The sequence below is a fragment of the Salmo salar genome, chromosome 06 (genome assembly GCF_965601325.2).
Source record: "Salmo salar chromosome 06, fSalSal1, whole genome shotgun sequence".
Classification (NCBI taxonomy): Eukaryota; Metazoa; Chordata; class Actinopteri; order Salmoniformes; family Salmonidae; genus Salmo; species Salmo salar.
Genome location: NC_138296.1, coordinates 57083647 through 57155735, shown reverse-complemented (window position 1 = coordinate 57155735; position 72089 = coordinate 57083647). Strand labels below are relative to the sequence as shown.

Below are 72089 nucleotides of genomic sequence, written 5' to 3'. Positions count from 1 at the left end.
GAACTCTGCCTTGTTGGCCACAGACCGGCAGTTCCAGAGGCTGCCGGAGACCTGGAACTCCACGTGGGTCGTGCGTGCTGGGACCACCAGGTTAGAGTGGCAGTGGCCACGTGGTGTGAAGCGTTTGTATGGCCTGTGCAGAGGGGAGAGAACAGGGATAGACAGACACATAGTTGACAGGCTACAAGAAGAGGCTACGCTAATGCAAAGGAGATTGGAATGACAAGTGGACTACACGTCTCGAATGTTCAGAAAGTTAATTCATTTGATTAAAATGATTGTGTTTCTATTCCAAGAAAAATGGAAATGGGTTTCTGTTAGGATGGAACGGAAAATACGGCGCTGTATAACGTGAAGGTTGGGAGTAGGCTACAGGTATGGGCTATTTAGCTAAAGAGTCCCCATGTAGTGCGGGCAGGCCACATCGGAGACCGGGGTTCAATTCCCTGATGTGGAGGAAGGAGTAGGCTGTCCTTGTAAATAAGAATTTGTTCTTAACTGACTTGCCTAGTTAATAAAGGTTATACTAAAAGCATAACATTTCTACACCATAACTTTGGTCTAACCAATACCCAAACGGAGATTCAGTCAAAATAAACATCTCTTGATTTATCAAGACCAGTCCCCATGCTTGTCTCAGAACAGTGCGAAACAGTGGTAAAATAGTTGTAGGCTAATGCTTCAAATCATATTGCTTCTAACTTCAATATGCTCTTTAAATAAATAAGACCTACACCACTTTTAACAGCACATTACTCAACACTAGTGAGACTCATGTCGCCTACGGTAGGCCTACAGGATATCAAAAAATATGACCTGACTCTCCACCCATAACTACATATAGCGGATTGGAGGATTGAAGGATTCTAAATTAAAACCAAAAGCCGCCTCATGGGTCTCCCGGCACCCGTATCTGTAGCAACGCATTTTGCATTGCGATAGAGTGACTTAGACAGATGCATCACTGGGTAGGCCCCATCCACAAAATGCAGAGAGGTGTTGGTAAAGGTATATTGTCCTGCTAATAGCCCATAATGGACTATTATAATAGTGTACATGGTGTCCAGGTCAGGATAACCAAAACATTTATTTATTAAAAACTATCAGAAAGAATGTTGGTACCTTCTTATTTTGATCCTGTCAGCGTGTGTAAAAGAGGCGAAGTCAGGTGCAGAAGAGTAGCGTGATGTAAACAGGAGCACTTTATTAAAGTTCCTAAACGAGAGCACAACATATATCAAATGTGCTCAAAAACACGGAACATAACAAAGTAAAGCGCGTGAAAAGACACCACAGCAACATGAAACAATTACACACAAAACATGATGGGAAACAGAGGGTTAAATCCAAGTAGCTTAATTGGGGAAATGAAAACCAGGTGTGTATGGAAACAAGATAAGACAAATGGATATATGAAAAATGGAGCGGCAATGGCTAGAAAGCCAGTGACGTCGATCGCCGAACGCCACCCGAACAAGGAGAGGAGCCGACTTCGGCGGAAGTCGTGACAGATCCAAAGCCATGAATGAGTAAGTCACTCAGCTTTATGTAGGTGCCGGCTATATGACTGTGCCAAAATAATATTTGCAAAGGCCAAAACATGTATTTCTGTTTTTAGAGGGAGAGAAACGCTGGGCCAATTGTGCGACTCCCAAACACGGTCGGATGTGATGCATAATAATAATAATACTTAACTTAGAAATACATTTGATGAAAGAATTTTCCCCCAACCCTCCTTCTAGGCAAGTCTATTGTCCACTCCCTCCTCCTCCGTTCCCCATGGGCTAACTCTGTCTTCTGTGCACGGCTCTGCGGCCCATGCCTTGAACCTTGTCCGCTTTCAGTGGATACAGCTGGAGAACTTCAAGGCAATTCCATTGTGTGCCACTCGGGAGCCATGACCTGCTGTGAGAATATCCAAGTGGCTTTTATATCATTCTAAATGATTTATTTATGTTTTTAGCGGGAGAGAAACCAAAACCCTACAGTCATCTCATGTGTCTCCCAGTTAAGGACAGCACAAGTATTGAACCAGCATCTGTAGCAACACAGTTTGCACTGCTATGCAGTGTCTTAGACCATTGCACCACTCAGGTGCTGTACAACGTGTCTGGTCGGGAGTGGGCTACAGTACTGCAGTAAGAGCAAAATAACAAAATAAAATAATAAAAACCTTAGTGTAACAACAGTTTTAGTAAGTAATACTGAAGTTGTGCACAATTATCAGTTTCTATTTAGGTTGATGTCACCCTTCATTGTCAATTAGAGACACAGTAGGACCCAAAGCATAATCAGTGCTCTAACTCCCCCTTGTGCTGGTCTGGAGAAATGAAGTGGTGACGCAGTGTACCGTACTAAACCACAAATTACCTCTATGTACCGCAGCATAAATGCAAAACATTTAGTGGAGTAACCACTGTACACTTACTGCCTGGAGCCTGGAGACCTGAGGAACATAAGGGTCTATAGGAATGATCTGTTAGTCCTGGATGAGAGCGAGGAACAGAGAGAAGACAATGCAGAGTACAGGCATGTTGCCTACCGGCAGTTAATCTGTTGGCAGCATGGCACGCTTCGGCTGGGCCACAGAATTGTTATTCCAAACTGCTGTGTGTAGTGCAACAGAGACACTTTCCCTGATCCCAATGGCCAGTATAAAGGATTCACTCCTGGCAGACTGACCTAGAGAATTCTGTCCACATGTTTTGAACTGTTTTTTTTTTATGTGTTTGCTAACCCTAACCCACTGTTTAATTAAAACAATTGATGTTACAGTCAAAGGACGACTATAGTGTAAGTGCAAAATAATGTATATCTGTGATGTTCCACAAATAGTTAAAAAAATGTATATGAAACAAAATTATAGAATAAATCATTTTCATGAGTGACAAAGTATTCATAAGGTCTATTTACAGGTATAGAACACAGAACAGCAAAGAATGAGTAATTAGTATTACAATATCAAGATATAAGCAGATATAGGCAGTAAAATGTGCTGCTGCACTGACCAAGTTCGGGCAGGTTCAGACAGGAGACGTACAAAATAGTCTGCATGCGCAGAACAGGTGAGTGCCCAGAACGGCAGGGAAACAGTAAACAATATCAGGAACACAGGTTCGTAAACGGGTCAGAGTTAGGCAGGTACAGAACGGCAGGCAGGCTCGCGGTCATGGTCATAACCAGGGAACAGAAATTGACAAAGCCGGGTGACGGGAAATCACGCTGGTAAGACCTGACAAGAAGAACTGGCAACAGACAAACAGAGACCACAGGTATAAATACACTGGGGATAATAAGGCAGATGGGCGTCACCTGGAGGGGGTGGAGACAAGCACAAAGACTGGTGAAACAGATCAGGGTGTGACAAACAGTCACATCTTGTTGCCAGCTTTGTTCCTCAGAACAAACCTCTCTCGATGTTGATTATAGTTCAATGCAGCCAGGAGTGTCCTGGCCTCATATACAGTTGAAGTCGGGAGTTTACAGACACTGAGGTTGGAGTCATTAAAACTAGTTATTCAACCACTCCACAAATTTCTTATTAACAAACTATAGTTTTGGAACATCGGTTAGGACATCTACTTTGTGCATGACACAAGTCATTTTTCCAACAATTGTTTACAGACAGATTATTTCACTTATAATTCACTGTATCAAAATTCCAGTGGGTCAGACGTTTACATACACTAAGTTGACTGTGCCTTTAAACAGCTTGGAAAATTTCAGAAAATGATGTCATGGCTTTAGAAGCTTCTGATAGGCTAATTGACATCATGGGAAAATCTAAAGAAATCACCCAAGACCTCAGAAAAGAATTGTAGAACTCCACAAGTCTGGTTCATCCTTGGAAGCAATTTCCAAACACCTGAAGGTACCATGTTCATCTGTACAAACATTAGCACGCAAGTATAAACACCATAGGACCACGCAGCTACCATACCGCTCAGGAAGGAGACGCATTCTGTCTCTTAGAGATTAATGTACTTTGGTGCGAAAAGTGCAAATCAATCCCAGAACAGCAGCAAAGGCCCTTGTGAAGATGCTGGAGGAAACAGGTACAAAAGTATCTATATCCACAGTAAAATGAGTCCTACATCAACATAACCTGAAAGGCCGCTGAGCAAGGAAGAAGCCACTGCTCCAAAACTGCCATAAAAAAGCCAGACTACGGATTGCAACTGCACATGGGGACAAATATTGTACTTTTTGGACAAATGTCCTCTGGTCTGATGAAACAAAAATAGAACTGTTTGGCCATAATGACCATCGTTATGTTTGGAGGATAAAGGGGGAGGATTGCAAGCCGAAGAACACCATCCCAACCGTGAAGCATGGGGGTGGCAGCATCATGTTGTGGGGGTGCTTTGCTGCAGGAGGGGCTGGTGCACTTCACAAAATAGATGGCATCATGAGGGAGGAAAATTATGTGGATATATTGAAGCAACATCTCAAGACATCAGTCAGGGAGTTAAAGCATGGTCGCAAATGGGTCTTCCAAATGGACAATGACCCCAAGCATACTTCCAAAGTTGTGGCAAAATGGCTTAAGGACAACAAAGTCAAGGTATTGGAGTGGCCATCACAAAGCCAAAGTTGTGGCAAAATGGCTTAAGGACAACAAAGTCAAGGTATTGGAGTGGCCATCACAAAGCCCTGACCTCAATCCCATAAAAAATGTGGGCAGAACTGAAAAGGCGTGTGCGAGCAAGGAGGCCTACAAACCTGACTCGGTTACACCAGTTCTGTCAGGAGGAATGAGCCAAAATTCACCCAACTTATTGTGGGAAGCTTGTGGGAGGCTACCAGAAATGTTTTGCCCAAGTTAAACAATTTAAAGACAATGCTACCAAATAATAATTCAGTTTGTGAACTTCTGACCCACTGGGAATGTGATGAAAGAAGTAAAAGCTGAAATAAATAATTATCTCTACTATTATTCTGACATTTCACATTCTTAAAATAAAGTGGTGATCCTAACTGACCTAAGAAAGTGAATTATTACTAGGATTAAAAGTCAGGAATTGTAAAAAACTGAGTTTAAATGTATTTGGCTAAGGTGTATGTAGTATTCCGACATCAGCTGTATGTGTGGTGTGTAGGCAAACTTCTTACTGGCGTACATCAGAATGTGATTCTGGAATGCCTCCAGCTCTGCAGTAGACCTGTGAAAAGTATCACAATTAGTCTTATGTGTGTTGTCTCATCAAGCATATAATATATATATGCGATTTTACAGTAACTTAAAGCCAGGTATTTGGGAATATCTTTAAGCCACCTCTTGTTGAGCACAATTTCAGTCAGTCTTGTGGGCTGTTGAACCTCTCTCCAACCATGATTTTGTGACAGACTCAGCAAAACCCATTTGTGTTTGTATTTGTATTTATTATTATGTGTATTTGTATTTATTTATTAAAAACATTACAATACATGAATTGTGTGTGCCCTCAGGCCCATACTCCACTGCCACATATCTACAATGCAAAAAAGCATGTGTACGTGTGTGCGTATGTTATCATGCGTATGTTATCATGCGTTTGTGCCTATGTTTGTGTTTCTTCACAGTCCCCGCTGTTCCATATGGTGTATTTTTACCTGATTTTTAAATCTGATTCTACTGCTTGCATCAGTTACCTGATGTAGAATATAGTTCCATGTAGTAATGGCTCTATGTAGTACTGTGCGCCTCCTATAGTCTGTTCTGGACTTGGGGACTGTGAAGAGACCTCTGTTGGCACGTCTTGTGGGGTATGCATGGGTGTCCGAGCTGTGGGCTAGTATTTTAAACAGACAGCTTGGTACCTTGTAGAAAGAGGAGGAAGGGAAGCGCTACTAAGGTACACGTGTGGCTCAGTTGGTAGAGCATGGTGTTTGCAACGCCAGCGTAGTGGGTTCGATTCCCACGGGGGACCAGTACGGAGAAAAAAAAATGTATGTAATGTATGCATTCACTACTGTAAGTCGCTCTGGATAAGAGCATCTGCTAAATGACTAAAATGTAAATGTAAAAATGTACACAATAGTAAATGTTGGTAGACAGAAGGTGCTCTTTGGTAAAAGGGGAGAGTTGGTCATCAAAAAGAAAGGAGGACCAAGGCACTCTTCATATAATTGATTAAAATGCCTTTATTAGTATGGCATGTTCAATAGAAACAATGTTTATAAAAACCGACGCGTTTCGGCTGCATGGCCTTCGTCAGGGAGTACAAAGAAATAATACGATGTTCTCTTTTTAACAGCTTTTCACATTAACCCTAATTTGACAGCTTGGTACCTTCAGCTTGTCAACACCTCTTACAAAAACAAGTCATGAAGAAGTCAATCTCTCTTCCACTTTGAGCCATGAGAGATTGACATGCATGTCATTAATGTTAGCTCTTCTTGTACTTTTTAGGGCCAGCCGTGCTGCCCTGTTCTGAGCCAACTGCAATTTTCCCAAGTCCCTCTTTGTGGCATCTAACCACACAACTGAACAGTAGTCCAGGTGCGACAAAACCAGGACCTGTAGCACCTGCCTTGTTGATAGTGCTGTTAAGAAGGCAGAGCAACGCTTTATTATGGACAGATTTCTCCCCATCTTAGCTACTGATGTGTCAATACGTTTTGACCATGACATTTTACAATCCAGGGTTAGGTAGCCTAGTGGTTAGAGCTTTGGACTAATAACCGAAAGGTTGCAAGATTGAATCCCTGAGCTGACAAGGCTGTTAACCCACTTTTCCTAGGCCGTCATTGAAAATAAGTATTTGTTCTTAACTGACTTGCCTAGTTAAATAAAGGTAAAAAAAGCAGTTTTGTCACCTCAACTTGCTCAATTTCCACACTATTCATTATGAGATGTAGTTGAGGTTTAGGGTTTAGTGAATGATTTGTCCCAAAATACAATGCTTTTAGTTTTGGAAATATTTAGGACTAACTTATTCCTTGCTACCCATTCCGAAACTAACTGCAGCTCTTTGTTAAGTGTTCCAGTCATTTCAGTTGCTGTAGTAGCTGACGTGTATTGTGTTGCGTCATCTGCATACATAGACACACTGGCCTTACTCAAAGCCAGTGGCATGTCGTTTGTAAAGTTTCGCCTTTTGTTATTAAAGGGGCCTAAACAGCTACCCTTGGGAATTCCTGCCTCTACCTGGATTATGTTTGAGAAGCTTCCATTAAAGAACAGCCTCTGTGTTCTGTTAGACCAGTAACTCTTTATCCATATCATAGCAGGGGGTGTAAAGCCATAACACATACATTTTTTCAGCAGCAGACTATGATCGATAATGTCAATAACTGCACTGAAGTCTAACAAGACAACCCCCACGATCATTTTATCATCAATTTCTCTCAGCCAATCATCAGTTATTTGTATAAGTGCCGTGCAAGTTGAGTGTCCTTCCCTATATGCGTGCTGAAAGTCTGTTGTCAGTTTGTTTACTGTGAAATAGTATTGTATCTGATCAAACACCATTTTTTCCAGAAGTTTACTAAGCGTTGGTTACAGACTGATTGGTCGGCTATTTGAGCGAGTAAAGGAGGATTTAGTGTTCTTGGGTAGCAGAATGACTTAAGCTTCTCTCCAGGCCTGAGGGCACACACACTTTATAGTAGGCTTAAATTGAAGATGTGGCAAATAGGAGTGTCAATATTGTCCGCTTTTATCCTCAGTAATTTTCCGTCCAGATTGTCAGACCCGGTGGCTTGTCAGTGTTTCCCTACAACATGGTGCAGGATGCCTCTCCAGAGGTTGTCCAACAGAGAAAACCCTTTATCAGTAACCAGTTACTATAAAATAGCCTGCCATATGATTAATCTCTTTAATGACTGTGCTGAAATTACGGTCAAGTATGATACCAGCCATTACAAATATAAATCATCCAATAGTTGGATGTTCTTTGTGCCAGTGTTTCACTTTCAATGAACTCTTCATATGTCCCAGCCTTCTTACTGTACCACCAGAAGTAGTTGACTATGTCCTTTCTCAGGGGCGGACTGAAACAATAATTCAGGCCAGGAATTTGACTCCATCCCAGGCCACCCTGTTCACGCAAACCACCAGACCGCTAATTTTGTAGGCTAACCCTATTTGTTGATGTAACGGGTACCAAACTAGTTATACATTTGGACTCTATGTTCATCTGGGAAGAATGTTATCCACATTACAAAATACAAACATTTGGGACTGACCAAAAAGTAGCCTATCTGAACACTGCATTTTCAAGGTATTCTATGGCTATGGGTGCACCCTCAAAAACTCATTAGGAATACACCAATCATAGCACATACAAATGTACAAGGCTAGACACACAAAACAATTAGCCTACACTTTTTAAAAAGAGAATGAGATATACAGAGTTAGCTCAAATGTTCAAATGATTATCTTTATATTCAATCATCAAGCATATCAAAGTATCAAAAAACACACACATATTCACGGAACTTGAACATAAGCTACAACAATGTAAGTAAGTATAATACAAAAGTCGAAAAAGCACTCCTCTACAAAGAATTTTAGATTACAATGTTTCCTCACTGGTGTCCATAAAGCCAACAGCACACAATAAACACATCTATACACTGAGTCAATGAAATTGAACATTGGCTGCATAACTGCAAGTATAATATGAAAGTCCAAAAAACATGCCTCTGTACAAAAGCTTTAACTCACAGCAAATGTTCTTTCACCCTTGTCAGCCTGTTAAGGAAGAGTCATAGCATTGCTCCTTCAGAGTAACCAGTAAGTAATTACCACTAGTAACAATATAAGCTCAAAAAACTAGCCATGATTGTCGGCCATGTTTTCCAAGTTATATGCAGCTTCGTGTCTGTGTCCTCTGTAGCTAAGCCCACATTTACCAATAACTTTAATTACATCAACCACATGTTCCATGACCGGCCTCCTCTTTCTGACCTGGTCTCGTTGGCCTGACATTTGCTTATCACTCAGAAGGGTACAGATGTCTGCTTTGCTGGCTCTGAAGAAAAAGGCTTCTGCACTTTCTCTATGGGTCTTGCTTCTCTCATGTTCCTGTACTTTCTGATGGGCATGTTTCCAGGCCTGCATGCCTCCTTTGAAGGTTTTGCAAATGCAAGACATACTGAGCAGAATAAGGAGTGAGTTACTTCATTGTATGTCAGCCATTTTCTGTTTGTGCCATCTTTGGAGTGGAATGCATTGGGAATGACTCTTTGAGGGGTTTGTTTTGGGTGGTACTGAAAAAAATAAGTCAAAATCCTTGGACTGAGGATCGGCAAAATAATCAAATGGATTTTCAGTGCTTTCGCTGTCCCTTTCTATTTTCCCTGTACTGGGCTCTGAATCTCTCTCTGCACATCTGGTTGCTCTGCAGAATGAGATTAACATTGTAAATAACCTAAACTTGTATTACTTGTGCAGTCATCGATTGTATGCCCCCCGATTATAGTCCTACTGATAATCTCATGAAAAAAGTACATATTAATCGAAAATCATAGCCTACATGTTTAGGTTTGTGCTCTTAAGTTGTACCTGAAGGTTCCTGCTCTGAGTCTGACTCTGAACTGACCACCATCTCCAGTTGTGCAGGAGCACCTGAAGCTCTAGTGCTGCTGCTGCTTCCTTCTCCACCTTTACAAAGAAAATACTATTATTACTACTAATACTACTGATCATTAGTGTATCAGTAGGCTACATTAATACAGCTCTGGAAAAAATTAAGAGTGGTCTCTTAATTTGGAGTGGTCTCTTAATTTTTCCCAGAGCTGTATATTATTGTAGTAACTTGTAATGCTGGTACTAACGGCACTAATGATCTTTGTCATTGCCTGTGCTGTGTCACACAGGCTACTGTGTTACATTCATGGATGTATTATGGTTACGTTACTGTAGCCTGTTTCACTGTACAGTGTATGTGTACTTTCCAAATCCATAGTCTAGGTTTACTATTTTTTACTAGTTGAAACATATTGCCTTCAATGTCATATTATGATCTCTATGTTGCACTCATTGCTATGATATAATTCCTCCATGAAGACGTAACATGTGCAAACTGTTTAGCCTACCGGCCGGTGTGTCACTATTATCAGCTAGGCTACTTAGCTATCCATGCTGGGTGTTGTCAGTGTGTGTGGTTTAGCTAGTGTTTTTGACTGACCTGGTCCCTTACTGGGGAACATGTCGCTTATTTTGCAGCGTCTGTGGCAAGGGCTTTTCTCTTTTTATTCTCTCCCTCTCTGCTCCACCTTTCCTCTTCTGACTGTACATTTCGCCATGCGACTTGTCTAAAATGTTATCTGTAGAGAGGCAGGTAGACGGTTGCTATGTGCGTCGCGGAGAGACCTGATGTAATTTTTGCGCGGGGACACTGCAGCAAGAGAGTGAGAGTTGTGCCTGATGCGTGGATTCTCCGTCAACTCATTCCTGCTTGCTATATTATTGCTGGTCAAGTTGACTATTCACGGCAGGCAAAAACATCCCTCAGGCCACTGGGAAATGTCCCAGTGCACCCAACGTCCACTGGAGAAGGATGGAGGATGGAGAAGGATGGAGTACCCTGCCTGCTGCCCATCTTTTTTTTAGAGAATGTTTTGAAAGGGGGTTAAGATAATTATCTCAATTTGGCATTTCAGTTGAAATATAAAGAAGTAAAATATAACAAACAAAGTGGGGATTGTCCCATGTCTCCTCCGCGCGCCGGAACCAGTCGTCCACCGCAGGAGCCTCAGTCTGACTCTGATGCCAAGGAACCAGAACCCCAGTATGCACTGGAAGGGGGAGAGGTTAGTGGAGGAGTGGCGGAGCGAGTTCTTGTCCATCTCTGCCCAGGGCACAAACGCTGCCCACTACCCCGGCCGGTCCTGGCAATAAGACCTCAGAAACCTACCCACATCCTGGTTAACTCTCTCCACCTGCCCATTACTCTCGGGGTGAAAACCTGAGGAAAGGCTGATCGAGACCCCCAGACGTTCCATGAACGCCCTCCAGACCCTCGAAGTGAACTGGGGACCCCGATCAGACACTATATCCTCAGGCAACCCGTAGTGCCGGAAGACGTGCATAAACAAGGCCTCCGCAGTCTGTAGGGCCGTAGGGAGACTGGGCAGAGGAAGGAGATAGCAGGACTTAGAGAAATGATCCACAACAACCAGGATCGTGGTGTTTCCCTGTGATGGGGGAGATCGGTCAGGAAATCGATCAACAGGTGCGACCATGGCCGTTGTGGAACGGTGCTTACCTCTGGGCAGGTGCCTAGGAGCCTTACACTGGGCGCACACCGAGGAAATATACACCCTCACGTTCTTGGCCAAAGTGGGCCACCAGTACTTCCCACTCAGACAGCGCACCGTCCGACCGATGCCTGGATGACTAGAGGAAGGTGACGTGTGGGCCCAATAGATCAGCCGATCATGGATAGCAGACGGAATATACAGACGCCCAGCGTGACACTGGAGGGGAGAGGGCTCAGCACGTAACGCCTGCTCAATGTCCGCGTCCAGCTACCACACTACTGGTGCCACCAGGCAGGAGGCCGGGAGTATGGGGGTGGGATCCATGGACCGCTCCTCTGTGTCATACAGCCGGGACAGTGCATCTGCCTTCGCGTTCTGGGAACCTGGTCTGTAAGAAAGTGTGAAAACAAAACGGGTGAAAAACATGGCCCACCTTGCCTGGCGAGGGTTCAGTCTCCTCGCTGGCTGGATGTACTCCAGATTGCAGTGGTCAGTCCAGATGAGAAAAGGGTGTTTAGCCCCCTCAAGCCAATGTCTCCACGCCTTCAGAGCCTTGACGACAGCCAACAGCTCCCGGTCCCCCACGTCATAGTTTCGCTCCGCCGGGCTGAGCTTCCTCGAAGAAGGCACACGGGCAGAGCTTCAGTGGCATACCCGAGCGCTGAGAGAGCACGGCTCCTATCCCAGCCTCGGACGCGTCCACCTCCACTATGAACGCCAAAGAGGGATCCGGATGGGCCAGCACGGGAGCCGAGGTAAACAGAGCCCTCAGGTGACCAAAAGCCCTGTCCTCCTCAGCCGACCACTGCAAACGTACCGGTCCCCCCTTCAGCAGTGAGGTAATGGGAGCCGCTACCTGACTAAACCCCGGATAAACCTCCGGTAGTAATTGGCAAACCCTAGAAACCGCTGCACCTCCTTTACCGTGGTGGGAGTCGGCCAATTACGCACGGCTGAAATGCGGTCACTCTCCATCTCCACTCCTGAGGTGGAAATGTGGTACCCTAGGAAGGAGAAGGACTGTTGGAAGAACAGGCATTTCTCAGCCTTGACGTACAGGTCATGCTCCAACAGTCGACCAAGCACCCTACGCACCAGGGACACATGCTCGGCGCGTGCAGCGGAGTATATCAGAATGTCATCAATATACACCACTACACCCTGTCCATGCAGGTCCCTGAAAATCTTGTCTACAAAGGATTGGAAGACTGATGGAGCATTCATCAACCCGTACGGCATGACGAGGTACTCATAATGCCCTGAGGTCATACTGAACGCCGTCTTCCACTCGTCTCCCTCCCTGATACGCACCAGGTTGTAAGCGCTCCTGAGATCTAGTTTGGTGAAGAAGCGCGGCCCATGCATTGACTCATTCGCCGTGGCGATAAGAGGTAGCGGGTAACTGTACCTCACCGTGATCTGATTTGGGCCTCGGTAGTCAATACACAGGCGCAGACCTCCCTCCTTCTTCTTCACAAAAAAGAAACTCGAGGAGGCGGGTGAAATGGAGGACCGAATGTACCCCTGACGCAGGGATTCGGAGACATATGTTTCCATAGCCACTGTCTCCGCCTGTGACAGGGGATACACGTGACTCCTGGGAAGTGCAGCATCTACCAGGAGATTTATCACACAATCCCCTCGTCGATGGGGTGGTAATTGAGTCGCCTTCTTTTTGGAGAAGGGGAGAGCCAAATCGGCATTTTCGGGGGGAATGCGCACGGTGGAGACCTGGTCTGGACTTTCCACCGTAGTAGAACCAACGGAAACCCCTAAACACCTCCCTGAGCACTCTTGCGACCACCCCGTGAGAACCCTCTGTTGCCATGAAATGGTGGGGTCATGATGAGCTGACCAGGGAAGGCCTAGTACCTGCGTCACCATGCCCAGGGGGATGGTAGCTTCCCTAATCAACCCCGGACCCTAGTGGTCGACTGTCCAGAGCGTGAACTGGGAGAGGCCTAACCACTGGAACAACAGGGATCCCTAACCAATGGGCGAATGCTCTGTCGATAAAATTCCCAGCCGCGCCTGAATCGACGAGTGCCTTATGCTGGGAATGAGGGGAAAACTCAGGAAAGTAAACATGCACAAACAGGTGTACAACAGAGGGCTCTGGATGAGAGTGGTGCATGCTCACCTGGGGCAACGCCAGAGTGCCCTGCCTGCTGCCTCAACCCCTAGAGGAACCAACACGGCACCGACCAGCAGTGTGACCTCTGCGGCCACAGATGGTACACGTGAAAGCCCCTCCTCTGGCCTCCCTGAGCGCAGCACCTCCCAGCTCCATAGGCACTGGAGCAGGTGTGCTGGGACAGGGAATCAACAGAGCCCTCTCTGGACGTTTGCGGGTGACCAGCAGGTTATCCAACTGAATGGACAGGTCCACCAGCTAGTCGAAGGTGAGGATGGTATCCCTGCAGGCCAACTCCCGATGGACATCCTCGTGCAGGCTGCAACGATAGTGGTCGATAAGGGCCCTGTCGTTCCATCCCAGTCCTGCGGCCAGGGTCCGAAATTCCAGGGCGAACTCCTGGGCGCTCCTCGCCCCCTGCCTCAGGTGGAAAAGACGTTCACCCGCCCCTCTACCCTCGGGCGGGTGTTCGAAGACTTCCCGGAAGCGACGGGTGAACTCCGTGAAGTCATCCAACGCCGCATCTCCTTCTCCCCACACAGCGTTAGTCCACTCCAGAGCTCTCCCTGAGAGGCACGAGACAATGGTGGACACCCTCTCCCTTCCTGAGGGAGCCGGGTAAATGGCGCCCAGGTATAGGTCCAGCTGTAGCAGGAACCCCTGGCACTGTGCCGCTGTCCCATCATACTCCCCGGGAAGGGCAAGACGCATCCCACTGGGACCTGGTACAGGAGGGACGAGTAGTGGGAACCCCTGTTGTGCTGGTGGAAGCGCTGGAGGGACTCCCTGTCTCTCCCAGCGGTCCATGGTCTGGACGACGCAAGATGTTGTAGCATCGCCGCGTGTTCTCTGACGCGCTCCTCGACTCCTATAACCGGGGTACCTGCTCCTGCTGACTCCATGGCAGGGTGTGGAATTCTGTAAAGGGGTGCGTAACTGGTGGCAGTGAAGTCAGATGCAGGAGAGCAGAACTAGGTAACGAAACGGCAGAAAGATATAACCATCGTGGGTACAAAACCCGACGCGCACCCGTAAACATGTGCACAAGCACTTACAACAAACAATTCCACACAAAGACATGGGGGGAACAGAGGGTTAAATACACAACACTTAATGAGGGAAATGAGAACCAGGTGTGTAGGAAAACAAGACAAAACAAATGAAAAATGAAAAGTGTTCGACCGCCGAACGCCGCCTGAACAAGGAGATTAATATATTAATATTTTGCCCCATGCCACATATCAAGTGAGTGCTTCACCTCTTTGTAGTGGCCTGTCTCTGGTTCTGAGTAGAAAAACATGCACATTACTGTGTGTGATGTTTGGGAATTCAAGTCAGTGCAGTTACACAATTTGAATTCCATTGAAATATTAAATGATTAATGTTGAATTACTGTACTATGATTTGACACTACTGGAGCCATGTATTGCTTGTTGTCTAATTGTGTTTGTGTATTGTTAAATTCTAAATAAACAGAATTTACTCATTAGGGCAGAAATTAGGGTGTGGGCATCAGTACACACTATTCAGTCGGTGGGACTTGGGTCACCAGCTTGTTAATCACCCTTATAAAGCCCTCTTTCTCCATTCTGCAGGAACTCCAGTAGCTGTGCCCCCTTGATATAACTTTTACTTTGAAGGGTGCTGTGGCTTGACAAACCCTCTTCTGACAATTAGCAATTAAGAGTGAAAAATGTCAACAATTTCCTCAAATTCGGGTCATATGCCTGTTGTCCAACAATGTCCTCTTTGCACAGGACCTGATACTTGTAGGGAATATGTGACAATTCATCATCCTCCCATGCAAATCCTGTGTCTTCAAAGAGATGATGATGATCAAGCACAGAATCATCGAAGCTAAAGACTGGGAGTTATTTCACCTCCATAACAAAACAAGCTTATAATTTGGGTTATGAAGGGGTACGATACTTATGAGGCATTTATACTGTAAGTTAATGTTAATAAGGAAAGCATTTACTTAATCGGTAGGTCTGTAAAGTACAAAAAACAAACATGGTTTTGAGACCTATCTCACACACAGGGGCGCAACTTTCACTGGGGACACATTCTAAAATGTTTAATTTCATTGCACTGTGATACCAAAATAGGCATTGGTGTGCCTTAGAACCATGCAGACTCCTCAAAGCAGTTGGGTAGGCAGTTTGGAGGTTTCAGACAGCTGGATTTAGGACACCACAGAGCAGGTGGACAGGCTGTGTGAAGGCAAAGCTTCTAAAAGGCAGGCTGGACCGGCACCGGAGAGTTGAACAGAGACAGCTGCTGTCAGTGTGTGTGTGTGTTAGTATAGCAATGCAACGTTACTGATCTGTCAGTTTCCCTAGATAATTCCTCTTTCTCCGAGTAGTAAAAGAAAGCAGAGCAAAAACTGGCTACTCTTTAGTGGACTGATGTAGCTGGCAAGGTAAAAAAACAAAACTAGTGTTTATTCTCAATGCTGGTCTGTTAGTGTAACTGACATGTGAAATTAGATAATGTTTCATCCCCTCTCGGCTGAGGAGAATGAATTAGCTAGCTAGTTGCTACCACAGCCAGTTCAGCTCTAGCCTCTAGCTATCTGTCGGATATTGAGATGAGGTGGCTATTATTACTATCTAACAGCTGTTGTTTGTATGGAAATGTTTTGTATCCTATTAGTCCCACTTCAACAGAAGTCAATTAACTTGGCTGGCTTTCCCCAGTTGATGTACCGTTAGAGCGAGAGCTGGTCAAAAGTTGCCTAATGTTAAGTAGGACTACTCTTTTACCTCAATCACATGTCTTAGCAGGATCAGATTGTGACAGGTGTCTCAGCAGGGTCAGACAGCCAGGGAAGACCAGTCTATGGAGCTCAGGTGAATTTTGCAGTATATTATATTAATCAGTGAATGGTTACAAAGTTACATCTTGAGTTGATGGGTAGACCTACAGTAGCTACGGGACAGCAGCTTAAGCTTAAAGCTGCAGTCTGGGATATGAAAAGAATGGTAATACTTTGTCATGCCTTATTTTAGGATGATCAGATGGTGACGGGTCTTAACAGGGTCAGGCAGCCAGGGAAGACCAGTCTGTGATGGAGCTCAGGTAAAACGTTGCTCTCTGTGCAGCAAACACTGGACGAGCCAGATGCTTCAAAGATTGAAAGTATTTTAAGTCAGTCTGACAAACCTCCAAAGTTGATTTCCTACCTGCATCAAGGGTTGATAGAGGCTTTTCCAGATGACACAAATCATTTAAAACAAAAATGTGAGGAAGACCCGATAGAAGCTATTGATGTTGAATGGATACAGACATAAGTTACTGCAGTTTAAGGCCATCCATAGAACGTACTATATTCCAGTGAAACTGAATAACATGCACTCAGAAATGTAATTCCTGCTGGAGGAGTAAAACACAAAAGGGGATATATTTGCATATGTTATGGTCTTGTGAAGGCTGGCTGAATTCTGGCAAAGAGTATGTTCTTTTATCTCAGCCTGTCTACAGATTCTCCCTTATTCCTGTTTGATAGGAAATGTTGATAATACAGTATATGAAGAAATTGTGCAAACAAGCATTTACAGAAGCTAAGAAATGCATTGCCAATAACTGGATGGTTGGTTATCCTCCCACAATGTCACAATGAATAGCAAAATGTCAAGCTATGTATCATTAGTTTTGTATGTGTAGGTGAATGTGTTTTTTAGTTGGTTTTTTTACACTTTTGTTTCCAACCCTTTCCCTTGGGTATTAAAAAAATGTGTTGGGAGAGAGTTGAGTTTTTGACTAGACTGGTGGGGGTAGGGCATGCAGACGGCTCGGCAGGCTGGGCAGTCTGGCTGAAATTTGATATAGTGGATGTCTTAATAAAGGCAATGAGTCTTTGTACTGAAATGTTTAAAGAGTTGTTCATTTGTTAGGCAATTGGTTAAAGGTGCAATACTAAATGTATTATTGAATTACCTTTCCTCTAGTTCAGTCTTATCAATCACTTAAAACATACAGTACCAGTCAAAAGTTTGGACACACCTATTCATTCAAGGGTTTTTCTTTATTTTTTACTATTTTCTACATTGTAGAATAATAGTGAATACATTAACCTGTTATGGCTAGGGGGCAGTATTTTCACGGCCGTATAAAAAACGTACCCGATTTAATCTGATTATTACTCCTGCCCAGAATCTAGAATATGCATATAATTATTAGCTTTGGATAGAAAACACTCCAAAGTTTCTAAAACTGTTTGAATGGTGTCTGTGAGTATAACAGAACTCATTTGGCAGGCCAAAACCTGAGAAGATTCCATGCAGGAAGTGCCCTGTCTGACAATTTCTTGCCCTTCTTGATTATCTCTATCCAATACAGGGGATCTCTGCTGTTACGTGACACTTCCTACGGCTCCCATGGGCTCTCAGAAGGCGGCAAAAAGCTGCATCGTGGCTTTGCAGGCTCTGGCTGAAAAAAAGTAGCGCATTTGGATAGTGGCTGCTCACAGTACTGTGAGACTCAGGCGCGTGCCCGAGTCGACCCCATGCTTTATTTTCTTTCGTCTTTTTACCTAAACGCAGATTCCCGGTCGGAATATTATCGCTTTTTTACGAGAAAAATGGCATAAAAATCGGTTTTAAACAGCGGTTGACATGCTTCGAAGTACGGTAATGGAATATTTAGAAATCTTTTGTCACGAAATGCGCCATGCTCGTGTCTAAATAGCTAGCCGTGATGGCTGGGCTATCTACTCAGAATATTGCAAAATGTGCTTTCACCAAAAAGCTATTTTAAAATCGGACACCTCGATTGCACAAAGGAGTTCTGTATCTATAATTCTTAAAATAATTGTTATGTTTTTTGTGAACATTTATCGTGAGTAATTTAGTAAATTCACCGGAGGTTTGCGGGGGGTATGCTAGTTCTGAACGTCACATGCTAATGTAAAAAGCTGGTTTTTGATATAAATATGAACTTTCAAAAAGGCTTTACAACGAAAGCAAAACATTAGATTATGTCAGCAGAGTACCAAGCCAGAAATAATCAGACACCCATTTTTCAAGCCAGCATATAATGTCACCAAAACCCAGAAGACAGCTAAATGCAGCACTCACCTTTGATGATCTTCATCAGATGACAACCCTAGGACATTATGTTATACAATACATGCATGTTTTGTTCAATCAAGTTCATATTTATATCAAAAACCAGCTTTTTACATTAGCATGTGACGTTCAGAACTAGCATACCCCCCGCAAACTTCCGGGGAATTCGCTAACATTTTACTAAATTACTCACGATAAACGTTCACAAAAAGCATAACAATTATTTTAAGAATTATAGATACAGACCTCCTCTATGCACTCGATATGTCCGATTTTAAAATAGCTTTTTGGTGAAAGCACATTTTGCAATATTCTAAGTACATAGCCCAGGCATCACGGGCTCGCTATTTAGACACCCGGCAAGTTTAGCACTCACCATAATCATATTTACTATTATAAAAGTTTGATTACCTTTTGTTGTCTTCGTCAGAATGCACTCCCAGGACGTCTACTTCAATAACAAATGTTGGTTTGGTCCAAAATAATCCATCGTTATATCCGAATAGCGGCGTTTTGTTCGTGCGTTCCAGACACTATCCGAAATGGTAAAGAAGTGTCGCGCGCATGGCGCAATTCGTGACAATAAAATTCTAAATATTCCATTACCGTACTTCGAAGCATGTCAACCGCTGTTTAAAATCAATTTTTACGCCATTTTTCTCGTAGAAAAGCGATAATATTCCGACAGGGAATCTCCTTTTCGGCAAAAATCACAAAGGCGGGGGCGGTCGGGTCCTGCGCATAAGCCCAGAGTCCCTTGATCGGCCACTTGAGAAAGGCGATAATGTGTTTCAGCCTGGGGCTGGAATGACGACATTCTGTTTTTTCCCGGGCTCTGAGAGCCTATGGAAGACGTGGGAAGTGTCACGTTAGAGCAGAGATCCTTAGTAAAAGATAGAGATGGAAAAGAAGTTCAAGAAATGGTCAGACAGGCCACTTCCTGTAAAGTTATCTCTCAGGTTTTGACCTGCCATTTGAGTTCTGTTATACTCACAGACACCATTCAAACAGTTTTAGAAACTTTAGGGTGTTTTCTATCCATATGTAATAAGTATATGCATATTCTAGTTACTGGGTAGGAGTGGTAACCAGATTAAATCGGGTATGTTTTTTATCCAGCCGTGTCAATACTGCCCCCTAGCCCTAACAGGTTAGATAAAGGAGAGTCTTGTCTTTAACATGCTGTAAAATAGTCATATGTTTGAAAAATAGAAGTTTTTGTATTTTAGAGGAGTTTGTCATTCGCGCCACGCCTATCATTGGATATTGGAGCAGGTGTTCCGCTAGCGGAACGTCTAGATGTAAGAGGTTAAATAAGGGTGAAATAAAAATAAAATAGAGATTTCGTCAGGAAAAGTAGGTTCTTGACAAATGTTTTTTGTCATAGTTATTGTTGCCAAAATGAACACTGGTGCTAAAGGTCCCCACAAACCCACAGGGTTCTGGTGTCCTTTCCAGAAACAGCCACTAGCCCCTACCCCTAGACTCTTGTGGAGGTCTAAAAGGATTGGACAGGTGTAAGCAATATGGACAAAATTCCAGCAAGTCTATCAGAGGGCAAAGTGGAGCTATTACCAGGTAACCACATATCAATCCCTCTCATATCTCCACAAGTGTCTAGAAAGTAGGGGCTAGCCTAGCGGTTGTGTCAAGACAAGGCCTGGGTATCACGGCAACTCACTCACTCACTCATTCATGCACTGTCTAAAAATGTTACTAGCCGTCAAATCCTTGCTTCCTCTGTCCTTGTTTCTTTAATTCCTTGCCTCCCTCTGAAACCACAATGGGAAAGAGGATTGAAGGTTCATCCCCTCAGTCCTCCTCCTCATCCAATGTGCTTTGAAAGAGCAGCAAGGAATGAAGGAAACAAGGATAGAGGAAGAAAGGATTTGACGGCTAGTGGGTGGATGGGTAAAATGCTAAATAACCATAAAGTAAGCATAGTGATAAAAAGTCTGACACAAGATACCAACAGGGTTGAAATAGCATCCAGGGTTAATTGCTGCTCATTACAGCCATCTAGTAGAATTTAACATAATATTATATACAATTAAAATTAATTAAATAGGCCTTTTTCAGAAATGATTGATAAGAACCCCTAAAATCATTGTTTCTATCAATCAAAGCACATATTTGATTGCCAATTCTGATGAGTTTAAGGTCTGCATAGGTGAGAGCATGAAAAATAAATGACATTTCTTGCACATTTTGTACAATAGGATATATCAGTTACTTTCCATGATGTTCCCTATAATAAAATGTCAAACATGGACACAACAATTCAATATAAAGATAATTTGTTAAATGGACCTTTTCCTATAATGATAACTCAACCAGGGGGCTGGTCCTCAGTGCTGAACAGTGCTGAAATAGCATCTGCATCTGCTGATTACATTGACAAGGGGGACCTGATCAGTAATCCTATATCAGCAATGCTACTCTGAGACACTTTGAATACAGGGCTAGATCTTCCCTAAATGCTATGTGTGTGAGTAAGTGGTAGGCAGGAGAAGGGGGCAGGGAGAGGAGTCTACTGCAGGAGTGTGTGTGGTGACCTGGCTAGTCATTTGTGGGTCGTCTCTCTAGCCCCAGGCCTTTGGCTCTTAAAACCTCTTACATCTAGACGTTCCGCTAGCGGAACACCGCTCCAATATTCAATGATTGGGCGTGGCGCGAAATACAAACTCCTCGAAAATCCGAAAACTTCCATTTTTCAAACATATGACTATTTTACAGCATTTTAAAGACAAGACTTTCCTTTATCTAACCACACTGTCCGATTTCAAAAAGGCTTTACAACGAAAGCAAAACATTAGATTATGTCAGGAGAGTACCCAGCCAGAAATAATCAGACACCCATTTTTCAAGCTAGCATATAATGTCACAAAAACCAAAACCACAGCTAAATGCAGCACTAACCTTTGATGATCTGCATCAGATGACACTCCTAGGACATTATGTTAAACAATACATGCATGTTTTGTTCAATCAAGTTCATATTTATATCAAAAACCAGCTTTTTACATTAGCATGTGACGTTCAGAACTAGCATTCCCACTGAAAACCTCCGGTGAATTTACTAAATTACTCACGATAAACGTTCACAAAAAACATAACAATTATTTTAAGAATTATAGATACAGAACTCCTTTATGCAATCGCGGTGTCCGATTTTAAAATAGCTTTTCGGTGAAAGCACATTTTGCAATATTCTGAGTAGATAGCTCGCCATCACGGCTAGCTATTTTGACACCCACCAAGTTTGGTACTCACCAAACTCAGATTTACTATTAGAAAAATTGGATTACCTTTGCTGTTCTTCGTCAGAATGCACTCCCAGGACTTCTACTTCAACAACAAATGTTGGTTTGGTTCCAAATAATCCAAATAGCGGCGTTTTGTTCGTGCGTTCAAGACACTATCCGAAGGGTAACGAAGGGGGACGCGCGGACGCGTATTGTGACAAAAAATTTCAAAATATTCCACTACCGTACTTCGAAGCATGTCAAACGCTGTTTAAAATCAATTTTTATGCGATTTTTCTCGTAAAATAGCGATAATATTCCGACCGGGAGTCGTTGTTTTCGTTCAAAGACTGATAATCTAAAATGGACTCTTCACGTGCATGCGCGCACCCGTCTCATTGTTCTCAGATCGACCACTATCCAAGTGCGCTACTGTTTTTCAGCCATGGGCTGCAAAGTCATCATTCAACGTTCTGGCGCCTTCTGAGAGCCTATGGGAGCATTAGAAAGTGTCACGTTACAGCAGAGATCCTTTGTTTTGGATAGAGATGACAAAGAAGGCCAAGAAATGGTCAGACAGGGTACTTCCTGTACAGAATCTTCTTAGGTTTTGGCCTGCCATTTGAGTTCTGTTATACTCACAGACACCATTCAAACAGTTTTAGAAACTTTGCAGTGTTTTCTATCCAAAGCTTCTAATTATATGCATATTCTAGTTTCTGGGCAGGAGTAATAACCAGATTAAATCGGGTACATTTTTTATCCGGCCGTGAAAATACTGCCCCCTATCCTTAACAAGTTAATCTGAAACTCTCACCCTGGTCTCTACCTCTTCACTGTCACGTGATGTCATTCTCTGACCCTTCCACTCTACTCCTTTCCTGAGCCCATGCCCTCAACAGACAGAATAGCAACACCAGCAGAGCTACAGCACCACTCATTCTGAAATGACACTTCCTCAGAAATGATATAGTCTAAAATGCTCAGTTTGCCAATAGTTAACTAGGTAGCTAGGAAATATCAGTGAGCTAACCATTTATAGTAACAGCAGTTCATTAATAAGTCAATAAACGCTATCATTGTTGTGACTAGTTTATGATCTTTAATCTAAAGTAAAAATTTAGAAACATCACCTTGGCATTAATAGATGAGTTAATATATTAATAGATAGATTAACATAATTCATTTAAAAGGGTGAACTCCTATGGCAGTATGGTAGAAGAATTACAAGATTGTGTGTCACGTGTGCTCCCTCTCCGGCCTTTAGGTCACCAGGCTGCTCGTTATGGCGCACACCTGTCACAATCATTATGCGCACATGCGCGTCGTCAGACTCACCTGGACTCCATCACAACACTGATTACCTTCCCTATATATGTCACTCCCTTTGGTTCCTTCCCCAGGCGTCATTGTTTCTGTTTCATGTCTGTGCGTTGTTCGTGTGTTCTTGTTTTGTATTATGTTACGTTTATTTATTAAAACACTCACTCCCTGAACTTGGTTCCCGACTCTCAGCGCACTCATTACAGAATGACACCTCACCTAAGGGAAGCAACAGGGAGTGTTTTTTTTTTTTCGGTGGGAATGACGTCGCATCCGGGAACCGCTACAGGCTCTCATTCTCGGACAGATCGCCAGGCTCCCCTGCCTTCGCCGGTTCGTCAGGCTCTCATGCCTCAGCCTGATCGCCAGGCTCCCCTGCCTCAGCCGGTCTGTCAGGTTCCCGCGCATCAGCAGGGGTGACCGGTCCGCTCCTGTTCCCCGGGATCGTCCCTTTGGTTGGCGTCCTGCGACTAGAGCCGAACGCGCCAGGGAAGGGGTACCATCACGTATGCGCTCTCCGGCGCTCTAGGTCGCCATGCTCCCGTGTCTCAGCCGGAATGATAGGTTTCATGCTCTTGCTGCATGAATGTTGTCCACCCAATCAATGGATCAGATAATTAATCTCGTACTGAAAGCATAAACTACAGCTAGCTAGAACTGCAGTGCATAAAATGTGGTGAGTAGTTGACTCAGAGAAAAAAGACAATAGTTGAACAGTTTTCAACAAATTCATTTCTTCAAAAATGGAGGAGCAAGAGAGAGAGCTGTATTTCGTAGAATTAAAAAAAAAGTACTTTCACTTAAATATGCACTATGTAGAAAATTCTAATAGTTCACTTAATTTCATATTGTGACAAAACAAGCAAGTAGAGAATCACTGTACCATCTAAACCTCTGAAATATATTTTCCATAACCCCAAATATTGTATTTTCAGCTGTTTGAAGCTGGTGTACAAAACAGAAAATAAATGATGCAAAAAAAAAAATTCTATGTCACAGCTGTCTTCAGAAATGGACCAAAATGCAGCAGAGTTAGTATTCATCCTTCAATTTAATTGGAAAGAACACTATACAAAAACAAAAACAAGGAAACTGACAACCAACAGTCCTGTCAGGTGCAACCACACTAAACAAGAAACAATTACCCACAACCCCAAAGAAAAACACACACTCCTATATAGGACTCCCAATCAAAGGCAACTCAACACACCTGCCTTCAATTGGGAGTCCTAATCACCAACACAACACTTAACACACAAAAAACCTGCCACGTCCTGACATTCTAAGAACAGAAAGCATAGAAATAGAGCACATAGAACAGATCTAACGCTTCTTAGACTTGCTTTCTGTAACAACTGTCTTCAAAAATGGACCAAGGTGCAGCGGGAATGTGGATACTCATATTTTAATTCAAAAGAGTAAAGCATCCACCGGAAAAAACAATAAACATGACAACAGGAACAGTCTTGCAGGCACACAAAATGCAATGCAAGAACAACTACCCACAACCCCAAAGAAAAACACACACTCCTATATAGGACTCCCAATCAAAGGCAACTCAACACACCTGCCTTCAATTGGGAGTCCTAATCACCAACACAACACTTAACACACAAAAAACCTGCCACGTCCTGACCAAAACTAATACAATACCTCCATCTGCTGGTCAGGACGTGACAGTACCCCCCCCCCCCCCTCAAGGTGCAGACCCCGGAATGCACCTAAAAAACGAAAACACAAAAAAAAATCCCCAATACCCCAACAAAACCAATAAACACTAACCCCTAAACAATAAGGGAGGGAAGGGAGGGTGGCTGCCATCAACGACGGCACTGTGCTACACCCTCCCTCCCCAACCCATCTATCCTGGAGGTGGCTCAGGTGCGGGACGTGGACCTCGCTCCACCTTCGGCGTCGCCCACTTCGGTGGCGCCGATAGCTGTGCCGGTCAGACGGGCCACTCGGGCTGACCCTGGCAGACGGACCACTCTGGCTGGCCCGGAGGACAGGCGGGCCACTCGGGCCGGCCCGGAGGACAGGCGGGCCACTCGGGCTGGGCCGGAGGACAGGCGGGCCACTCGGGCTGGGCCGGAGGACAGGCGGGCCACTCGGGCTGGGCCGGAGGACAGGCGGGCCACTCGGGCTGGGCCGGAGGACAGACGGGTCACTCTGGCAGATCCGGCACGGCGGGCCACTCTGGCAGATCCGGCACGGCGGGCCACTCTGGCAGATCCGGCACGGCGGGCCACTCTGGCAGATCCGGCTCAGGATTCACCAGGCTGGGGAGACATAATGGAGGCCTGGCTCTGGGTGCAGGCCCTGGACTCACCAGTCTGGGAAGACCCGCTGGAGGCCTGGTTTGAGGAGGTGGCACAGGAGAGACCAGGGTGGAGAGATCCACTGGAGGACTGGTCCGTGGAGGAGGCACGGGCTTGACCAGGATAGGGAGACCCACTGGAGGACTGGTCCGTGGAGGAGACATGGGCATGACCAGGATGGGAAGACATGCAGGATGCCTGGTTCTGGGCGTAGGCACAGGACGTGCAGGGCTGGGAAGACATGCAGGGGGCCTGTTTCTGGGCGCAGGCACAGTCTTTACCAGACAACCAGCACGCACCTCAGGACGAGTATGGAGAGCTGCCTCAGGTGATATCATTCCCACGACATGCTCATTAGGGCGAATGCCATACTTTATGCACCACACTAGCAGCTCTCTCATCTCTCTCTCTCTTAATTTCCCCATTAACCCCGTCACAGTCTCTGCCTCGTACCCCTCGCTCACCTCCAATGTCATCCCGACTGGCTCTGGTTCCGATCTCGGCTCCGCTGACTGTCCCGTGTGCCCCCCCCAAAAAAACTATTGGGGCTGCCTCTCGCGCTCGTTGCGCTCTCTCTCCTCGTAATAGCGCCTCTCCGCTCTCGCCGCTTCAATCTCCCACTGCGGGAGGTGATAATCCCCAGCCTGAGTCCATGGTCCCTCTCCGTCCAGGATTTGTTCCCAAGTCCATTGGTCCATCACGCTATACTCCTGCTGCTCCTTCCTCTTCCACCGCTTGGTCCTGGTTTGGTGGGTAGTTCTGTAACAACTGTCTTCAAAAATGGACCAAGGCGCAGCGGGAATGTGGATACTCATATTTTAATTCAAAAGAGTAAAGCATCCACCGGAAAAAACAATAAACATGACAACAGGAACAGTCTTGCAGGCACACAAAACGCAATGCAAGAACAACTACCCACAACCCCAAAGAAAAACACACACTCCTATATAGGACTCCCAATCAAAGGCAACTCAACACACCTGCCTTCAATTGGGAGTCCTAATCACCAACACAACACTTAACACACAAAAAACCTGCCACGTCCTGACCAAAACTAATACAATACCTCCCTCTGCTGGTCAGGACGTGACACTTTCAATTATAATGACAGATCTATAACACACATTTCTATTTGGTTGCATTGCCAAAAAAGTTATATATTGCAGCTAGCTAGTTTATCTAGCTGCATTATTGTTTGAAGCGCTTTACAATTTGTATTATGAAAAGTACTATAGAAGTTCAATAATTTTTCCCATACTCCTGATAGTTTGATATTTCATTGGATGCGGGAGTACAGAACATAGACGCAGCTGTCTAGTATCATATCACTTCACATGATAACAGCAAGAGATCTATTATCACAGCTGTCGAAAGGAGCAGACCAAAGTGCAGCGTGGTTGTAGTTCCACATTTTATTAAATCCGTGAAACTTTGCAATACATAAATAACTGAATCGACAAAACAAACCGTGACGCAGAGAGAAACAAACACTACTCAAAATATAATAACCCACAAAAACCCAGGAAGAAAAACCCCTACTTAAATATGATCTCCAATTAGAGACAACGAGGTCCAGCTGCCTCCAATTGGAGATCAACCCCAAAAAACAACATAGAAATAGGAAAAACTAGAACTTATACATAGAAATACAAAACATAGAAAAACACAAAACACCCCCTGTCACGCCCTGACCTACTCTACCATAGAAAATAACCTCTTACTATGGTCAGGACGTGACATCTATTGGTTTATTCTTGTGGGGTTTTGGTTTCAATCTAGTGTGTTTTAACAGGCGGATGTAATCTCCCATTAGTAACGTTTTAAGAAATCTAGAGACAACCTGCAGGATCATGTTAATCCTTGTAGGAGCACATTAAATTATGCCTGTTTTTTGCAATGACCAAGGGTGTCCACATGAGTGGTGGTACTCTTTTCAAAACTACTGTAATTCAGTAACACTGGAGAGTGCTATGGTTCTTAAAAGAGGGCTACTATCTCTATCAAACAGCTGGAGTAGTGGGAGACTACATGAGAAAAAAGGCATTAAAACCAACCAAACAAAACCAGAGGCAATGAAGTGATATAAATATGTAAGAAGCAGATTCAACCCACTATTTACAGGTAGGCTAATTGTGTCTCTTTTGAAGATTAGCGGTCATTGTTGTTTGTGAACATTTATAAGCATTGAAATTAATGTCCTTTATAATATTTATAATAATTGAACACATTAATAAACAATATGTAATTCAAGTATTCTGGCTTCAATGCTCAATTCACATCATGGCTCCATTTTGTAAGTGTGTTCTGTTCGGTTCATCTGACTGAGTTCGTCAAAGAGATTGCAAAAAAGTCAAATAGTCAAATAGGTTTAGTGAAATGTACACATGTACACTAAGGCAATGTCCAATGGAGATTTTTATTTTTCAAGTCATGGTTTCATCTACCCAAATGCAAACTGTTTAAGTTTTGTTTCTCCAGATTTCTTGCCGTTGGAAAATCGTGTTGTTTTTCAGCAACTGTTTCTCTGTAACTCAAAAGGACCTTTGCACTCACTCCAGTAAGTCTAGTCTGGTTATTGAATGTGTTGGTTGTAGTAGTGGAGATTATTCCCACAGCATAACACCCACTGTGGTCAACACTGAGGCTTTGGCTATGCCATGTTGTGAAACTGGACAAACCTAAATCAGACTGACTCATTTATTGCAATGTACACACAGAGAAAGAACAGGGTTAGCAGAGCTTGCGTTCGTTAGTGCATACAATGGAAAATGTTTTAAAATGCTTTGCAATGGAACATGAAATTAAGTGTTACTTACTGGACAAGCCGCAGTAGTCCCTCCCTGTTCTAGTCAGTTTTTTTCCTGTTTGGTGCCTAATGAACATGTCCCAGGCCTTTCCTCTTACGCTGTCCAAAGCTGAGTTCTCTCGGGAGGTCTCTCTTTGGCATGCAGAAGAAGGAGGGGCAGAGAAAGAAAGCTATGGCTGAAAGAGAAACAGTGAGAAAGCAGAGGGGCAGGCTCATTCCTGAAGAGAAAGCAACATAAGTCAATCTACCTTGGATACAAATAATTGCTTTTACTCTGTGGAAAAGTAGCGACTTTTGGTAGTAATGGAGGGAAAAAAACAAGCTTGGTTGCCAAAAACATTTCAGACTGTCTTGTCAGAATGGATTCTGATTGGCTGGGAGTAGACCCAGTAGTGGGACGGCCCGATACACTTCCCAACCTCTGGGTTTCTGTTTATCCAAAGTCCATTCCCCCTGGACTTTTGGTTTGAGCCTACGAGTTGCAACTTTCCCTATGTTATACCCTCTCTCTAACCCAATAGCCTTGACAGTGAGAAATGTATGTTCACGTTTAATCCGGAGTAGGCAGGAATGCCACGGAAAAGTCCATAGACTGTGATAAGATACTGCTGGAAGCCTCCCCAGTTGCACTGAGAGAGAGAACGAGAGACAGAGAGTGAGAAAGAGTGGGCGCCACACACACACACACACACACACACACACACACACACACACACACACACACACACACACACACACACACACACACACACACACACACACACACACACACACACACACACACACTGATAGGAGGAGTTGCCTAGACCACTATGTTGGAGTGTGGATCACTTGGTGGCTGACCTGGTCCTCAAGAGACTAGATCCACTTCTGGACATTGCATTAACTCTGGTAAGTCATTTTTCTGTCTATTACTTTTCAAATTTTTATAATAACAAAAATAATAATACAATTATTGTATAATAATATAGTTGTAATCTATTATTACATTATTATAAGATATTGCAACATTGCATGTTAACAACTTCTGCAAGTAGTCATGGTTGTAGTCAATAGTAGTAACTTTTGAGCCAGTTGTTGTATGGGTTTGCAGTGTTCTGGCTTGCACTATAAGAGCTTTGTGATTTACATCTGTAAATGAAAAGCTCTCCACGAATGTAATTTATTATTATTATTATAGTTGTACATGGCACTTGTGATGTTTTCAATTGTTCATAATGGGATATCTGTTGCACTGTACTTGTAGTGGATGCAGTTCCTTTTCTCTGGGCCTCTTAAACTCCCATTACCATCTATCCATTGTTCTTTCTCTTCATCCATCCATCCATCCATCCATCCATCCATCCATCCATCCATCCATCCATCCATCTTTCTCCAGTTGTCAGCCATGCTTTCCTTCGCCGCCCTCACCCTCCGTCTAGGGTCCACAAGATGCAGAGGAGGCAGACACAACCTGGCGACAGTTGTCTCGGGCAACAAGACGTCTCAGTGAGTAGCCTATGACACCGTAATATTACAGTATGTTGGAGTGAAGGTGCCTCATGGAGGTCATGGAGTTTGGTATTGGGGAGTGCTGAATGTTATATTGTGTTTGTTCTTTCTTATTTATTTATTTAACCTTTATTTAACTAGGCAAGTCAGTTAAGAACAAATTCTTATTTACAATGACGGCCGACCAAAAGGCAAAAGGCCTCCTGTGGGGACGGGGACTGAGATTAAAAATCAAAAAAATTAAATATAAATATAGGACAAAACACACATCACGATAAGAGAGACAACACTACATAGAGAGAGACCTAAGACAACAACATAGCAAGGCAGCAACACATGACAACACAGCATGGTAGCAACACAACATGGTAGCAGCACAAAACATGGTACCAAACATTATTGGGCACAGACAACAGCACAAAGGGCAAGAAGGTAGAGACAATGAGTGTGTTTATAAGGTATTATGGGCATGGGCTTCATTGAAAATGTTACCAATGTTTCAATGTGGTTGTTCGTTCTATGAGTGTGTTCATAATGCATTATATCAGCTTCATAGAAAGTGTAACTAATGTTACAATGTGGTTGTTCTTGTTCAACACAGGCTGGTGAGGGAAAGGTTGAAAGAAGACTTGGACAAGATGAGGGGCCAGTTCCCTGGCTTCCGGCCAGGTCTGGTAGTGTTGCAGGTGTGTCTTTTACCCTTTTCACATTATCCTGCCAACCCGAACTGTATCGTGCCTGCTTGGATATATTCTTTTCACTTTGTCCTTTCCAGCACAATTCCAGCAACTGTGGTGGAGGCTTAACGAGGCCGGCTCAGTACAGCTTGCTTCAGTTTGGCTCAACTCTGCACAGTAGTGTGAAAGGCCCTTTCGTGTATGCTTCCTTATTTAATTACCAGAGTGTGTTCTTTTGAGCTGTTTTTCTTTACTTCTTAATTATTTTTCTTCTCTTCTAATCCCACACTTCTTCAGATGAGCTTTCGGTAAATGTGTTGATTGTTTTGTTCGCTAGGTGTGAGTGTAATTGTTTGCTTCTGCCTTATAACGCTAGGCTACTTTACTGTTGATTTGTTTTCTAACTGTGAGGTTTCCTCTCTGTAACCCTTCCAAGTCTTAAATAACCTTGCTAAAATATTCAGAGGCCCAATTCATTCAAAATAACAGAATATACAGTGAGTGTACAAAACATTAGGAACACCTACCTAATATTGAGTTGCACCCACATTTGCCCTCAGAACAGCCTCAATTCGTCAGGACATGGACTCAACAAGGTGTCGAAAGTGTTCCATAAGGATGCTGGCCCATGTTGACTCAGATGCTTCCCGCAGTTGGCTCAAGTTGACTGGATGTCCTTTAGGTGGTGGACCATTCTTGATATACATGAGAAACTGTTGAGTGTAAAAAATGCAGCAGCGTTGCACTTCTTGACACACTCAAACCGGTGTGCCTGGCACCTACTACCATACCCTGTTCAAAGGCACTTCAATATTTAGTCTTGCCCATTCACCCTTTGAATGGGACACATACACAATCCATGTCTCAGTTGTCTCAAGCCTGAAAAATCCTTCTTTAACCTGTCTCCTTCGCTTCAACCCCTTCTGGATTTCACAGGAGACATCAATAAGGGATCATGGCTTTCACCTCAATTCATCTGGTCAGTCTATGTCATGGAAAGAACAGGTGTTCCTAATGTTTTGTGCGCTCAGTGAATAATGAAATGTTTTCAGTGCTCTTTTTTGTTTCAAATTGTAAACATTGTTTTGTTGAGTACATGTATCCCAACACCACAAGTAGATTGTTGTTTTCTATTTCTTAGGTATAACTTCTGTTTTATCATCTACAATGAATCATTTGCATTTAGTTATACATTTAGTAATTCATTTAATCTCTACACTTATTCATCAGTTTGTGCTCAGCTTACTCTGTGGTAGGATAGCTGATATACAGACTTGGGAACATGGTACATGCTTTTTATTTGTTGTTGATATGTAACTGGAGAGCATTCTAGCTCTGTGTTTAGCATTTGAAGCTGTGTAACTTGATAAAACAACATACATACAGTATATTCTAGTTTTGTTTTGTTAGTAAAATCCTATTTGGTGTGTGCATCTCTAGACGTGTTTAACTATACTTATTTTAAGCAAACCAACATTTGACCAACTGGGGACATTTTGTCCCCACAAGGTCAAATAGTATTTCTTGGGGTTTAAGGGTTAAGGTTAGAATTAGTGTTAGGGTTAGAATTAGGTTTAGGGTTAGGACCTAGGGTTAGTTTTAGGAGCTAGGTTAGGGTAAGGGTTAGGGAAAATAGGATTTTGAATGGGAATGAATTGTGTGTCCGCACAAGGTTAATTATACAGTACTGTGTGTGTGTGTGTGTTTCAGGTGGGTGACAGAGACGATTCTAACCTCTACATTAGCATGAAGCTAAAAGCCGCAGCTAAGGTAAGCACTGTGGCAGCAGAGCGTCGATAGTAACACATGCTCGCTATTTGATGTATACTTGCAATGAGAATGCTAATGCTAATCACTGCCACCATTTCTATAGATTGGAATCAATGCCAACCATGTCAGACTGCCAAAGACTGCAACAGAGGATGAGGTAAGAAGTACAGCTACTACATCCATGTTATGTTTTGACGAAAGTTTGGACACACCTACTAATTCCAGGGTTTTTCTTTATTTTTACTTGTTTCTCTATTCTAGAATAATAGTGAAGACATCAAGACTATGAAATAACGCATATGGAATCATGTAGTAACCAAAAAAGAGTTAAAAAAATCTAAATATGTTTTATATTTGAGATTCTTCAAAGTAGCCATGATGACAGCTGTCACTGCTGTAGTAGAGAGGTGTAGGTAGGAGGCAGTCGCAGGTTTAGAACTACTGAGTTTATTAAAGCACCATAGATCAAAGCGGGAAGAAACCTAAATGCTGTTGGGCTAAAAATATATCTTCATAAACAAAAAGGCACAGGGCGAACCCAAAGTGCAAAATATAAAGTATTCAGGAAATAGTAGGAGAGATTCCTCTCAGGAAAACAAGTAACATTTGCAATGACTGACAAAGACAAATGGCAGAGGGAGTATGTATACAGTGATAGAGTGGGGATTGGAACCTGGTGTGTGTAATGATGACGAGACAAGTCCGCGCTTGATGAGTGAAGGGCGTTTTCCAGCAGTAGGTTCGGCAGCAGCTAGAAGGCCAGCGACGCCGAATGCCTGAGTTGGACAGGAGGGGGAGCCAAAGCGAAGCCTGGTGTGACAACAGCTTTGCACACTATTGGCATTATCTCAACCAGTTCATGAGGTAGTCACATGGAATGCATTTCAAATAACAGGTGAGCCCTATTAAAAGTTAATTTGTGGAATTTAATTCCTTCTTAATGCGTTTGGCCAATCAGTTGTGTTGTGACAAGGTAGGTATACAGAAGATTGCCCTATTTGGTAAAAGACCAAGTCCATGTTATGGGAAGAACAGCTCAATTAAGCAAGGAGAAATGGCAGTACATCATTGCTTTAAGACATGAAGGTCATTCATTGCGGAACATTTCAAGAACTTTGAAAGTTTCTTGAAGTGCAGACGCAAAAACCATCAAGCGCTATGATGAAACTGGCTCTTATGAGGACCGCCACAGGAAAGGAAGACCAAGAGTTACCTCTGCTGCAGAGGACAAGTTCATCAGAGTTACCAGCCTCAGAAATTTCAGCCCAAATAAATGCTTCACAGATTTAAAGTACCAGACACATCTCAACATCAACTGTTCAAAGGACACTGCGTGAATCAGGCCTTCCCATTGTCGAATTGCTGCAAAGAAACCACTACTAAAGGACACCATTAATAAGAAGAGACTTGCTTGGGCCAAGAAACACGAGCAGTGGACATTAGACCGGTAAGAAATCTGTCCTTTGGTCTGATGAGTCCAAATTAGAGATCTTTGGATCCAACCGTCATGTCTTTGAGAGATGCAGAGTAAGTGAATGGATAACCTCCACATGTGTGGTTCCCACCGTGAAGCATAAAGATGGTGTGGGGGTGCTTTGCTGGTGACATTGTCTGTGATTTATTTAGAACTCAAGGCACACTTAACCAGCATGGCTACCATAGCATTCTGCAGCGATATGCCATCCCATCTGGCTTGCGCTTAGTGGCACTATCATTTGTTTTTCAACAGGACAATGACCCAACACACCTCCAGGCTGTGTAAGGGCTATTTGACCAAGAAGGAGAGTGATGGAGTGCTGCATCAGGTGACCTGGCCTCCACAATCCCGACCTCAACCCAATTGAGATGGTTTGGGATTAGTTGGAAAGCGGAGTGAAGGAAAAGCAGCCAACAAGTGCTCAGCATATGTGGGAACTCCTTCAAGACTGTTGGAAAAGCATTCCAGTTGAAGCTGGTTGAGAGAATGCCAAGAGTGTGCAAAGCTGTCATCAAGGCAAAGGGTGGCTACTTTGAAAAATCTCAAATATAAACTATATTTTTATTTGTTTAACCTCTATGGGCTACGTAACAGCCACTGCCAGCCTGTGGCGCGATTTTCAAATACCTTAAAAATCCTATTACTTCAATTTCTCAAACATATGACTATTTTACAGCCATTTACAGACCAGACTCTCGTCAATCTAACCACACTGTCCGATTTCAAAAAGGCTTTACAACGAAAGCAAAACATTAGATTATGTCAGCAGAGTACCAAGCCAGAAATAATCAGACACCCATTTTTCAAGCCAGCATATAATGTCACCAAAACCCAGAAGACAGCTAAATGCAGCACTCACCTTTGATGATCTTCATCAGATGACAACCCTAGGACATTATGTTATACAATACATGCATGTTTTGTTCAATCAAGTTCATATTTATATCAAAAACCAGCTTTTTACATTAGCATGTGACGTTCAGAACTAGCATACCCCCCGCAAACTTCCGGGGAATTCGCTAACATTTTACTAAATTACTCACGATAAACGTTCACAAAAAGCATAACAATTATTTTAAGAATTATAGATACAGACCTCCTCTATGCACTCGATATGTCCGATTTTAAAATAGCTTTTTGGTGAAAGCACATTTTGCAATATTCTAAGTACATAGCCCAGGCATCACGGGCTCGCTATTTAGACACCCGGCAAGTTTAGCACTCACCATAATCATATTTACTATTATAAAAGTTTGATTACCTTTTGTTGTCTTCGTCAGAATGCACACCCAGGACTGCTACTTCAATAACAAATGTTGGTTTGGTCCAAAATAATCCATCGTTATATCCGAATAGCGGCGTTTTGTTCGTGCGTTCCAGACACTATCCGAAATAGTAAAGAAGTGTCGCGCGCATGGCGCAATTCGTGACAATAAAATTCTAAATATTCCATTACCGTACTTCGAAGCATGTCAACCGCTGTTTAAAATCAATTTTTACGACATTTTTCTCGTAGAAAAGCGATAATATTCCGACAGGGAATCTCCTTTTCGGCAAACAGAGGAAAAAATCACAAAGGCGGGGGCGGTCGGGGTCACACGCATAAGCCCAGTGTCCCTTGATCGGCCACTTGAGAAAGGCGATAATGTGTTTCAGCCTGGGGCTGGAATGACGACATTCTGTTTTTTCCCGGGCTCTGAGCGCCTATGGACGACGTGGGAAGTGTCACGTTAGAGCAGAGATCCTTAGTAAATGATAGAGATGGAAAAGAAGTTCAAGAAATGGTCAGACAGGCCACTTCCTGTAAAGGAATCTCTCAGGTTTTGACCTGCCATTTGAGTTCTGTTATACTCACAGACACCATTCAAACAGTTTTAGAACATTTAGGGTGTTTTCTATCCATATGTAATAAGTATATGCATATTCTAGTTACTGGGTAGGAGTGGTAACCAGATTAAATCGGGTATGTTTTTTATCCAGCCGTGTCAATACTGCCCCCTAGCCCTAACAGGTTTAACACTTTTTTTGTTTACTAGAAAATTGTAAAAATAAAGAAAAACCCTTGAATGAGTAGGCGTGCCAAACTTTTGACTGGTATTGTACATGTCCCTATACAGCCAGAGTAGTGTGTGTATTTCAGCCTACTTGGAACACACTGGTTAAATCAACTTTGTTTCTACATCATTTCAATGAAGATACGTTGAACCAACGTGGAATAGACGTTGAATTGATGTTTGTGCCCAGTGGGAAGAGCCTGAACAAGGAGCATCTAAAATAGAACATAGATATGGATACAACTTTTGGCACATTTGCATAAGAGGGGCATTGAATCCTCTACCTAAGAAAAAAAAATGCAGGCCTTGAAAAGCATTTGAAATATAAAAAATCAAGCAAGTTTGTTATTGTGATTAATCCTCAGATATTAACTTTTAAACAAGTTTGGTATTATTTTAATAATAGGGCTATGTTGTTATTCTGTACTAGCACTTCTTCACCAATCCCTGACCACCACTCTAAAACCTTGGCCTGCACAGGTCCTCCGTAGAATTGTAGAGGTCAATGAGAACCCAGAGGTCCACGGCCTCATTGTCCAGCTGCCCCTGGACTCTATCAACCCCATGGACACAGAGAAGGTGACTAATGCCGTGGCCCCAGAAAAGGATGTGGATGGGTAAGTGCCAACTCTCACAGGAAGCCTGCATATGCTACCAGGGGTTGGAACCTAAATAATTTTCCAGATGTTTCGTTCTGAACAAAACCATTATTTAATTTTTTTCCGTTCCCATGTTTCGACCAGCAAAATAAAGTTCTGAACCAGTTCGAACCCCCCCCCCCCATAAGAAGTACCTGTTCATGTTGTTCCTTTCTGTCCTTTTTAAACCTCTGAAATCCTTTTTTTTTTTACATTTAGCTCAACATTAAATTACTTCACCAACCATGCAGTGCGGATAGAGCAGCTTGCTATGGAGCAGACACGCTATAGCTCAGTGAGTTGTTTACAAGTGTCGGGCGTGAGATGCAGCTGAAATTTTGTGGGTAGAGAAAGAGTGTGAGGGTGGACGAGAAGGCTTTGCTTGAAGCGCTTGGCATCTTGTGATGACATGCATTATCTGAATTGAGCCCACAGAATTATGCTTATGGAGGAATGGCTTTTATGGAGGAACTTTGAATGTATTTTAACTTCAGAGTTGGCTTAACGTTGGACCAGAGAAGCTAGCTAGCTAACAAGTGTGTGTGTGCAGAGCGGCACCAAAATGAAAAACCCTTCTTACCTTTTTGTAGATAATGGATCTAATGTGAAATGTGATAACTATAGTATCCCTAACCAGCACTGGAAAGGTTAATCCATTCTTCTCTAATTAAAAATCACTCTCCGGATCTTCTGAATCACGTTTGTAACGGCAGTAGGCTACCGCTATGTTTCGGAGGGGGATGGGTAGGTAGCCTACATGTACACATACTAGCAAAGATTATCAGCTGGCAGGCAGACAATGGAATAATTTTCTGATTGACAAAAAGGGAGGGCTTTGCATAGGTGCTTTGTTGCATTTTTTGTGGCACTAGAAAAAAATGCCTGGATAAAATACTTTATTATTAACCGGTTCAGATGCTTTTAAAATAAGTTATGTTCCGGAACAGTATAGATCACTTTCGTACCGGGTTCTGATCCTATTTGTTGATGCCTTTCTTTTCCAGTTTTCAGTTCTGTTCCCTGAACCGGTTCCAACCCGTGTATGCTACTATTGATATTAACATCGAAACATACTATCACTATTACTATTGTTTGTACTGTGAGTAGTAGGCCTACTGATACTTCTGTTACTAATAACTTACACGGTCACACCTTTCACAATTCGCTCATAGTGGCAGTGAGGAGCTGTTTGTCACCAGGGTTTTTAAGTAATCAATCGTTTACTTTTTTACACTTAAGAAATACTTAGATATTAACACAGTGTACAGTCGTGGCCAAAAGTTTTGAGAATGACACAAATATTAATTTTCACGAAGTTTGCTGCTTCAGTGTCTGAAGTATAATTATAATTATAAGTATTTCAAGTGTCAATGGCTTTTATTGACAATTACATGAAGTTGATGCAAAGAGTCAATATTTGCAGTGTTGACCCTTCTTTTTCACGACCTCTGCAATCCGCCCTGGCATGCTGTCAATTAACTTCTGGGCCACATCCTGACTGATGGCAGCCCATTCTTGCATAATCAATGCTTGGAGTTTGTCAGAATTTGTGGGTTTTTGTTTGTCCACCCGCCTCTTGAGGATTGACCACAAATTCTCAATGGGATTAAGGTCTGTGGAGTTTCCTGGCCATGGACCCAAAATATTGATGTTTTGTTCCCCGAGCCACTTAGTTATCACTTTTGCCTTATGGCAAGGTGCTCCATCATGCTGGAGAAGGCATTGTTCGTCACCAAACTGTTCCTGGATGGTTGGGAGAAGTTGCTCTCGGAGGACGTGTTCGTACCATTCTTTATTCATGGCTGTGTTCTTAGGCAAAATTGTGAGTGAGCCCACTCCCTTGGCTGAGAAGCAACCCCACACATGAATGGTCTCAGGATGCTTTACTGTTGGCATGACACAGGACTGATGGTAGCACTCACCTTGTCTTCTCCGGACGAGCTTTTTTTCCGGATGCCCCTATTCAATCGGAAAGGGGATTAATCAGAGAAAATGACGTTACCCCAGTCCTCAGCAGTCCAATCCCTGTACCTTTTGCAGAATATCAGTCTGTCCCTGATGTTTTTCCAGGAGAGAAGTGGCTTATTTGCTGCCCTTCTTGACACCAGGCCATCCTTCAAAAGTCTTTGACTTCCTGCTGCCATTCCTGAGCAAGCTCTGTACTGGTGGTGCCCCGATCCCGCAGCTGAATCAACTTTAGGAGATGGTCCTGGCGCTTGCTGGTCTTTCTTGAGCGCCCTGAAGCCTTCTTCACAACAATTCAACCGCTCTCCTTGAAGTTCTTGATGATCCGATAATTGGTTGATTTAGGTGAAATCTTACTGGCAGCAATATCCTTGCCTGTGAAGACCTTTTTGTGCAAAGCAATGATGACGGCACGTGTTTCCTTGCAGGTAACCATGTTTGACAGAGGAAGAGCAATGATTCCAAGCACCACCCTCCTTTTGAAGCTTCCAGTATGTTATTCGAACTCAATCAGCATGACAGAGTGATCTCCAGCCTTGTCCCCGTCAACACTCACACCTGTGTTAACAAGAGAATAACTGAGATGATGTCAGCTGGTCCTTTTGTGGCAGGGCTGAAATGCAGTGGAAATGTTTTTGGGGGATTCAGTTTTTTGCATGGCAAAGAGGGACTTTGCAATTAATTGCAATTCATCTGATCACTTTCATAACATTCTGGAGTATATATATATATATATTTTTTTTTCACATTTATTTAACCAGGTAGGCAAGTTGAGAACAAGTTCTAATTTACAATTGCGACCTGGCCAAGATAAAGCAAAGCAGTTCGACAACATACAGGTGCACTAAGTGCAACTGTATATGCAAATTGCCATCATACAAACTGAGGCAGCAGACTTTGTGAAAATTAATATTTTTGTCATTCTCAAAACTTTTTGGGCCATGACTATACAGTTATTTATATTTGAGGGACAAACCTAATTTTAGCACAAGAGAGTCATTATACTGCACTTGCAATCCAGCAGCCTATTAGCACAATGGACTCTTGAGATTAACATGACCTGCTGAAATCAGTCTCTAGTTTAATTTAATTAAATTGTTTAATTTAATTTTGTTTAATTTAATTGTCCTTCAGTTTCTGAGCAAGAGATAAGCCTGTCAGCCGTAAATATCTTAAATATATAAAAGATATGTTTATTGGTCATAATGCTGACAAGGTAAAAATCTGTCGTTCTGCCCCTGAACAAGGCAGTTAACCCACTGTTCCTAGGCCGTCATTGCAAATAAGAATTTGTTCTTAAATGTCTTGCCTAGTTAAATAAAGACGAAATAAAAAAATGTAAATAAAATAATAATAAGCGTTTCCCCACCCAACACACACACACACCACCACTACGACCCCCCCCCCCCCCCCCACCCCCAAAAACAATTCCCAAACACATAAAAAAAACACTTTCACACACACCACACCCACTCCCTGAGGCTCCGGTCTCTTCCAGTTCCATCTGACTCCCTTTGGTCTGGTTTCAGCCACCATGATTTGTGCTGTCTTGCGAACTTCTATGGTCATGGCCATTTGGGCATTTGGTCAAAAGAAGTGCGCTACAAAGGGAATTTGGTGCCATTTGGGACGCAGACCTCCTATGGGCAAATAGTGCACTATCTTTGTTTTAGTGTGTACACAGCTGTTTGATTCAAGCACTGGTGTGTAACTAGAGCAAATATATTGAGGGTACGTGATCGAGCGAGCGCATCAGTAAGATTTGTTGGAGGCGACAGAGTGGACTCTTTGAAGGGGTTTGGATAGTGTTTAGGCAGACTTGTACAAGTCATTTCTCACACTTTTGGGAGAGCTTGGAAATTAAGCTGTTCCAATTTAGACAAACTGGTCCAATTTAGGCGAGTGATGAGTAAAATTGATTCCTTGTCCACATCTTAGGGCAGTAGTGATTTGTTCTGCAGGTCGTATAAACTATGACACAAATCAGAGGAGGCCCCAATATCAATCCATGTCCCCAAAATACCTTCCGCCGATTGGGAGTTTAGAACATTTCCGGAAGCTCTCAGTTTATGGAAGTGTGTGTGTCTGGCACAGTCGGCATTGTTTGTTTGATTGTGTTTGTGTTTTATAGAGAGAGAGAGCGAGAGTGTGGGGTGGGGGATCAAGCGAGAGAGAGATGCTACCTATTCCTTAGCATCAGTTGCATGTGAAATGTGATGGTATAGATTTGTGTGTGTGTGTGTGTGTGTGTGTGTGTGTGTGTGTGTGTGTGTGTGTGTGTGTGTGTGTGTGTGTTCTCAGGCTGACCAGTATCAACGCGGGGAAGCTCTCTCGGGGGGACCTGCGGGACTGTTTCATCCCCTGTACTCCTAAAGGCTGCATGAAGCTCATTAGTCAGACAGGTGAGGGTCACACACCTCTTATTGTTGCCATGGAGATTATTGTATAGTAGCCGAACGATACACAAACACTTCCCTTCAAACACACATAAGCACGAAACTGGATACTTTAAGGCAGTATAGAGTTTTCCCTTGTTTAGGATGCTTGTCAGGGTCTTAATTGGGTTTGTGCTTTACTGACAAATGTATCATACTGTATGACCGGACCTGACAATATTTACATTATATAACATTATAAAATAAAAATGGACGTTATAATAAAAAAAATCATTACTTAAAAATTGCCAAGTGTGTGTGTGTGTGTGTGTGAGAATGAAATGGAGCAATGTGTAATGGTCACCAATTTTATCTGCACGTATAGGCACGTCAGTGGCAGGGAAGAACGCTGTGGTGATTGGCCGTAGCAAGATTGTGGGAGCGCCTATGCACGACCTCCTTCTATGGAGCCATGCAACCGTGACCACCTGTCATTCCAAAACAACTGACCTGGCTGCACAAGTAACACCATCTAACCTGACCCCAGATCTGTGTGCGCTGTCTTGCCAACTGCATTGCTGTCATTTGGTGTGACAATGATAGAAATAAAGAGATGGCAGAACAGCACAAACATATCTGGAATCAGGCTAGCATCCCATCCCCTTCTTGAACAATTTTCCAAGTGCGTCCTATCATCACTTGGTTGAAAGTTCACGTCCTTCCTCTCACTGATTTTTTTACTGCATCTGTTGAAGCATGAGATGGTCCCCTCTTGTAATCGACACCTCCTCTTGAATCCTTGACCATCAGTTAGTGCACCTGTTTTTTAATAGATCCAAAATTGTCATAAACTTGGTTTCATCAGCTAACTCCACAAATGTGCTCAGTGATGTTCTATTTGGCTAAGCACCTTTATTTAGGTGTAATACGTGTGTAAAAATATTTATACTGTATATACCGAACAAAAATATAAAAGCAACGTGCAACAATTTCAAAGATTTTACTGAGTTACAGTTCATAGAAGGAAACCAGTCAATTGAAATTAACTAATTAGGCCCTAATTTATGGATTTTACGACTGGGCAATGGGCGCAGCCATGGGTGGGCCTGGGAGGGCATATCAGAATGCGTTTTTCCACTCAAAAGGGCTACCTACAGAAATACTCCTCAGCACCAGAGAAATATGTTTTTGTGCATATGGAACATTTATGGAATCTTTTATTTCAGCTCATGAAACATGGGACCAACACGTTACATGTTGTGTTTATATTTTTGTTCAGTATGTACACAACCGTTCAAAAGTTTGGGGTCACTTAGAAATGTCCTTGTTTTTGAAAGAAAATCCAATTTTTTGTCCATTAAAATAACATCATATTGATCAGAAATACAGTGTAGACATTGTTAATGTTGTAAATGACTATTGTAGCTGGAAACGGCACATTTTTTATGGAGTATCTACATAGGCGTACAGAGTCTCAACGTCAACAGTGAAGAGGCGACTCCGGGATGCTGGCCTTCTAGGCAGAGTTCCTCTGTCCAGTGTCTGTGTTCTTTTGCCCATCTTAATCTTTTCTTTTTATTGGCCAGTCTGAAATATGGCTTTTGCTTTGCAACTCTGCCTAGAAGGCCAGCATCCTGGAATCGCCCCTTCACTGTTGATGTTGAGACTGGTGTTTTGCGTGGACTATTTAATGAAGCTGCCAGCTGAGGACTTCTGAGGCCTCTGTTTCTCAAGCTAGACACTAATGTACTTGTCCTCTTGCTCAGTTGTGCACCGGGGCTTCCCACTCCTCTTTCTATTCTGGTTAGAGCCAGTTTGTGCTGTTATGTGAAGGGAGTAGTGCACAGCGTTGTACCAGATCTTCTGTTTCTTGTCAATTTCTCACATGGAATAGCCTTCATTTCTCAGAACAAGAATAGACTGACGAGTTTCAGAAGAAAGTCCTTTGTTTCTGTCCATTTTGAGCCTGTAATCGAACCCACAAATGCTGATGCATCAGATACTGAAATAGTCTAAAGAAGGCCAGTTTTATTGCTTCTTTAATCAATACAACAGTTTTCAGCTGTGCTAACATAATTGTATAAACAGAGTGAGTAGTTTAGTAAACAACCAAAGATATCAAGCCTAAAAGTGTTAAAAGTAGTAGCCTACAATCAGGAAAAACTCATTGTCCTAATCTGACTTTGGTGCAGGTCAAGTTTTTCTTCACATTACTGTCTCTGGTAAACACACAGTATATCAAATAACATCTACGTTTATTTGTCACATGCACAGGATACAGAAGATGTAAACTGTACAGTGAAATGGTTACTTGCATAGTTGCAATTTAAAAAAACTAAGTGTCCAGATAAAAATATTTTCTAAATATTTTCTAATTATTAGATGACACTTACACGAGAAACTTGTCTAAATTGATGTGTCACGTGAAGGAAATGCTCTAACCACCCCCAGCCTCATCTAGCTAAGTGGATTATTATTAACTAGACATGTAGACATGTTAATGAAATACAATAGATGGCCATAATCACCTGCCTAACTTAATGGGTCATGTAATTATCTGGTTAAGTGAACTCTTTTGTTTAGACATGTAGCTAGCTAGCTGAACAATGAACCGCCGTAATCCCAAACCATACTACTACCAATACAAACATTGTCATAGCTGTAGTATGAATCTGCAGGTAGCTAAAGCTAACACCTGGGTTCAATGTTAGCTAGCTAACCTTAGGCTATAACTAGCAATGCAAATGGATTTCTGAATCAAATTATATTACTACACAGATCATACATGTATGGTTGTGTTAAGTCACTCCGGTTGACACTGACAGTGGTGTGTGCAGAAAGTGGCCCATCACTTTTTCTAATTGATTTTGTCGATAGTGCCTGCTAAATTCAGGGCATCAATGTTGTTGAGAAAAGTAGCAAAAACTTTGTAGTTCTCAGTGGTTAATGTTATATCTTTCAAAAATGGCACAGCAGAAAGGACTATCAACACATACTGAGCAGCTCACGTTATAGACACAAGCTACATGGCAGACCAATCTAAACTCATCTCCCGGCATGTCCAACCCATCCACTATCTCAGCCGATCGTAGCTAGTGGGAAAGTCTCTCTCTCTCTCTCTCTCTCTCTCTCTCTCTCTCTCTCTCTCTCTCTCTTCTCTCTCTCTCTCTCTCTCTCTCTCTCTCTCTCTCTCTCTCTCTCTCTCTCTCTCTCTCTCTCTCTCTCTCTCTCTCTCTCTCTCTCTCTCTATATATATATATATATATATATATATATATATGCGCACAGACACTCTCTCTCTCTATATATATGTATATATACACACACACAGTATGTGTCCATTACAATCTAGGCAAGAATCTAAATGCATGATTTGTCACCAGAACTTGAAAACATGTGAATAAAACAGTAAATACATTATGCTCCATATATACGGTGTGCTGTAGTAAAAAAATGACATAAAATCAACAAAGCGCCTATGCAAAGCTCTCTCTGTCACTCAGAAACGTAGTTCAGTGTCTGCCTACCAGCTAAACATCTTTGCCAGTGTGTGAGCGTGTGTAGGCTTCCTGTCCCTCCCCCGCCGTAGCATAGGCTACTGTAGCCTACTGACGTTACAAACGTGATTTAGAAATTAGGGAGAGATTTGTAATTAGAGAAGAATGGATTAACTTTTTCAATTCTAGTTAAGGATACTACAGTTAACACGTTTCCTATTGGATTTATTAATTACAAGAAGGTAATACCTGTTTTTATTTGAATTTGGGTGCCGTTTTGCACACACAAACTTGTTAGCTAGCTTTGGTCCAACGTTACACTTGTCTGCCCAATGTAAACAACTATAGAAGCTGCTTTATCCACACTGATTGGTGAAGTGATTTAATATCAAGCTAAATGTGGAACAGCTGGTCTGAACTGTGGAACGGAACAAATATAATAATGGTTCTGTTCAGAGCAAAACGGTTGGAAAATATTTTCGGTTCCAACCCCTGGTTAAAACATATTTTATAAGATGTAAAGATGTACCCTAAAACAATAAGACTGAGCGCTAAATGGTCAAAATCTACGTGAATGTATGACATTTGAACCCTTTTCCAGGTGGGAAGGGCAGACATATTGGTGGTGGGTGCAGGCAAGGCGGAGATGGTGAAAGGCGAGTGGTTGAAGGAGGGTGCTGTGGTTATCGACTGTGGCATCAACCACATCCCAGGTATGTATAACAACCGTTTTCTCAATCACAACCCAAGGGCTACATCCCAGTAGTCTTGAATAGCATCCAGTGTCCATACAGATCATTGGTGATGAAGAGGAGGAGAAGAAGCCATTTAACACTTTTAGAACGAAGCAGATGTCTCCTTTTAAATTCTTCCTTGTCTGGTGCTAGTCTGTTTCTGCTTTAGTCAACTTGTCATTAATGCAACAATGTGATGTTGAATGTAGAAAGTCCAGTAGCCAGGCTACTGCTTGGGTTCTCAGTGACCCTCAACTTCAGCCTTTTGAACTTTGACCCTGACCATTTGACCCCCACAGATAACAGCAAAGAAAATGGGATGCGAGTGGTGGGGGACGTGCATTACCCCTCTGCCAAGGAGAAGGCTGGGTTCATTACCCCTGTGCCCGGGGGAGTGGGACCAATGACCGTTGCTATGCTCATGGAGGTAGGCTGTCATAAATTCAATTAGATTACTTTTGAGTGTTTTTCGGGCTAAAAAGTGCATTCAATTTACTTTCCCACATGAACATCAAACAGACTTATTTTGGCTTTTTGCATTTGTGTAGATATAAGTTTTGTTCTAAAATAATTTGTCTGAAACAAATTTTAGCTATATTATAATGCACAGACACTTATTTTGAGCCAAGGGGAACAATTAACCTTTCTGATTCAATTGTTTTAGTTTCCTCTCTAAGATAAAGATACTAAATCAATACAAAATAATAGATATGACTTTTTCTTGTTCGTACATGTTCTTGCCAGTCTATTTTATAGCAATTACCACATAAATATCCCTGCCTTGGCTGCTTGTAGCTATTCTTTTTTGTCATTTTGCCAACAACACTGAAGTACGTCTATTATTGGTTAATGTAATTAAAATGGAGGCCCTAGTTATGCAGTAGCTATTACTGCGAAAGAAATGTCATGCTATTGTTTGAGGAGAGCGCCTAACAACCAAACAGTTTTTTCATCGTGATAGGTTTGATAGGTGAAATGTGTAATTACATTCTGAAATCTTGCTCTGATTTATCATCCAAAGTGTCCCAAAGATAACATGAAGTTGTCAATGGCGTGCGTACTGGGAGCGGAGTCAGGTGCAGGAGAGCAGAGAGTTGTGAACAGGCGCACACTTTATTGAGGCAAGAGAAACCAACAGACGGACGCCACTGCGTCAAAACCTCCAGCCAATTGGCAAAAGTGCAAAACGTGCAAACAGCCACAATAATTATGTTCAAACAAATAAACATACTTCGTGATAAACCATGGAACAAACGAACACTAGTCTAGCGCGTCAAAATTTACACGTAACACAAAACAATTTCACACAAAGACAAGAGGGGGAACAGAGTATTACATATATGTAGTGTGATTGGGGAATGAAAACCAGCTGTGCAGGGAACAAGACAAAACAAATGGATAAATGAAAAATGGAGCAGCGATGGCTAGAAAGCCGGTGACGTCGACCGCCGAACGCCGCCCGAACAAGGAGAGGAGCCAACTTCGGCGGAAGTCGTGACAGAAGTGTTGTTTTGTTAGATAAAATCGTTTATCATATCGTAAAAAGGTCCATATAGCATGCACGATCGATTTTTGTATTTCCACTTGTTCATTTTGTAAAGAAAGGAATCTGTGAAAATCTCACCCTAAACGTTGTTTCAACGAGTCAAATCACTTTCGAATCTATTCCTCAGAGATCCTAGAAGCTAACAAGACTTCACTATTTCATTAGGAGTGTAGTATATCCTATAGGACACCATATTTGGTCAGAGAGCGAAGCCTTCATGGCACGCCAATGATGCGGTGGTCATCACTTGAACGACTAGATCTTTGTCAAATAAGCACCATTTGGGGTCAAACAAAGCTAGATAGATAGCCAATGAGCTGGGCTTTACGGGAGTATCATGTATATGGGAAACCATGTATATGTCGTAAAATGTAGTTTCTAACCTTGTACTACAGCATGCCTTTTCATTTGGGACCAAAATTATAAGGATATTCAGAGTTATGTAGTTATGGAAACTGGTTGTTTTGCAAATGTGGAACTTATAATACGGCTACTAATACTTGGAAAGCTAAATCAAAGTCCAAGTATACAGATTTGATGATATTCTTGCATAAAAATGGAATATGAATGTGAATGTCTCCTTTGCAATTTGCCCAAATGTACCTGGGGACTTCACACTAAACGTTTCGAGGTTCAGTCATACTTGAAGTTATCCATCTGAAACTTTGCCATCTTGTGGACACTATCGGAATTACAACCAGAGTGATGGCTATAACAGTGACCTTTCTCTTGCATTTCAAAGATGGTGGTAAAAAAATACTGGTTGTTTTTTTTCTTTGTATTTTCTTCAACCATATATATTGTGTTATATTCTTCTACATTCAATTCACATTTCCACAAACTTCAAAGTGTTTCCTTTCAAATGGTACCAAGAATATGCATATCCTTGCTTCAGGGCCTGAGCTACGGGCAGTTCGCTTTGGGTATGTCATTTAGGCGAAAATTGAAAAAATGGGGGCTATCCCTATAAAAAATAAAAACAACAACTGTTAACTATTTAATCTCGTGTTTTCTTTCTTTGTAATTTCTAGAACACTGTCCAGAGTGCAAAGCGCTTTCTCAAGACGTACCAGCCAGGAAAGTGGAACATTTCCTACACCAAGCTAAAGCCACAGAAACCTCAACCCAGGTATAGACTTGATATCCTTGCTTCATCTTCACACAATTTAGAGGACTTGCCACAGTTGTGCCTTTTACACTTATCTCAAATGAATTTATGTTTCATATAGGTGACCCGTGATAATCAGTAAATTAAATGATGAATCAATCGATCAGTCAGCCATTTAGTCAGTCAGTCAGCCAATAGAGCTATATTTTTTATATTGCTCCTACATTATCAATTTGACATTAACTAAGGGTCAAGTCTTAACAGTAGTGGCCATAAGGACACAACGACATTAGTAAAGAGAACGGGGAGAATTGGCATCACTGTAGGCCTACATCAGTATGATGTCATTTATGAGATCAAAGAATCTCTCTACATGCTGTAGCTAGTGTAAACTTTTTCAGTGACACCGCGATCGCACACTCCTTCACGCCAAAGACAATTGGCTGTCTGGCCCGGGAGGTTGGCCTCTTCTCAGAGGAGGTGGAGCACTACGGGACGACCCGAGCCAAAGTTCGTCTGGAGGCCTTGAACCGCCTCAAGACACAGCCTGATGGGAAATATTTGGTGGTCACAGGGTAAGGGTAGTAAAACTTGAAAGACTGGGCCCAATGGGATAGTGTGCAATACTCTAGGTCACATCACATACCGATATGCAGTATGTGTACCAATTAACATTGGCACGGAAAGGTCATTATGAGCCTGTATGGGATATGCCCTGGCCTCTGTGCCCGGAAATGGCAAATGTTTTATGCCAAATGGCACAGCATCGTATCTGTAAGTCCTTTGACTTCCTCCTTGCAGGATCACACCCATGCCACTGGGTGAGGGAACGACAACCACCACCCTGGGGTTGGCACAGGCCCTAGGGGCACACCTTCATGTCAACAGTTTTGCCTGTGTGCGCCAACCCAGCCAGGGCTCAAACTTTGGGGTCAAAGGTGAGTTTTTTTTTTACTAAACATACTGCTTGGTGTTTCTGTCTTTGAAATAATTTTGCCACTGGATTACCCAGTTGTTAATTTGTTTTAAGAAATATATCAATCCAACCAATTTATCTGACAAATCACAAGCATTTAACTGCCGAATCAAAATAATCACACGAAAGCATACTCGGTTGTTGTTGTGTAGTCTCATACACATACACAGATCTTCCACATATAAAAAGCACATTCTTTTTTGCAAAACTTAAAGTGAACCACGTGTTTCTCAAGTTAAGTTTTGGCCCTCAAAGTGTACTCTGTATACCCCTTGTCATAAACCATTATTTATGGATTTGTAAATAGTTTGTTAATGATTTATTAATAATTACTCCATTATTTGTAAAGATAGTTATACACACATGTATAAACAATTATAAATGATGTACTTTGATTATAACTTCTATGTAGGTGGTGCTGTTGGAGGTGGTTATTCCCAAGTCATTCCTATGGAAGAGGTATAGCACTTTCTCCTCCCTTAGATACATCTATGTTCACATTTGAGTGTAGTCTTTCAATCTGTTCTACCTCACTGATTCCAGGTCAGTCTCCACCTCACCAGTGACACACAAGCTGTCATGGCAGCCAGTAGCCTGGTGGTGGACACCATCAATGCACGTGTGTTATCCGAGTCAACACAGTCAGATAAGGTAATAAAAAACAATATCATATTTGTCCCAATATTATTTGGTCTCTCGATTTGAAAATCCTATTTTAATTGTTCGTTACTTTGTTTACTAGGAAATTATGTGGTATGTGTGCTTTCTGTTACTTCCAAGGCAAAACTTGTTAACTGCATGATTTAAAAGTGCTCCTTTACATTACACACACTAAAAACAGAAGGGAATCATTATAGAATGTTTTATTTTATTATAAAATTGTCTTCAAAAAGTATTCACACCTCTTGACTTTTTACACCATTTGTTATGTTACAACGCGGGATTAACATGTATTTAATGATATTTTTTTGGTCAATGATCCACACACAGTATGTCATCTGAAAGTGGAAAAAAAAATACAACACAAATATATCTTGATTAGATAAGTATTCAACCCCCTGAGTCAATACATGTTAGAATCACCTTTTGCAGCTATTACAGCTGTGAGTGTTTTGGGGTAAGTCTCTAAGAGCTTTGCATACCTGGATTGTACAATATTTGCCCATTGTTCTTATCAAAATTCTTCAAGCTCTGTCAAGTTGGTTGATCATTGCCAGATAGCCATTTTCAAGTCTTGCCATAGATTTTCAAGCCAATTTACAGTACCAGTCAAAAGTTTGGACACACCTACTCATTCTAGGGTTTTTCTTTATTTTTACTATTTTCTACATTGTAGAATAATAGTGAAGACATCGAAACTATGAAATAACACATATGGAATCATGTCGTAACCAAAAAAGTATTAAACAAATCAAAATATATTTTATATTTGAGATTCTTCAAAGTAGCCACCCTTTCCTTGATCACAGCTTTGCACGCTCTTGGCATTCTCTCAATTTCTTTGCCACATTTTTTGCAGCATTACTTTAGTGCCTTATTGCAAACAGGATGCATGTTTTGAAAGACTGTTATTCTGTACAGGCTTCCTTCCTTTCACTCTGTCATTTAGGTTAGTATTGTGGAGTAACTACAATGTTGTTGATCCATCCTCAGTTTACTCTGTAACTGTTTTAAAGTCACCATTGGCCTCATGGTGAAATCCCTGTATGGTTACCTTCGTCTTCGGCAACTGAGTTAGGAATTGTATTGATACACCATCCAAAGCGTAATTGATAACGTCACCATACTCAAGATATTCAGTCTGCTTTTTTTATTTTCACCCATCTACCAATAGGTGCCCTTTTTTGCGAGGCTTTGGAAAACCTCCCTGGTCTTTGTGGTACAGAGATGAGTAGTCTTTCAAAAATCATGTTACCACTAATATTGCACACAGAGTGAGTCCATACATCTTGTTATGTGACTTGTTAAGCAAATTTGTACTCCTGTACTTATTTAGGCATGCCATAACAAAGGGGTTAAATACTTATTGACTCAAGACATTTCAGTTTTAATTAATTATAAATTTGAACAAAATTTAAAAAACTTGAATCCACTTTGACATTATGTCAACGATGTTGCTCTTGCTGTGGGTCATTCCTTGATCCACCTCTACGCAGACGACACCATTCTGTATACATCTGGCCCTTCTTTGGACACTGTGTTAACAAACCTCCAAACAAGCTTCAATGCCATACAACACTCCTTCCGTGGCCTCCAACTGCTTTTAAATGCTAGTAAAACTAAATGCATGCTCTTCAACCAATCGCTTCCCGCACTTGCCCGCCCGACTAGCATCACTACTCTGGACGATTCTGACTTAGAATATGTGGACAACTACAAATACCTAGGCGCAGCAGCGCCTCTTCAACCTCAGGAGGCTGAAGAAATTTGGCTTGTCACCAAAAGCACTCACAAACTTTTACAGATGCATAATCGAGAGCATTCTGTCGGGCTGTATCACCGCCTTGTATGGCAACTGCTCTGCCCACAACCGTAAGGCTCTCCAGAGGGTAGTGAAGTCTGCACAACGCATCACCGGGGGCAAATTACGTGCCCTCCAGGACACCTACACCACCCGATGTCACAGGAAGGCCAAAAAGATCATCAAGGACAACAACCACCCGAGCCACTACCTGTTCACCCCGCTATCATCCAGAAGGCGAGGTCAGTACAGGTGCATCAAGATGGGACCGAGAGGCTAAAAAACAGCTTCTATCTCAAGGCCATCAGACTGTTAAACAGCCATGACTAGCATTGAGTGGCTGCTGCCAACATTCTGACTCACCTCTAGCCGCTTTAATAATAAAAAATTGGATGTAATAAATGTATCACTAGCCACTTTAAACAATGCCACTTTATATAATGTTTACTTACCCTACAATACTCATCTCATATGTACATACTGTACTCTATACCATCTACTGCATCTTGCCTATGCCGTTCGGCCATCGCTCATCCATATATTTTTATGTACATATTCTTATTCATTCTTTTACACTTGTGTGTATAAGGTAGTTGTGAAATTGTTAGATTACTTGTTAGATATTACTGCATGGTCGGAACTAGAAGCACAAGCATTTCGCTACACTCGCATTAACATCTGCTAACCATGTGTATGTGACCAATAAAATTTGATTTGAATTGTCTGGCTAGACTGTAAACTCTCCTTCCAGACTCATATTAAGCATCTCTAATCCAAAGCTTCCTATTTCACAACAAAGCCTCCTTCACTCACGCTACCAAACATACCCTCATAAAACTGACTATCCTTCCGATCCTTGACTTCGGCGATGTCATTTACCTAATAGCCTCCAACACTCTACTCAGCAAACTGGATGCAATCTATCACAGTGCCATCCGTTTTGTCACCAAAGCCTCATATACCACCCACCACTGTGACCTGTACGCTCTCATTGGCTGGCCCTCGCTACATATTCGTCGCCAAACCCATTGGCTCCAGGTCATCTCTAAGTCCTTGCTAGGTAAAGCTCCGCCTTATCTCAGCTCACTGGTCACCAAAGCAACACCCACCCATAGCACGTGCTCCAGTAGGTATCTCACTGGTCATCCCCGAAGCCAACACCTCCTTTGGCCGCCTTTCCTTCCAGTTCTCTACTGCCAATAACTGGAGCGAATTGCAAAAATTGCTGAAGTTGGAGACATATCTCCCTCACTAACTTTAAGCATCAGCTATCTGAGCAGCTTACGATCGCTGCAGCTTTACACAACTCATCTGTAAATAGCCCATCCAACTACCTACCTCATCCCCATATTGTTTTTATTTACTTTTTTTGCACTTTTGCACACCAGTATTTCTACTTGCACATCATCTGCACATCTATCACTCCAGTGTTCATTTGCTAAATTGTAATTACTTTGCTACTATAGCCTATTTATTGCCTTACCTCCTTACTCCATTTGCACACACTGTATATAGATTTTTCTACTGTGTTATTGACTGTACTTTTGTTTATCCCACGTGTAACTCTGTGTTGTTTTTTTTGTCGCACTGCTTTGCTTTATCTAGGCCAGGTCGCAGTTGTAAATGAGAACTTGTTCTCAACTGGCCTATCTGGCTAAATAAAGGTGAAATAACATTTTAAAAAATTGGGTATTGTATTGTCTAGATCAGTGACACAAATGTCAATTTAATCCATTTTAAATTCAGACTTTAACACAACAAACTGTGGAAAAAGTCAAGGGGTGTGAATACTTACTGAAGGCACTGTAGATACAAGATGAGTAGCAGATTGTAAAACCAAAATATATTGGCGGAGGAATGTCTTTAATCAAGTTGTGTGTAATTCATGACAGGGTGCGATTTAATTTGACCCTGCCCATACAGGCTCTCTTTGATTGGCTGGTGCCACTGAGGGATGGTCACAGGAAGTTCTCCCTGTCCCAACTCAATAGGCTGAAGGCAAGTGGAATATCTTCCTCTCTTTATTGATGTGGTTATTACAAAGTATTGTTTTAAAGCAGACATCTCAAAGTAAATTTGCGTTAGGGGCTATTTCTGTAAAGACAAATACTGTAAGTGCCTTACAGAAAATGTCAAGGGTGTAGACCATTGTCGAAAAAACAACGAAGGAATAGTGAATGTAGAAATGAATGTAAAGAGTTTAAATCGAATGTAGGGTTTAAATCGAATAGCAACCCTCAAATGGGCCGTGGGAGGACATGTTTTAGGGCTCATTCTTTTTGTTTGGGGGGGGGATCTTGTCATTCTTGCAGATGATTGTTTGCCTTGTGATGTGTTTGTAGAGACTGGGTATAGAGAAACCAGAAACCCTGAAACCAGAGGAGATATACCGATTTATTCGTTTGGACATTGATCCAGAGACCAAGACGGTATGTCGTTTATCATGAGGTGTAGCCTGGTCCCAGATCTGTTATATTGTCTTGACAACTCCTATTGTTTGATAATTTGCGTGACAATGATGATAGGAGTTGACAAGAACGCATAAACAGATCTGGGACCAGGCTACATGAGGAGAACTAATGATTCCCTCATAAACATCCATTGACAAGTATTCTTCCATCAGCGACTGTATACCGTGACATTTTGAATGTAACACACAGAGATAGTGAATGTCTCTTAAAACAACTGTGAATAAGCATGATTGACTAAAGATCAATGGATTTGGAGAAAACCTGGAAAAAATTGTTTGACCAGATACAATGCTATTTCACAGTAAACAAATTGACAACAGACTTTCAGCACGCATATAGGGAAGGACACTCAACAAGCACGGCACTTACACAAATGACTGATGATTGGCTGAGAGAAATTGATGATCAAATTATTGTGGGGGCTGTCTTGTTAGACTTCATTGCAGCTTGTTATGTTATCAATCATAGTCTGCTGCTGGAAAAACATATGTGTTATGGCTTTACACCCCCTGCTATAATGTGGATAAAGAGTTACTTGTCTAACAGAACACAGAGGGTGTTCTTTATTGGAAGCCTCTCACACATAATCCAGGTAGAAGCAGGAATTCCCCAGGGTAACTGTTTAGGCCCCTTGCTTTTTTCAATCTTTACTAATGGCATGCCACTGGCTTGGAGTAAGGCCAGTGTGCCTATGTATGCGGATGACTCAACACTATACTCATCAGATACTACAGCGACTGAGATGACTGCAACACTTAACAAAGAGCTGCAGTTAGTTTCGGAATGGGTAGCAAGGAATAAGTTAGTCCTAAGTATTTCTAAAACTAAAAGCATTGTATTTGGGTCAAATCATTCACCAAATCCTAAACCTCAACTACATCTCATAATGAATAACGTGGAAATTGAGCAAGTTGAGGTGACTAAACTGCTTGGAGTAACCCTGGATTGTAAACTGTCATGGTCAAAACATATTGATACAACAGTAGGTAAGATGGGGAGAAGTCTGTTCATAACAAAGCGCTGCTCTGCCTTCTTAACAACACTGTCAACAAGGCAGGTCCTACAGGTCCTGGATTTGTCGCACCTGGACTACTGTTCAGTCGTGTGGTCAGGTGCCACAAAGAGGGACTTGGGAAAATTGCAGTTGGCTCAGAACAGTTCAGCACGGCTGGCCCTAAAAAGTACAAGAAGAGCTAACATTAATGACATGCATGTCAATCTCTCATGGCTCAAAGTGGAAGAGAGATTGACTTCCTCATTACTTGTTTTTGTGAGAGGTGTTGACAAGTTGAAGGTACCGAGCTGTCTGTTTAAAATACTAGCACACAGCTCGGAGACCCATTCATACCCCACAAGACATGCCACCAGAGGTCTCTTCACAGTCCCCAAGTCCAGAACAGACTATGGGAGGCGCACAGTACTACATAGAGCCATGACTACATGGAACTCTATTCCACATCTGGTAACTGATGCAAGCAGTAGAATCAGATTTAAAAAGCAGATAAAAATACACCTTATGGAACAGCGGGGACTGTGAAGTAACACAAACATAGGCACAGACACATGCATACACACACATGATAACATACACACTATACACACACGTACACATGGATTTTGCATTGTAGATATGTGGTAGTGGAGTGTGGGCCTTACGGCACACACTTAGTGTGTTGTGAATTCTGTAATGAATGTATTGTAATGTTTTTTATAATTGTATATCTTCCTTAATTTTGCTGGACCCCAGGAAGAGTAGCTGCTGCCTTGGCTATCTGGTTCTATCTAATAAACTTGTTCCAAACAGCTGAGTGGATCTGTGGCCAGTGAGATGATGGCGGTGTTGGCCCTCAGTACCAGTCTGGGAGACATGACGCGTCGCTTGGCCAGGATGGTGGTGGCCTACAGCCGCAAGGGGAAGCCCGTCACAACAGAGGACCTGGGTGTGTGTGTGTGTGTGTGTGTGTGTGTGCGCGCGCGTGCGCGTGCGCGTGCAGGCATGAGTCTGTCAGTCTGTGCATGCATGTGTGAACATGTGTATTTGAAAAGAAGAGAAAGAGTTTACGATATGCGTTAGCAAGTGTGCAAATAATGATTTGCGGACGAACGTGTGTCTACTTACGGCGCTTGTTCTATATCATTTCTGATCATGGTGTGCAACAGGAGCGAGTGCTATTCTTATTGTTTCTGAGTGAATAACATGTTATTAGAGTCTCTTGCTGTGTTCGTCCAACAGGGTATTAGTGGAGTGTTGGCCACGTTGATGAGAGATGCTGTGAAGCCCAGTCTAATGCAGACCATGGAGGTGAGAGACCCAGACACCCAGACCGATCTATGAGATTAATGTATGATTAATATTTCGTATTAGACCCTTAAGTCTTTTGTGTGTGTGTGTGTGTGTGTGCACCCCAATGGTGGAACAAGCTTTCCCTTAAAAAAATGTAAACACTTTTTTGGTTACTACATTATTCCATCTGTGTTATTTCATAGTTTTGATGTTCTCACTATTCTTCTACAATGTAGAAAATAGTCAAAGTAAAGAAACTCTTGAATGAGTAGGTGTCATAACTTTTGACTGGTACTATATATATCCACCAGACAACTGTATGTTTGTCTTGACAAGCACGTAGGACACAGACAAAGGAAGGGGAGGATAGAGGGAGCGACAGAGGAAAGGACAGAGGGAGAGAATACAGCCGTGAGGCCCAGATATCAGTTGCTTCATAAATTCTTAATATTGTTGTTGCTAAATGATTGAGGGTTAGGTTCTGTGTCTTTCTTACTATTGACCCTCTTTCCCTTCTCCACCCCCCCATCCCCCTCTCTCTCTCTATCTCTCTCTCTAGGGGACACCTGTGTTTGTTCACACCTGTCCATTGTCAGATATTGCCCAGGGCAACTCATCCATCCTGGCTGACCAGATCGCCTTAAAGCTGGTGGGCCCAGAGGGGTTTGTGGGTAAGTAAAATGCTGTTAACTTCTATGGGCTAGGTGGGATGTTTGCGTCCCACTCTAGTCAACAGCCAGTGGAATTGCGTGGCACGAAATACAAATACCTCAAAAATGCTACAACTTCAATTTCTCAAACATATGACTATTTTACACCATTTTAAAGACAAGACTCTCGTTAATCTAACCACAATGTAAGATTTCAAAAAGGATTAACAGCGAAAGCAAAACATTAGATTATGTCAGGAGAGTACCCTGCCAAAAATAATCGCACAGCCATTTTCAAAGCAAGCATATATGTCACGAAAACCAAAACCACAGCTAAATGCAGCACTAACCTTAGATCTTCATCAGATGACACTCCTAGGACATTATGTTATACAATACATGCATGTTTTGTTCAATCAAGTTCATATTTATATCAAAAACCAGCTTTTTACATTAGCATGTGATGTTCAGAACTAGCATACCCACCGAAAACTTCCAGTGAATTTACTAAATTACTCACGATAAACGTTGACAAAATACATAACAATTATTTTCAGAATTATAGATACAGAACTCCTTTATGCAATCGCGGTGTCAGATTTTAAAATAGCTTTTTGGCGAAAGCACATTTTGCAATATTCTGAGTACATAGCTCGGCCATTATGGCTAGCTATTTTGACACCCACCAAGTTTGGGGCTCACTAAACTCAGAATTACTATTAGAAAAATTGGATTACCTTTGCTGTTCTTCGTCAGAATGCACTCCCAGGACTTCTACTTCAACAACAAATGTTGTTTTGGTTCCAAATAATCCATAGTTATATTCAAATAGCTCCGTTTTGTTCGTGCGTTCAGGTCACTATCCGAAGGGTGACGCGCGAGCGCATTTCGTGACAAAAAAATTCTAAATATTCCATTACCGTACTTAGAAGCATGTCAAACGCTGTTTAAAATAAATTTTTATGCTATTTTTCTCGTAAAATAGCGATAATATTCCAACCGGGCAACGTTGTATTCATTCAAAGGCTGAAAGAAAAAAATGGAGTAGTCTTGTGAACGCGCATCTCACTGTCCCCAGGCTGACCACTTACAAATTCTGCTGCTGTTCTTTGCCCAGAGACAGCAGACACCCCATTCCACTTTCTGGCAGCTTTAGAGAGCCAATGGAAGCCTTAGAAAATGTCACGTTACAGCACAGATGCTGTATTTTCGATAGAGATGCAACAGAAGGACAACAAATCGTCAGACAGGGCACTTCCTGTATGGAATCTTCTCAGGTATTGTTTATTCTATGTTTTGTATCATATTGTAAAACAGATGATGAAACTAACACTGTAAAAGTATAAATAGAAGTTTCACTTCCTGATGGTTGAAAATGCAATTTACACAGGACCTAATCAGCAGGTTTTGAATGGGTGGAGTTTTGGCTTGCTTGGTGACATCAGACGTTCCTTGCCTCTCTTCCAATAACAGCTAGTTTTCAGCTTACATATCCCTCGCATTAGGCCCCTCCAATGAGACCCTCACTCCCATACAGTCCTAGCAAAATTATTGCTTGATAAAGTGTTTTTTGTTGAAATGCTATTTTTGTTTTTTTTGGACGGTTTTAATGGAAAGCTATTACAGTAAGATACTGTTACCCAGATATGATTTGATAGTGAGAAAAAAACAGCTGCATTGGGCCTTTAACACATATGACACACTAACTGTAACATGCACTTTAGTATGCACTTTGTATGATTTTCTGTCTAAGGTCAATTGAATGGACAATAAAGCAAATTTAATTTCATTCAATGGTGGACATTCAGTGAAATAAGTGATAACAGGAGAAACATTTAACACAATTAATAGCAGAAAACTTTTGAAAAACAACTTGCATGAAATGGGATGACTCATTTACGGGAGGCAGCTCTGCAGAGTGGTCACTAGCTGGCATAGACACAAAGTCATAATATCTGATTATAGAGGGAAAGTTTAGAAAAGTCAGTTAGAAAAAGTAAGATATTAGACCAGGGTTTTGTTTCTGTTCAATAAATGGATGAATTTTTGTAATGTTACATATACTTATGAATATATAATGATTCTGTTTGTGTCTCATCTCTCTTCACCCTACATCCACTTACCAATGTGACATCACACACACACACACACACACACACACACACACCCACACACAAATAAAACTTCCCCCCAGTCACCGAGGCAGAAGGAGGTGCTGAATTAGGCATGGAGAAGTTCTTCGACATCAAGTGTCGCTCTTCGGGCCTGCATCCTGACGTGGTGGTGATGGTGGCTACAGTTCATGGCCTGAAGATTCATGGGGGCGGACCTGCGGTGAGATACCACTAGGGGGATTGCTAGTAAGGGAGGAGAGTAGAAAATACCAGTCAGTCAATTGGATAAGTGCTCTATCTCAATTGCTTAAAAATCTGTCTTCTCTGTCACTTTCACTTCATCTGCATTGATTTGAAAAAACTTGACAGGTGAAAACAAAATGCTATAAGATCATCATTAGTCTCACTGACTGTAGTCCTTTTAGATCAGCGCAATGAAGGAGAGGAGGCAAGTTGAGGAAATATTTTTTATACAATTAAGAAAGAGCCAGGGTCTGAACGCACTATATGGATGACATAAAAATGAGACTTTATTTTTTTAACATTGTCCCCTCTCGTTCTCACGCACTCCCTTTGAAGATCTAAGAACATTGGGCAAGTGGTTTCTGGATATGGTTGCCTCCAAAATAGCACCCTATTCCCTATGTAGTGCAATACTTCTGACAAGGACCCATAGGGCTCTGTTAAAAGTAGTAAACTATATAAGAAATAGGGTGCCATTTTAATGTAAAGTTTCTAACCCTGAGGATTCATTAGATATCAATTATTAATTGACTGATTGACCTCATCGATCATCATTTCTCACCGCAAACATACTATAGAATTAGACATAAATTGCCACTATCCACTGATATACGGTTGGATATGTTTGCAATCCCTTATGGTTTAAATGAAGATTGGGGAAAAGGTAATCTGATCCTAGATCTGTGTTTAAGGTCAACCTACCTCGCACAGATATCGACTGTTGATAAATGCGATGGGTTTGAACTTTCATAACAGCGTGCATTAAACCTACATGCAGACTCCTGGTTCGTCACTACCAGATGTGTTGTCCTACACATTCTGATAGCCATTCGCACATATCCATCAAAGGTGAAACTATAATCTCACTATCATAAAGCTGTAGAACACTAACGAATTTCAGAACATCTATTTTAGTCATTTCTACTCATGTTAGCCTGTTATGAGCTAAAATAAGTCCTTCCTCTTCGTGTTGAAAATATTCCTAGTCAAGGAGAAAGGATATTCAACAAGTGTACTCTATACTTAACCACTCGGCTAAGGTCCCTGCTAAAGGTCCTTGCCGCATTCGGTCTTTAACGGGCCACATTGAAAATGTGATATATTTCCTTACCGGCAAAATGAGCAAAAAATAGCCCTCTATCCATTGTTTGGGGAATTTTAAATGCTCCCTCACTGTCTAGCTTTCAATTCGGTGATTATTAGCGAGCTGGACACGGTTTAGAAACTGTGTGAATGTAGGTCCATTATCATTTCTACAGTTTCGTTTTGGTCATTTTAAAGTATATTGAGTTCTCTTCCCCCCCAACTTAGAATCAGTTTTGCCTTTTCGATCAAGAATGAATAAGACAGGGGGGCACCTGATTCTAGATCACCTCTCCTGTGACACTTGAAACATACAGATCCAGGTTTTCCAGCTTGAAAAGGTCTTGGGATGACACTTGTGACTGTCTACTTTTGCATATTTGTCCACTTAAGTAGGTAGTACACTCTTCCTGAACCATTTGAATTCAAAGCTAATTCTCTAGTTTGTTTAGCTAGTTTGTTAGGAGGTACTCTATAAAAAACTAAACAGCAAGGCACTGCTCATGATTTTGGGGGGGAAATATAGAAAAAAAATCCAATATTAATAATGATGTACCATACTTTGTGTACTGCAACATTGTGGTCTTAAGAAGTTGTCCCTTGCAAATTCCTGTAACCCTGACAAACATCCATAACAACATTACATACAGTAACAGTCAAAAGTTTGGAGACACCTACTCATTCAAGGGTTTTTCTTTATTTTTTTACTATTTTCTACATTGTAGAAGAAGTGAAGACATAAAAACTATGAAATAACACATGTGGAATCATGTAGCAGGCAAAAAAGTGTTAAACACAAAGTAGCCACCCTTTGCCTTGATGACAGCTTTGCACACTCTTGGCATTCTCTCAACCAGCTCCATGAGGAATGCTTTTCCAAGTCTTGAAGGAGTTCCCACATATGCTGAGCACTTGTTGCCTGCTTTTCCTTCACTCTGTGGTCCAACTCATCACAAACCATCTCAATTGGGTTAAGGTCAGGTGATTATGGAGGCCAGGTCATCTGATGCAGCACTCCATCACTCTCCTTGGTCAAATAGCCCTTACACAGCCTGGAGGTGTGTTTTTGGTCATTGTCCTGTTGAAAAACAAATGATAGTCCCACTAAGCCCAAACCAGACGGGATGGCGTATCACTGCAGAATGCTGTGGTAGCCATGCTGGTTAAGTGTGCCATGAATTCTAAATAAACCAGTGTCACCAGCAAAGCACCCGCACACCATCACACCTCCTCCTCCATGCTTCATGGTGGGAACCACACATGCGGAGATCCTCCACTCACCTACTTTGCGTCTCACAAAGACACAGCAGTTGGAACCAAAAATCTCATATTTGGACTCATCAGACCAAAGGACAGATTTCCACAGGTCTAATGTCCATTGCTCGTGTTTCTTGGCCCAAGCACCTCTGTTCTTCTTATTGGTGTCCTTTAGTAGTGGTTTCTTTGCAGCAATTAGACTATGAAGGCCTGAGTCATGCAGTCGCCTCTGAACAGTTGATGTTGAGAGGTGTCTGTTACTTGAACTCTTTGAAGCATTAAATTGTGCTGCAATTTCTGAGGCTGGTAACTCTAATGAACTTATCCTCTGCAGCAGAGGGAACTCTGGGTCTTCCTTTCCTGTGGCGATCCTAATGAGAGCCCGTTTCATTATAGCTCTTGATGGTTTTTGCGACTGCACTTGAAGAAACTTTCAAAGTTCTGTACATTTTTCGAATTGACTAACCTTCATGTCTGAAATTAATTATGGACTGTCATTTGTCTTTGCTTATAAGAGCTGTTCTTGCCATAATATGGACTTGGTCTTTTACCAAATAGGGCTATCTTCTGTATACCACCCCAACCTTGTCAGAACACAACTGATTGGCTCAAACTAATTAAGAAATTCCACAAATTACCTTTTAACAAAGCACACCTGTTAATTGAAATGCATTCCAGGTGACTACCTCATGAAGCTGGTTGAGAGAATGCAAAGCTGTCATCAAGGCACATTTTGGGTTACTACATAATTACATGTGTTATTTCACATTTTTGTTGTCTTCACTATTATTCTACAATGTAGAAAATAGTAAAAATAAAGGAAAAACCTTGGAATGAGTAGGTGTATCCACACTTTTGACTGGTACTGTACCTGTTTCAACAGCTACTTATTTCGGAAAGTGCAAATTCTCAGAAATAAATGCAGATACATAGTATTTGCTAAATTCCAATCAATATCAGCTGGTAACATATGACAGAGAGAGAACACAAGTATCATGTAAAAACAATGTTCTATTCTATTCAGACATTCACTGAATAAAATAAGATACAGTTTACACTGGAATCACATCACATGGTTTCATCTAACCAACAGAAAGATGACAGTATTAACAAAATACAGGATATAAGCGGATAAGTGGAAGGATAATGTCAAAAGGTAAGGAATCCCTGCAACTGAAACAAGGTCAAGTTCAGTAGGAATCAAACCGAAGAAAACAAACTGAAAAAGAAGGTACTATGTGGAATTAAGAATAAGAAATAATATTTGGGACTATGTATTTATTTGATTTCTACAGTTTTTTTTTCTCCCTTTCATTCCACAGTGACGGCATCCACGCTCTCTTGTGAGATCTCAGAGTCTAGCGAATAGCAGGAGCTGCCATTGTCCTGAGCTTCCCGATTGGACTCCTCCGCCAACATTACCGTGGTGCTTGCTGCCACCCCAACGCCGCCCTCCGGTGGCCCCTCGCAGAAGTGTCCGGAGGCGTGGATGAGCTGGCTGCAGAGACGGCTGTAGCGGTGGTAGCGTGACGGCTTGCCCGTGTGAGTATACATGTGCTCCTGCAGCTGGCTCTTCTGGGCGAAGTGCATGCTGCACACAGCACAAGCGATCTTGCGCTTTCGTGCGTGACTGGTGGTGGAGGTGGTGGTGGGGGGTGGACTAGTGCCAATGGCTATACCACCCCTGCTCCAACTTAGCTCAGCAGCTAGCTCGTTAGCTAGGGCCTGGCTCTGCCGCAGGGCCTCCTCCAAGCAGCCTGCATCTAGTTGATCCTGGGGGGCCCCACGTTGCTGCTGGTCCTCAGGGCCCTCTGGGTCCCCTACCCCGCCCTGGGAGAGGCCCTCCATTAGTCCACTGGGATCCAGGGTGTGGCTGAACAGGTGCTTGCGGAGCCCCTCGGGGGAGGAGCAGCGCTCGCCACAGCGGGGGCACAGCAGCACCAGAGGGCCATCCTTGAACAGGAGGCCCTGGCAGGGGCTGCCGCCCTGGGCTGAAGGAGACGTTGGGGACCCTACCCTTCCCAGCGCCAGGTGGCCTTCCTCTCCCTCCCCTTCCTCCACCCTCTCCTGCTTGATACGTGTCGAGATGTCCGAGTCGTCGCCGGAAGCCACTGAGGAGACGCCACGGAGGAGACCAGAGAAGGGCTGACGGTCTGAGGAGGGGATGCCCTCCATCCCCACGGTCATCGAGAACTGTGCAGCGTGGGAGCGGCCCGCCTGGGTGGACGAACGCCTGTCCTCCGGGCCGCCTCCTCCTCGGGTCCCTGCACTACCTTTAGGGCCCCCAGTACCCTCTTTGTTGGCCAACTGGGATGAAATCTGAATACCGTACAGGTTGGACATACGAACCAGGTCACCGACATCGGGGGACCCCTCGTCGGGGTTACGGCACAGCTGGTAGGCATGGAGAAACTTGATGCCCTCCTGCAGGCGGCCCTGGTCCACTGGCTGCTTGGGGCCCATGCCAGTGTACATGATGTGGAGCAGGTAGCTGAACACGTCCGGCTGGATGTCCGTGGGCTGTATTTTAATGCACTCGCTGTGGAGATGGTAGTAGACAGTGGGAAAGTATTATTGCTGACCATTAGCTTTTAGTCTGCAAAGACAAATTCCATAAAATCTCCTGTCTCTTATATCAAAGTATCTCTTAGATTTTGTAGAGTAAGATGTATGAATACAAAACTAGCTCAAAATATCTTATTTGTGACAGCTTTCCAGGGAAAACACACATATCATATACATTTTGTATATTACCATCCTCAAAGATAATATTAGCTTAACAGTCAGTGCAATATGAGTCAACATACAACATTCCTTTGAATCTCCAATACCACTGAAACAACCTCTGACGACCACTATTATGCTAGCCTACATTGAATGTGGACACTAGCCCATGCTACTGTACAATGTTAACTACTTACTTGAAGGCCTAAACATAGGTATTTAACAACACCATGAGTGTGATATTGACTAGTACTGTTGATAAAAGCTAGCAAACCTTGACTGATGAATGAAGATCATCTTGAAGTAGTTAGAGAAGGCAGCCAGGACAGCCCGGTGGGCCTTGAAGTACACGTTGCCAATGGCGACAGTACAGTCACACAGGAAGCCGAACTCCCTCTGGACGTTGAGCTGCTGCAGGAGGAACAGGCTGTGGCTGGACACGTCCATGACGCCACTTCTCGACTTCCTGCTACACGCACACAGTAATTCATATTGTATTATATACAGCTTAAAATTAATTTGGGAGAGGATACATTGTGCAGACGTGGGTTAAAATAGTATTTCCTTCCTATCAAATACTTTTAGTGTGGTGGGTGCGGATTGCACATCTGGGGCTATTCCATTGTGCCAGGTAAGCTCAATAAACGACCTAATACACAAATACTATTGGTACCCATGACAGGTCTGATTTCTGTGCAATGACAAAATGTGGTTCTATATGACTACACTCTTCCCCCATGCCCTAAAACACACACCAAACATATGTTCATAAATGTAACACCTCTGACTCATGCACTAAGGCATTTCTCAAGGTGTTGCTGAAACAATTGCATTCTCTGCTGGTCAAAGAACTGAAAGAAGTATCTCTGGGACAGATGTTGGCATCTCTGTAACTTTCTACATGTAGACATTTTAGATAATAAAGGAGTTTCACGTCGGGTGTGACAACATTGACACTTGAAACATTGAGTAACAGTAGGCAAAACTAAAAACTATGACAAAAACACTATTCCAGATGTCAATGTAGCCTTATGGCAATATTGGTACATTGCAACTGAGCATGGGGTCAATAGAATTTACTGTTACATTGCACTGTTCATTTTGGCAGCCATTTATTAAGATTAAGTTTTAAAATACATTTTAGGCCTTTGTTACATTTTTGTCACTTCATCCTTCGTTAGTTTTAGTTATCATTCGACTAAAACAATTTTAGTTTAGTTTTAAATCACAGCCATTTGTCACATAGTCAGTGCATTTATTTTTTATTAAATAATGAATATTTAGGCTACCTCTACCGTCCTTCATGTGCACATTCTGATAGCCTTTTCCAACCCACCTATTATCCCCTCATACACTGTACCTTACCTGACAACATTGATATTGTGGCAGATTGTAACCAATGCCAGCCATAATTAACCATATAGGCTATAAAGCCTTAGTTACAGGTTAAACACAATGTAAATCTCTATATTTTCTCCCAATCATAACCGTCAAGGGTTATGACAGTGTTTTCCTTGGAAAGGCAAGAATTTGAGTTTTCCAAAATTGCCAGAAGTATTATTGTTGCAATCGATCAGGCATATTTATATTGTAGCAACCCTTTATTCAAATGTATCCATTCATGTTATCTACTTCAAAGCAGATGGGACACAACGATAGACTGTCAGACATGGCAACAAAGCGTGCATTCTGCAACCACGACAGGGTCAGCTTTCGACGAATGGAATACATGAATAACTGAAAATACCATCCTAAAAGATTGTCAATATGCCAGTCCCCTATGTAGCCTACAACCCACAGATAGTCTCATTATAAATTCGCCAACTTGTTTCACGACAGCATAACATCCATTCACACACGTCTGCGTTGAATCAAGTGTTCCTTCCGACCGAATCAAGTGTTCCTTCTAGACTAATGCATGCATTTGGATATCCCCTCCTATTTGCAAAACAAAACATATACGATAATTGGGAGTCCTTCTTACCACCTATTTGCGAAATACAGGTTTATATTTCGTAGTCTATTTGTTGCTGCAGAGAAATTCTCGCAGTCTCTCACGTCTTCATATGTGATTGTCAACTGAGCATGTTATTCGTCACGTGACTGTACTGCACAGTACATTTGGGACGTACTCTTTCACTGCATTTCGCCCGGTAGGCGGTGCTAACGTCACCGTGGGCGTAGATTCCAGCGCGCACAGTGTCGAGAACGAGCCGAGCACTCGCTCATGTCCGGATCGTGGAATCTATTCAACACACTGCGCAAAGCCATATATGGGGCATTTCCACTGATGATTTAACCGTGTTCTGTGTCCTTCTATGCAGACCAACACCTGTCTCACTTGACCATAGCTCCTGCGAACCTGCTCTAACTTGAGGGTAAGCAGGACCTGCTCCAGGAATAAGTGGCAAAAGCGGTTGCTTGGGGGCCCAGGCCGCTAGGGGGCCCCCAACCCCCAGTCGGGATCTCAACTTGTTGTTGAAGGTTAGAATAGTAGAATGCACAAGGTGCACGTTCGAAATTTGGTTGTGAATGAGCAATTATTTTCTTGTTATGTCATTCACTGACAGTTACTCAATTAGCCAGGTCAGCCAGTATTTTTTAGATTGTTAAATTAGTCTAGCCAGTTATCATGGCCGAATACCAACCGGTCATGCAGGGTACGTGCCCAGGGGCCCTGACCTCCCATTGATTTTGTTAGTCACTCTCACTCAGATATCATTAACATGGCATAAGTCATGGCAAAATGGGTAGAATTGCAGGAAAGTAGCTGTAAAACTGAAGAGAGAAAAAAATCTCTGCCCCTTGGCAAAAATAGTAGAATTGCATGAAAGGTGTTATAAAATGTATCTCCACCCTATGGCAAAATGTGTAGAACTGCAGAACACTTAATACATTTTTTTTTGTGGAACTCAGGGTCTCAATTTACTGTTGAGAGTTAGAATAGTAGAACACACAAGGTGCAAGTTTGAAATTTGGTTGAGCAATTTTTTTTATTGTTATGTCAGTCAATGACAATCACTCAAATAGCCATGCCGACCAAATCTCACTTAGGGCCCCCAAAAGGCTAGCAAGGGGCCAAGGCAAGGCTGCTGGGGCTTTTCAGCTGCGTTTACATAACAATGGCTAACTGTGAACAATTTAAATCTTCTTTTTGTTTTGCTCAGAAAACTAAAACCACTCTCGGGGGGCTAATTGGGGAACCCTGCACTAGTGTAACACTGGTGTTACAGTCGAAAAGCAGCAATAGAGAGTTCAGATGTTCTAAGCCTAACTACAGAAATGGATGTTACTGTTTCATCAGGGAGCCACAAAGATGAAGTTAACAAATGTAATCGCTGAATTCACATTATTTGCTATTTCATGCAGCCACAGCATAGGAAAAAGCTAAACAAATTATTTTCTATTCGAATTTCGCATTGTTTAAAGTTGAGAGATATAATTCACACAAACGAGACTGGTTGTGTAAGTATGCCTCCAGGATAATATGGTAAAGTTAGCCTCATGTATAGGCCCTCAAACAAATAAATAAGAACAAGGACTTCCAAAATCCATCGGGTTAACAGTTTTTAATGAAGCTAGAAATGCATGTCTCAGTTATTGACAGTATACAGGTATTATTGCATGTTGACTAACCAATCAGCAAATCAAATCCAACTTTATTTGTCACTTGCACCAAATACAACAGGTCTAGACCTTACTGTGAAATGCTTCCTTACAAGCCCTTAGCCCTTAACCAACAATACATTTCAAGAAATAGAGTTAAGAAAATATTTGCTAAATAACCTAAAGTGAATGTCCTGTGGACTTTAAAACTTCTTATGGCTTGAATCCCGTTAGCGGGATCGATATGACGACAGCCAGTGAAAGTGCACAGCGGCAAATTCAAAACAACAAAAATCTCATAATTAACATTTCTCAAACATACAAGTGTTATACACCATTTAGATGTTCCGCTAGCGGAACGCCTCGCCAATATCCAATGATAGAGCGTGGCGCGAATTACAAACACCTCAAAAATCCAAAAACTTCCATTTTTCAAACATATGACTATTTTACACCATTTTAAAGACAAGACTCTCCTTTATCTAACCACATTGTCCGATTTCAAAAAGGCTTTACAACAAAAGCAAAACATTAGATTATGTCAGGAGAGTACCCAGCCAGAAATAATCACACACCCATTTTTCAAGCTAGCGTATAATGTCACAAAAACCAAAACCACAGCTAAATGCAGCACTAACCTTTAATGATCTTCATCAGATGACACTCCTAGGATATTATGTTATACAATACATGCATGTTTTGTTCAATCAAGTTCATATTTATATCAAAAACCAGCTTTTTACATTAGCATGTGACGTTCAGAACTAGCATACCCACCGAAAACTTCTGGTGAATTTACTAAATTACTCACGATAAACGTTCACAAAAAACAAAACAATTATTTTAAGAATTATAGATACAGAACTCCTTTATGCAATCGCGGTGTCCGATTTTAAAATAGCTTTTCGGTGAAAGCACATTTTGCAATATTCTGAGTAGATAGCCCGGCCATCATGGCTAGCTATTTTGACACCCACCAAGTTTGGCACTCACCAAACTCAGATTTACTATAAGAAAAATTGGATTACCTTTGCTGTTCTTCGTCAGAATGCACTCCCAGGACTTCTACTTCAACACCCAATGTTGTTTTGGTTCCAAATAATCCATAGTTATATCCAAATAGCTGCGTTTTGTTCTTGCGTTCAAGACACTATCCGAAAGGGTGACGCGCCGGCACGTATAGTGACAAAAAAATGCAAAATATTCCATTACCGTACTTTGAAGCATGTCAAACGCTGTTTAAAATAAATTTTTATGCGATTTTTCTCGTAAAATAGCGATAATATTCCGACCGGGAGACCTTGTTTTCGTTCAAACACTGAAAATAGAAAATGGAGTCTTCACATGCATGCGCACGCCCATGTCATTGTTCTCAGAACGACCACTTTCCAAAACCCCTACTGTTTTTCGCCCAGGGACTGCAGAGTCATCATTCCCCGTTCTGGTGCCTTCTGAGAGCCTATGGGAGCCTTAGAAAATGTCACGTTACAGCAGAGATCCTCTATTTTTGATAAAGAGGCTATAGAAGGACAAGAAATGGTCAGACAGGGCACTTCCTGTATGGAATCTTCTCAGGTTTTGGCCTGCCAAATGAGTTCTGTTATACTCACAGACACCATTCAAACAGTTTTAGAAACTTTAGGGTGTTTTCTATCCAAATCAAATAATTATATGCATATTCTAGTTTCTGGGCAGGAGTAATAACCAGATTAAATCGGGTACGTTTTTTATCCGGCCGTGAAAATACTGCCCCCTATCCTAAAAACGTTAAAGATAAGATTCTCCTTAATCTAACCACAGTGTCTGATTTCAAAAAGGCTTAACGGCGAAAGCAAAACATTAGATTATGTTAGGACAGCAACTAAACAAGAAAAACCACACAGCCATTTTCCAAGCAAGCAAGCAGAGGCATCACAAAAACCAGAAGGTCAGCTAAAATGAATTACTAACCTTTGATGATCTTTATCAGATGACACTCCCAGGACTCAATGTTACAAAATACATGTATGTTTTGTTGGATAAAGTTCATATTTATATCCATAAACCCCATTTTACATTGGCGTGTGATGTTCAGAAAATGTATTCCCACCAAAACTTCCAGTGAATGAGCACATCAATTTACAAAAATACTCATCATAAAGATTGATAAAATTTACAACAGTTATTGAAAGAATTATAGATATACTACTCCTTAATGCAACCACAGTGTGAGATTTTAAAATAGCTTTTCGGCGAAAGCACATTTGTCAATATTCTGAGTACAGAGCTCAACCATCAAAGCAAGCTATACAGATACCAGCAAAGTTCTGGAGTCAACTAAACTCAGAATTAGTATTATAAATATTCCCTTACCTTTGCTGATCTTGGTCGGAATGCACTACCAGGACTCCTACTTCCACAAGAAATGTTATTTTTGTTCGAAATACTCCATATTTATGTCCAAATACCTCCGTTTTGTTCGTGCGTACAGATTACTATCCAAAGGCATAACGCGTGAGCGTAAAATAAGAGACAAAAAGTCAAATAGTTCCATTAACGTTCGTAGAAACATGTCAAACGATGTTTTACAATCAATCCTTAGGGTCTTTTTAACATAAAACGTTGATAATATTCCAACTGGACAATAGCGTATTCATTACAGAAGAAAAAGAATGAGTGGCGCGCCAAATGTGCCAGCGCAGTAAACAACTCACTGGTCCCAGGCAGTCCACTGATAGACTGAGCTCCTATTCTCAGCCCAGTAACAGGAGACGCATGAAACAAGTTTCTAAAGGCTGTTGACAGCCAATGGAAGCCTTAGGAAGTGCAAAAATGACCCCACAGACACTGTAGTTTGAACAGGGATTAGATAGAAGAACTACAAATCATTTCCTGGTTGGATTTATTCTCAGGTTTTTGCCTGCCATATGAGTTCTGTTATACTCACAGACATCATTCAAACAGTTTTAGAAACTTCAGAGTGTTTTCTATCCACATCTACTAATAATATGCATATCTTAGTTTCTGGGAGTGAGTAGGAGGCAGTTTACTCTGGGCACGTCAGTCATCCAAGCGACTCAATACTGCCACCATCCAAGAAGCAGCAACCACCTAGCAGACAGTGTATGGTAACTGCTGGTGAAGGAGACCAGACTACAGAGGTAAAGAGGGAGTTTACCCAAAAGAGCTGTGTAGATGAACACATACAAATGTATCTTTCTGCGCATATAATGTGAGGTCCAACCTACCATTTGGTACAATGTGCAATGGTGGGTGAGTGACTTGGCACTCATCCAGTCCAGTCTCTGTAAGGCAGAGGAGGTTGCATGCATATACAACAAGTCACCATAATCAATTAGAGAGAGAAAAATGGCCTGAACAAGATTCTTTCTAGCCATAAGCGGGAAGCAAGCCTTATTACGAAAATAAAAACCCAATTTCAAATTAAGCTTTGTCACAAGATTATCCATATGAACTTTAAAGGACAACTTGTCATCCCACCAAATACCTACAGTTGAAGTTGCAAGTTTACATACAGTCGTGGCCAAAAGTTTTGAGAATGACACAAACATACATTTTCACAGTCTGCTGCCTCAGTGACTTTAGATATTTTTGTCAGATGTTACTATGGAATACTGAAGTATAATTATAAGCATTTCATAAGTGTCAAAGGCTTTTATTGACAATTACATGAAGTTGATGCTAAGAGTCAATATTTGCAGTGTTGACCCTTCTTTTTCAAGACCTCTGCAATCCGCCCTGGCATGCTGTCAATTAACTTCTGGGCCACATCCTGAATGATGGCAGCCCATTCTTGCATAATCAATGCTTGGAGTTTGTCAGAATTTGTGGGTTTTTGTTTGTCCACCCGCCTCTTGAGGATTGACCACAAGTTCTCAATGGAATTAAGGTCTAGAGAGTTTCCTGGCCATGGACCCAAAATATCAATGTTTTGTTCCCCGAGCCACTTAGTTATCACTTTTGCTTTATGGCAAGGTGCTCCATCATACTGGAAAAGGCATTGTTTGTCACCAAACTGTTCCTGGATGGTTGGGAGAAGTTGCTCCCGGAGGATGTGTTGGTACCATTCTTTATTCATGGCTGTGTTCTTAGGCAAAATTGAGAGTGAGCCCACTCTCTTGGCTGAGAAGCAACCCCACACATGAATGGTCTCAGGATGCTTTACTGTTGGCATGACACAGGACTGATGGTAGCGCTCACTTTGTCTTCTCCGGACAAGCTTTTTTCCGGATGCCCCAAACAATCGGAAAGCGGATTCATCAGAGAAAATGATTTTACCCCAGTCCTCAGCAGTCCAATCCCTGTACCTTTTGCCGAATATCAGTCTGTCCCGGATGTTTTTCCTGGAGAGAAGTGGCTTCTTTGCTGCCCTTCTTGACACAAGGCCATCCTCCAAAAGTCTTCACCTCACTGTGCGTGCAGATGCACTCACACCTGCCTGCTGCCATTCCTGAGCAAGCTCTGAACTGGTGGTGCCCCGCTCCCGCAGCTGAATCAACTTTAGGAGACGGTCCTGGCGCTTTCTGGACTTTCTTGGGTGCCCTGAAGCCTTCTTCACAACAATTGAAGTTCTTGATGATCTGATAAATGGTTGATTTAGGTGCAATCTTACTGGCAGCAATATCCTTGCCTGTGAAGCCCTTTTTGTGCAAAGCAATGATGACAGCACGTGTTTCCTTGCAGGTAACCATGGATGACAGAGGAAGAACAATGATTCCAAGCACCACCCTCCATTTTAAGCTTCCAGTCTGTTATTCAAACTCAATCAGCATGACAGAGTGATCTCCAGCCTTGTTCTCGTCA

General features: G+C 42.2%; 2 protein-coding genes across 4 annotated transcripts; one reads left to right on the top strand and one right to left on the bottom strand.

The window, feature by feature from the left end:
* The first annotated feature begins 27577 nt into the window (after nucleotides 1-27577).
* LOC106607641 (C-1-tetrahydrofolate synthase, cytoplasmic) lies at nucleotides 27578-58623 on the top strand. 3 transcript variants are annotated; one of them, XR_014392697.1, is made up of 22 exons: nucleotides 28257-28976; nucleotides 29464-29573; nucleotides 30178-30262; nucleotides 31964-32023; nucleotides 32127-32180; nucleotides 36035-36171; nucleotides 40459-40559; nucleotides 40918-41054; nucleotides 44631-44742; nucleotides 45063-45190; nucleotides 47341-47438; nucleotides 47819-47992; nucleotides 48219-48355; nucleotides 48806-48852; nucleotides 48937-49044; nucleotides 52778-52852; nucleotides 53197-53283; nucleotides 55130-55267; nucleotides 55562-55627; nucleotides 56169-56280; nucleotides 57377-57536; nucleotides 58454-58595. XR_014392697.1 is itself a non-coding variant. In XM_082976769.1 (21 exons), exons 2-21 carry the CDS (start codon nucleotides 29473-29475, stop codon nucleotides 58606-58608), a joined length of 2112 nt encoding a protein of 703 aa, XP_082832895.1. In that variant the 5' UTR covers nucleotides 28261-28976; nucleotides 29464-29472; the 3' UTR covers nucleotides 58609-58623. The 3 variants fall into 3 exon arrangements, 2 of the variants coding, with proteins under 2 accessions (XP_082832896.1, XP_082832895.1); XM_082976769.1 differs by lacking the exon at nucleotides 57377-57536 and having other exon boundaries at nucleotides 28261-28976; nucleotides 58454-58623; XM_082976770.1 differs by lacking the exons at nucleotides 47819-47992; nucleotides 57377-57536 and having other exon boundaries at nucleotides 27578-28976; nucleotides 58454-58623.
* A 768-nt stretch (nucleotides 58624-59391) lies between these two features.
* On the bottom strand, nucleotides 59392-66011 carry LOC106607640 (zinc finger and BTB domain-containing protein 25). Its single transcript, XM_014204784.3, has 3 exons — nucleotides 65665-66011; nucleotides 63955-64149; nucleotides 59392-63495 (listed from the first exon to the last, which is right to left on the bottom strand). Exons 2-3 carry the CDS (start codon nucleotides 64125-64127, stop codon nucleotides 62268-62270), a joined length of 1401 nt encoding a protein of 466 aa, XP_014060259.1. The 5' UTR covers nucleotides 64128-64149; nucleotides 65665-66011; the 3' UTR covers nucleotides 59392-62267.
* Nucleotides 66012-72089: the final 6078 nt, after the last annotated feature.

Bases quoted from the DNA above. Each gene is read 5' to 3' on its own strand.
- LOC106607640 (XM_014204784.3), bottom strand. From the start codon at position 64,127: ATGGACGTGTCCAGCCACAGCCTGTTCCTCCTGCAGCAGCTCAACGTC. The intron at 63,496-63,954 runs GTTTGCTAGCTT...CCATCTCCACAG, and splicing joins ATCTTCATTCATCAGTCAAG to CGAGTGCATTAAAATACAGC.
- LOC106607641 (XM_082976769.1), top strand. From the start codon at position 29,473: ATGCTTTCCTTCGCCGCCCTCACCCTCCGTCTAGGGTCCACAAGATGC. The intron at 48,853-48,936 runs GTATAGCACTTT...CACTGATTCCAG, and splicing joins AAGTCATTCCTATGGAAGAG to GTCAGTCTCCACCTCACCAG. The intron at 56,281-58,453 runs GTAAGTAAAATG...ACTTCCCCCCAG, and splicing joins GGGCCCAGAGGGGTTTGTGG to TCACCGAGGCAGAAGGAGGT.